The sequence below is a fragment of the Delphinapterus leucas genome, chromosome 3 (assembly GCF_059928025.1).
Source record: "Delphinapterus leucas isolate spDelLeu-1000000601 "Yukka" chromosome 3, BTC_Dleu_Yukka2, whole genome shotgun sequence".
In the NCBI taxonomy this organism is placed as follows: domain Eukaryota; kingdom Metazoa; phylum Chordata; class Mammalia; order Artiodactyla; family Monodontidae; genus Delphinapterus; species Delphinapterus leucas.
Window position 1 is genome coordinate 70,373,640 of NC_143131.1, and position 72,089 is coordinate 70,445,728.

General features: G+C 36.5%; 1 protein-coding gene and 1 non-coding gene across 2 annotated transcripts; both read left to right on the forward strand.

Annotated features, from left to right (window-relative positions):
* Positions 1-22,010: 22,010 nt before the first annotated feature.
* COX7C (cytochrome c oxidase subunit 7C) lies at positions 22,011-24,032 on the forward strand. The gene is made up of 3 exons (XM_022551232.3): positions 22,011-22,200; positions 22,960-23,088; positions 23,923-24,032. The coding sequence occupies exons 1-2, from the start codon at positions 22,126-22,128 to the stop codon at positions 23,074-23,076; spliced, it is 192 nt and encodes a 63-aa protein (XP_022406940.1). The 5' UTR covers positions 22,011-22,125; the 3' UTR covers positions 23,077-23,088; positions 23,923-24,032.
* On the forward strand, positions 23,764-23,826 carry LOC115801685 (small nucleolar RNA Z39). The gene has a single exon (XR_004021996.1). It is a non-coding gene; the product is annotated as a small nucleolar RNA Z39 (small nucleolar RNA).
* Positions 24,033-72,089: the final 48,057 nt, after the last annotated feature.

Sequence of the window (72,089 nt, forward strand, 5' to 3'; positions counted from 1 at the left end):
GGGAAAAGTTCCAATACCTGAACTTTGTCATGTAACCCAGTCTAATCAGTTGGGAAATGCAGTCAAGTTATGTGCCCAGGAGTAAGAAGAAATTGGTTTGGCAAACACATAGTGTTGTCTCTAATTTTCCTTTAGCAGTTCTAATATGGTAACAAGTTTTTAAACAACATATCAGTGTTGGCTTAATCACATGGGGCAGCAAGTGCAACAGTCACCTGCTTTACCACCTATCCCACTGAAAAAATGCTTTACCATAACAGTGTCATGTTTTGAAAATAAATTTGCTGGTTACATATAAAGTTCATAAAGAATCCTTCTTCCTCCTCCAATAAAATCAGATATATTCTCTCTACACACTGGATGATGCAAAATGGATGGGATTAATTATATGGCATCTTCCCAAAGATCATTTATTTTTGAATGGAAAGAAGTCTGTTCAGTCAGACTGAGTATTTAACAAAGTGAATAATAAAAAAGGGTGACTTCAGATATTTAGTTTAGGATGCAAAAGTGAATGCTATGTTTATTAAGTGAATCCTAGCCAATAGAATCTACTTTCTCTGGATGGTTTGTGAAAACCCAAAAAATATCTCTAATATCACTTTTGATTTGTTTCTCCTTTAATGTTCCTTTGTTATACTACCAACATCAAAGATTAAAAGAAATTGTTGGATAAATTGTCTATGGTCTCTCATATACATCTTTAGGTGTGTATGTGTGTATGTGTTTGTGTATTCTCAGTGGCCTTATTTTACATACTCTATTTCAGAAATAAAGTTTTTCATGCAATAGAGAAATGCACAGATCAATCACAAAACTATCTTATCATTGTCAGTAGCCAATATCTAATGTTTATAGGAAAAACAAAAACTCAGGAAAAAAAGATAACACTGAGCCACTCGTGGGAGATTTTTCATGTCTGGTGGGTGACAGAGAAAGTGAAGCAAGACCAATCCCATTACCACTAGTTACGCTTCAGCCACCTCAATTTCATTCATTTTGTTTTTATTTCTGATGTGCAGAAGCCGTTTGATAAATTCCCTTCTGGGGACAGACCAGTCTTGGAAGGATGTACATTAAAAAGTTATGAAGAGTACATAATTTATTAAACCCAACTCATTATTGGAAACCGTTAGCATACAATTCATTTAATAGGAATCATTGGTGGAGAAAATGACTGTTGTTTTGATCTGATCGCATAAGCTATGGCGTAATTTTCCTTGTCTGTGGCGATTTACCTAATCTTGAACAACATGAATACTGACTTAAACTCTGCTTGCTACTGGAAAACAGACACATATATTCTGTTATTTATTAATGGCTTTGGCTTTACATTTTTATTATGTTCTGTTACAGATAGACTCTCCAAGTTTTCATCAAAATGATTGAATAATTGAATAGAGTAGCTATACCCCTCAGTGCACAATGGGACGGGAAAAGGAAACGGTTTTACTGACAAATACCAAGTCCTCAGGCCTGTCATCTATTAACAACTTTCACGCAGGGAAACAACCGATCAATCAAAAAAGATCGCCTGTCTGCCTACTATGTACAAAGAGTAAGCCTTAACATTGTGAAGAGAAAACATAAAATGTCAAGGGACTAAGGAGGCAAGAAATATACATAAAAATAGCTAGCTAGAAATATAAAGCAGTATGTCATCAAATCCTAGACAATATAGAAAAATACTAGAAGAGGTTAGGGGAGGTGAGAACTCAGTAATCCTGGAGGCCAGGGATAATCTTTACCTTATAGCTTCATCTATGACCCTACTGAATCTTTCTTCATGTAATTTTGAACATTATTTTGTGAGCCAAAAGTTATAGAACTAAGTCTTTTAATGCCAGGATAATTTCAAGTGATATATCAAAATGTATTTAGCCACTCTCTTATTAGCAAGCATTTATTTTATTTGCAGCTTTTCCCACTACAGAGATACTGTAATAATCAATCCTGTTAAGATTTTTGTTCTTATTTCTATAGGATACATTCCCAAAAGTGGAATTGCTGGGTCAAAAAGTATATGTATTTTTTTATTCTTATTATGTTGTCATATAGCTTTCTAAGTAGGCATTCAAGCTCGCCTCTTCCACTGCAAGATCAGTAAGTACCATTTTGCCCACATCACTGCCAGAGGTCTTGCTATCACTCTTTTAGTTTTGCCAGTCTGATGAGTGGGAAGTAATCTCTCGCATTTTGACTTTTGTTCTCATTTGCCAAAACTCTCAGTGGGTTTGGTACCCTTTCAAATACATTGAATGGCCATTTGGATTTGCTCTTTCATGAAATTCTTATTTTTATCCTTTGCCTATTTTCCTATTGTGTTGTCTTTCTTCTAATAAATAAAAAATCTAAAATTTTACTTGCAGATTTTTAACGTTTAATCAAGTTATCTGTAAGCAGATCAAAAATTACCTATTCAGTAGTGTTGCTGAGCATCAGCTGTTTACAGTGTCCAGTGCTAGAGACACACCTTGGGGATATAACATGCTCAGATACGGTAGTAGAGCCAAGACAGGTATTGAAACATGTATACTACCAAGCAGTCTGTAATAAACACAATAAAATAAAATATATCACACAATTATAATTGGAGTTAAGAAGGAAAATCTATTTCAGGTTAATATGGTCAAGAGAAATTTCTCAGGAAAAGAATATGAGTCTGATTTTAATAGATTGGAATGATTTTGATGAGTTAGTTATATCAGGAGAGAGCAATTTATATAGGAAGAATAATATATATGTATTTTAAAACAAGTAATTAAAATGCCAGAAGAGTTGACCTAAGAACCATGACCATCTTAATTTTGGGTAAAATTTCTTATTGTAAAAATATAATGTGGGGCTTCCCTGGTGGCGCAGTGGTTGAGAGTCCGCCTGCCGATGCAGGGGACACGGGTTCGTGCCCCGGTCCAGGAAGATCCCACATGCCGCGGAGCGGCTGGGCCCGTGAGCCATGGCCGCTGAGTCTGCGCGTCCGGAGCCTGTGCTCCGCAACGGGAGAGGCCACAACAGTGAGAGGCCCGCGTACCGCAAAAACAAAAGAGAGGTTTAAAGTAGAATTCCACATCCTGGTGAAACTTGCAGTGCTGCAGCCTCTAAAGAATCCAAAAATTCTTGCCAAGAAAACAAGTCAGCTTTGAACATCGGTATTCCCATAAAGTTCCAATACTAGGTCACGTTAGATGCAACTTGTTAAGACTTTTTCTTCATGTTAGCTCTCCTTGCTCAGCCTCCATAGTCTCAAGCTCCAGTTCTGGAAAGGATCAGAAACTGGGCCAGTAAGCAAGGAGGAAGACTACAAGGCCCAGGAAATATGAAAGATGCTGATAATATTACTTTACCCGCTGTGGACTTTGAGCCTGAAGACGGATCAAACTGGGGGAAAGGAGAAGCTTTAACTTTAAAGCATTTATAAACATTTTAGTTCCTAAAACAAAATCCTGTGATTAAAATTGCCAGAGAATTGTTTTAACTATCATAGAGCGACCAGAAAAGTCATGAGACCTGCACTAGTGGAAAAGAGCTACTCCTACAGAGCAAGTTAAAATGAGCAATGGATAGAAAAAGTAAAGTTTCTTTGTTTTGTTTTTTTTTCCTGGAAACCAACCTTTCTTTTTCTTTCCTTTCAATGTAATGATTATTGAATTTCACTATCTGTCAAGTACTCTTCTTACCTAAGAAGATGAAAAGAAATATATTGGTAAACCTAATCATCAGAACAACACTATGAGATGAACACTATTATCATCAACCCTATTTTATAGATAAGAATATTTAGGTACAAAGAGTCAAGATAATTTGTCAAAGGTCACTCAGCTAGTGAGTGGCAGAGCTGGGATAGACTGTTCCCTATAAGAATGAGTAAAAATAGAAGCAACATAGGCCATGGAGAAATTCTGAATTTCAAAGAATGCAGCCTTCACTTCTGTAAAGATTATTAATTGCTTTTCTTTAAAATAGACTAAAGAGCAAAAAACATTTTAAAATATCTCCTTTATGTTCACATAGAGGCACTGAACTTATGAATCTAGAATAAATTACCAGTAAAATGGAAAATTAAGGTAAGGAATGATTGAACACATTTTATTTATTTCTAAATTATGGTTTCTGAATTTTATATATAATTAAGTGGAAAGCATATTAGATGTTACAGAAAATCAAATTAATGATTGGAAGAAAATATGAGAAATTATTCTAAAACATAAAGAGAAGGAATAAAAGAATTAAAATGAGAAGAAAGAATGAGCCATATGGAAAACAGATTGCCAAAGTTTAATCAAAGTATATAAGAATAGATGGACCAGAAACAATAGTCAAATAAATAATGGGAAACTTTCTTCACCTAATAAAACCTTATTTTGAAATCTGAGAGTAAGTGCTATATTTCAGGAAATCAATAAAAAGAAAACAACATCAAAACATATCTAGTGGAATTGTCACAGTTAAAAGGTAAAAAAGAATCCTACAGCCATCTACGGAAAAAAAAATAATAACGTACAAAGAAATAAGATACAATTGGCCCAGATTTCCCTGCAACACTAAAGGCCAGGAGACTGTGAGGCAATATTTATCAAATTTTGAGGAAGTTATTCAAGAATTCTGTTTCGAGGAAAACTGTCAATGTGTGAAGGCAGCAGAAAGATAGTGGATATGCAAGAGTGCAGAAAACATTTCCAAGATATATTTCCTGACCATATGAATCAAAGACACTCTGAAGGACAAGAATAAAAATACAGGAATGCAAATTTCATGCCTAGAAAGGAGTGGCAGCAAGCACTGACAATCAGTTAACCATACTGAGATACTTTCTAATACAATAAGAGCTCTCTTAATTGAACTGAACTAATTTAAAAGGACCTCCAATCCCGTGTAAACCATACTGATTCTCAGTGTTTGTATTAGTCTTCTAGGGCTGCCATAACAAAACACCACAGACCGTGTGGCTTAAATCACAGAAGTTTATTTTCTTATTTAATTTGTTGCATAAGTGTGTGTAGTCAGCGAAGTAGATGTTAAGAGAAATGAGGGCATGGGAATGGTTGAGGTGGTAGGGAAAAGTGTAGTTTACAGAGCTAAACAAGACTGCAATCTAGCCAGGATATACAGAGTTTAGTAACTCAGCCTGACAGGGAGGGTTTTGTTTGTTTGTTTATTGTTTTTTTCAGGTAGTCATTTTTGGGCAACAATGCCATGATTTCTTCTGCAATTCAACTAAATTACCATGTGTGTCTAGTTCTGACCAAGTAAACCTTACTTTCTATTATAACCAGATATCTCACAGAGCTCAAGAATAATGAGAAAATAAATCTCATATCAAACCAAAAGGAAAGAAACACACCATTCAACAAACTTAATCAATTTGATTTTTAGCTTAGCTTCATAACACACTTGAGATGAATGTGTATTTTCTGTAACAGTATACATTTCCAGGAAGAGAGCATGCCCAGAAAATAAAGATTTGGGGTTTTCAGTGGGAAAGTCATCCTCAGGATGTCAGCAAAATCACTCCTTAACAGTCCAGGCCCTAAACACTTTCCTGGGATTGCAGGGGGAAGAGGTGGGGTACAATTCAGGATGGTTCTAGGGTCACAGAGTTAAAATTTCTTTGCTTGAAGTAATAAATTTTTCAGTGTGGTAGTTTTAGTTTGAGTATTATGCATTCAGGAGATAATCTTAGAAGGTTAAGTCATTAGAAGGAGAAAATGTAAGAAAAAGTAACATCATTTGGCATCATTTGGGAAGAGAATAGTGTGTATTTTATGATTTCATAAAATGTAAAGTTGGTTTGTACAAATATTTTATTAATAATAATAGGAAATGGGGATGTTTCAGATGTTTTGAAGTTTACACATATTGCATATACTGATATCAGCTTAATATAGATTTATTTACAGTGTGTAATAAATGAATTTCTGGAAACATTTTTGAAAAATATATTTCCCAATATATTTTTATATTTCCAGAGAAATTCTTCACTTCAGGCTATATCTACCACAAATGAAAGACATACGCAGTGTTGCATTTTGAATTTTTGTGTGATGAATTACAAACAAAACGGTCTTTATCATCAATTACTTTCTAATTTAGTTATCATTTTCTCAGAAATCTAAATTGGAAAATCTGGTTATCAAATATGCTCTGAAAATATAAATTAACATCAAAAGATTAATGGAAACTCTTTGCATTCTTTCTACTTAAATATCAAAAACTTGAATAAATTCAATCACTTTCCGTTTTGTTCACAAACGTGACTAATGTATGCTAGTAAAAGATGATACTCAAGCAAAAGAATAATTTCAGAGTAATTAAGTAGTTTCCTACATTTAAGTTTATTAAAATGCTTCTTCTAAAATGGTTTATTTCCTTTATTTACACACATCTTTTTTCCACATGTAAAAAGAATATTTCAATGTAGTTATACAGCTTAATAATCCACATAAATTAGTACTATTAGATTATTAAGAAGATGCCATTCATATAACAACATTTATGACAAATGAATGTTTTTCATTTTTTGATTCTAAGTATATTGAAGCTAGCTTACTTTCTATATGTATATATTCTTTTTTCCCAATGCAAGTATGATATACATTTTGTATTTAGTTTTCCACTGTGGTTTATATGTTTACTCAAACATTTTTTAAAATTCTATTTGTTTAGGGTGCAAAGAAACACTATTATATACTGCAACCTCAACCATTAAGGCTAAAGCATTTCAAAAGTGGCTAAGGGGAAAAATATGAACGTGATATTCCCAGACAACAGCAAAGCACTAAATGAATTTCACAGCTGTAGCAAAACTTTTCTTTTAAAATAGGAGAAAGATATTTATATCAAACTTCATCATCATAATCAAATATAGAATTATTATACTGAATATTGACTTTATACATCATAAAAGACCTTGTTATTGCTGAAATGTATTGTTGAAAGTAGAGTGACAGGTGTGACAAAATCTATTGCTCATGTGCCTTCAACTACATTGTCTCATCACAATCTGAAAGAAAAATGTATCACATGAGATAAAAAGAACAACTCCAAGGGTTATTATCTTGTCACTTCCTATATATCCAGACTTACTCTATAGCCATTCTTTTAAGCGAATGAAGAACTATAATACATCACAGGCTATAGTATGTTTTTTTCCTCTCTTTCAATTTACCCTCCATTCTTAAATAATCATATCCAAGTCCATTGCCTCAAATCAATTCTAAATTGAAGAGGCTCTAAATTAGTTCTATCTCAGAATTCTTCTCTGAGGTCTATATCCACTATGGGCAATGTCTATTCAATATCTCTATTTTGATGTCTGGAGCTGCTCAATTTCAACACATTCAAAACTGAACCAAAGTTCATCAGTCCCCAAGAACTTCCAGTTTTACCTCCTAAATATCATTTTCATATTCATTTATCTTCATCTCCATTGTGAACACCCCAATCCAATCTACTATTATCTGTCATCAAACTTTACTATCACCAACAGCCTTCCCACAGGTCTCCTAGAATCCATTCTTGGCCCTCTCTGCATCATTCTTAACTCAACAGCCTGAAGCAGTAATTTATTTATTTATTTATTTATTTTGTTTTGCGGTACGCAGGCCTCTCACTGTTGTGGCCTCTCCCGTTGCGGAGCACAGGCTCCGGATACGCAGGCTCAGCGGCCATGGCTCACGGGCCCAGCCGCTCCGCGGCATGTGGGATCTTCCCGGACCAGGGCACGAACCCGTGTCCCCTGCATCGGCAGGCAGACTCAACCACTGCACCACCAGGGAAGCCCCAGAAGCAGTATTTTTAAGACAAAGAAAAAAAGGAGCTTGGGACAAAGGGAATGGTCAAATAGATCTTGCACTACTTTCAAATAAGATAAGTGACCAGAGAAAAATGAACAGAGGAGCTGACAAAATGTAGAACACGGTGATGTTGACAAGATTAAGTAGAGTGGTAGAGGTGGAAGCCAGAATGGAATGAGATGGAGCAAATAATAGATAAGGAAGTAGAGATACTATATGAAGACAATGAATTTAAAGAGTTTATGGACTGAAGCAGAGAAACAGGGCACTAGTAACATTGAAATATTGAATCAAGGGAGACTTTTTTTAGGGGGCAGAGTAATATAAAATATTTGTATGCTGGTGGATCCATCATGCCCCAATAGGACAGAACCAGGACAGATAAAAAAAAGTCAGGTTTCTGGGTTTTGAGAGGGAAATTATTTTACATAAAATTTGTGGTTCACAGAACACTTCTTCATCCAAAACTTTGGCCCTATAGACGAGACTGTGGTCGAAAAGGGGCAATTTAGCAGCTAGAATAATGGATTCCCACTCCCTTCCCTCTCGTCTCACTCCAGGGCTGATGAATGTAAGGTGCCAAACTATTTGAAATGGCTCTTCACTAAGAACTCTAACTGAAAGGCATTAGAGAATGATTATCATAGAGCTCCACCAGATTATGAACTACTGCCACTTGCTCCTTCCTCTGAATGCCAATAATACTCAACTGTATTGATCCTTACTAACTATATAAATAATAAAATGAAGGACAATTCGCGTCAGCCTAATGGAGTGCCTAGTGACCACATTTTCTCAGATTTCTGGCTGTAGGAGTTATACTCCTAATATCCACACACTTTCTGACATGAAATTATACCAAAATGTGAAAGTAAAAGCAGTGGAGCCCTAGAGCCAGCCCCAAACAGTAGATGAAGGCATGAAATAATGAAAACAGTACAAAGTTTCTTTCCTTGTAAACTTGCAACTTCCATATGTTTTTATTTAAAAGCCCAGGCACTCATATTAAGCTGAGTTCAAAACCCATATAGACCCCACCACTTACCTGTAGGGTAACTTTGAACAATCAGTGTTCTGGAAAGGTCAGATTTCCTTGCCTGAACAATAGTACCAATTTTTTTTTCAAGTTCACATTGACATATTTATTAACATCAGCTGATTTTAATTATTATTATTTTTTAAAACAGCAGCACAAAACTGTTCCAAGTAAGGAGTCTCACATTCTGATGACTTTCTGAGATGCTGTTCCACCACACCACACATGAATTCCTATTAATAACACATGAAAAAATTTTCTTCAAGAGAAAGAAAAGGAAAAGGAAAAGGAAAGAAAGGATAAAAGGTAGGGAAAGAAGAAAGAAATAAGATGTAGAGTTAAAACTCACTGGATTAGATAGGTGAGGTTTGCTAGAAGGATATACTGTTGAAGAAGAGTGGCACATCCAGGCTTATAGTCTTAGTGGTTTATTTTAACCAGTTACTACTAATATATAGGCCCTGTAGCAGTTACCACTGACTGACTTCTCACATGCCCAAAATGAGCCAGGAGAAGCCAGTGCTGATACTGTCACAAAGAGTTTCAATAGTTGGCCTATCAGACAACTAATATTATCTTTAGCAGAATAACTCCTTCAGAAAGGCCTGGCTGAAAACCTTTTCATTTCTATTGTCTAACCTATATGCATTTCAGGTTTCTTAAAAGTCATCTTAAAAAAAAAAAATGTATATCAGTTTCTTATTTAATGTTTTAATGTGTTAATGTGGTTGTAAAAGGCATTTAACAAAAAACATTTGCCAAACCTTGTTCTAGATTTATTTAGAAAGAAAAAGCTAACACTCTATCTGTAAACCAATGAACCTAATGTTTCTGTTTCATTTATTATTGTATTATCTAAATATAGAGTATGCCTATAATAAGGAGAAGTCAACTAAAGTTACTCTTTTATTATGTAATATTATGAATACAAGAAATTGGATGAACTGGTGAAATACTATGTATCCATTTGTGTTAATAATATGAATGCTTGTAAATCTTTGACTGACAAATGTAAAAGTAAAACATTTTTGTCTCCCAAACTTGCTATTTTAAGGATAATGATATTAAAACGAATCTTTCAAAACTAAGTGTAGATTTTTATTGTCAGTCTTTGAAGGTTGGTGTCTTCCTTCACATTTTACTGCATTGGCAGTAGAAAGTTGAGTATTTTATCAGATTCTGGAGAAAAGGTAGCATTCTAAACAGGAATAATGGTTGACATACTATTTTAAAAAATAATGAGCAGCTTATTTCCATTAAGACAAGAAAATTACTATTGCAGACAATCATAACTTGTAACTCTAATTTCAAGCATTCTGAAATGTCTGTTTAGGAAAATTACCTTTAGAATATTTAAGGACTGCTTTGAGATATACAAATTACAGATTGACAAAATTTCTTCTAGGAAGCTAATAAATTATAGATAAATACAGCTTGATCAACAGTTCAAAATAAGTTGCTCCATTAACTTTAAAGAAGGTAAGTATATTTTATTCCATTACCTATACTTATGTTTGTTTTAAAACAGACATATGTCTGACAGAACTTAACTCAGTGCCTCAATCTAGAAATAACTGTTAAATTTAATGAATGAATGATTCAATGAATCGAGTGACTAAACAGGTAAGTATGTAGTAGAGAACATTTTTAGAGTCAAAAATAGGTGCTTCATTAAAGGACATTTTGCATTTAAGATATTAATCTTCATTGTATCAAAATTTACTGACTCGTGTCATCCCTTGCATCTCTGCCATTGCCTGGGCTTGGTGTTCTTCCCCTAAGTGCCCACAGCATGCTATGACCACTTTATCATTTATTGAACTTTGTTATAATTATCTTTAGTGTCCTCTACTAGTCCGTAACCTACCTTAGAGCTAAGGTCTGTATTCCTAGTAACCAAGTAATATATCTAGTATCTATCATTGTGCCACATAATATGCATTAAAATAATTTGAATGAATTAATAAGCAAGCTCATCTGGAATGGAGTGAGTGACTTGGTATAGAGAGACTGGGAGGGCCAGGGAAGGCTGCCCTCAGGATATACTAGTACATCCTAAAGATGAGGAGTCTTTCACCAAGCAGAGGGGAAAAGGCACATAGCTTAGACAAGAAGAATATTGAAACATATGAAAATTGCAACCTGAAAATTTTTGGTAAGCCAATAATTCAGTGTATCTAAAGCCCAAATGCACTAGGAACTTAGAAAGATCTTGCAGTCTTTGGTGTTGGTGCCCTGGCCAGATTCCCTCAGCTTTTCTGGTGCTCCACTCTTATGGGTTAAACTGTGCCTCCCAAAAAGATATGTTGAAGTCAGAACACCTGGTACCTGTGAATATGACCTTATTTGGAAATAAGGTCTTTGCAGATATAATCAAGTTAAGATGAGGATATTAGGATGGGCCTAATATGACTGGTTTTCTTTCAAAAAGAAGGACATTTGGGCACAAGACACACAGAATGTCATGTAACAACTGAGACACAAGCCCACTGCCTGATCCCAAAATCAATGGCAGCACCTCATTCTGTTTCAGTTATATATTGACGCATTAAAAACCACCTCAAACTTAGTGGTGTAAATGACCATTTCATTATGCTGATAGAAGTTAGATATACTCTGGAATAAAGTTTCACTGATGAAATCCATGCAGATTCTGATCTTTAAGAACCATATCCATATGCACCCCCAAGGTGATAGGGTGCCACTATCAGAGACAGACTACTGGACTGGGAAGACCAGTGGTTTCACAAGCTTGAAAGTTTTTTGGCTGTAGCTTGTATGTCTGCATCTATATCTCTTTTATCCTTAGAAAACAGAATTTAATGATCAACAAGAAAAACTGAAATCTGCATTGCTAGCAGGTAGAACATGTTCCTAATACAACAATTCTGCTTTTTTACTATGGTTAATTTTCTGCTTAATCTCTTTAAATTATTTTATAGTTCAAAGTTACACACAGTTGTAATTAAAATCCAATAAAAAATCCATCATTCTTTATGATTTCTGGTCCCATTTATGCATATATAGGCAAGAATATTCACAGACATAACAAACTGGGCATTTTTTAAATGTGCTGGTAAAGAGAAAGAGAAAGCTAAGGAATATTAGCCACTTTCCTTTTTTCATTTACATTTTTTATTAGTTCTGACATATTCTTTGTACTACACAATATAAGTATGTGAATTCAATTGGTTGAAAGTATTGACAATCATTAGGAAAACTCAGAATCGAGATAATTAAATGTTGAACATCTTCCAAAACATTCTCTTCTACCCTCTGGTTGCTTAAGAGTAAGCTCAAAAGAAGTTCAGCAATTATCTGTCAGTTCTCACTGTGCTGCCTAAAACGAGCGCTCATTTAATAATATAATGGGATTAACTTTTTAAGGTTATATAATTTGGGAGATTTTTCTTCAGTCCCTTCATAGTTTAATTACTTAATCCATTTCTTCCTTTAAAAAAAAAGCTACCGCATACTTAAGGAAATAGATGTTTGTTTTAAATAAACAAAATATTAGGCTGAATAAGATTAATAAAATTTCATACTCTATTCTTTTTTGTGTCAGTACTGAAGCACTTGTTAGCCCAACTTATTTTTTTTTTTTTTTTTTTTTTTTTGTGGTACGCAGGCCTCTCACTGTTGTGGACTCTCCCGTTGCGGAGTACAGGCTCCGGACACGCAGGCTCAGCGGCCATGGCTCACGGGCCCAGCCGCTCCACGGCATGTGGGATCTTCCCGGACCGGGGCACGAACCCGTATCCCCTGCATCAGCAGGCGGACTCTCAACCACTGCACCACCAGGGAAGCCCCAGCCCATCTTATTTTTAAAACCACATTACAGTTTTTTACCAATAAAATTTGAAAAGGAGCAAACAAGTTTAAGCAACATTATCCTTTTTTTCTTATCAACTGAAAATTGATGAACTTAGAAACTGTAGCTTTGGTCTCTTATAGGCCAATTGTTATTCAAAGAAAATCTATGCACTGTTAAATTTTAGATAACACTGGAAACTGTCTATGTACTTCCATCTTAAAGTTAGCTAGTTATTAATAGACATCTAAAATATTGTATCCTATTGAAGAAAAGTTAACTGTTGCTTATTGGTTCTCCTTAAGAGAACCAATAAGAGAGAACTTAAGAGAACTTCTCCTTTCAAAACAAATTTTTAGATTTAATTTTTGTTGTTTTTAAATTTTTTATTAAAAATTCATAATATGCTTATTCCTACAGGCACCAAAGTGAAGTGAAATGAAGTATTAAGGCTTGTGCTAAAATCTATTTGTTTTTTCAGTTATCTGCATATTTCAAAAGGAAAAGATTTGACCTAAATCCTATATTCTACTTTGGTTACTTTTTTACTTTTAATATTATTCCATTATTCCTTTAAAATCATTTTGTACACTATAACCAAAACGTAATATACTACATATTCTTAAAAATATGAGGTAGCATTTTCTGAGGAAAATGATTATAAATTTTCTATATTTGTTTTCTCCAGCATATCCAAATTTTCCTTACATTATTTACAATCTTAACTGGCTCATTAATAAAATCACATACCCTTAGACTATCATATCTAACATTAGGTACTGCATTCACAAATAGAATCATTAGTACAAAAACAAGCTAAAATTATAAAGTTTCAACATGGATGACTTAAATTTCTCTTTAAAGTTATATTTGCACAGTAATATGTTTGAAAGAGATAAAAATGATTTAATATTGCCAGAAACAATAATATTTTATTAAAACTTAATTAAAATATATCATGTTTTCTTATATTTTCAAGTTGAACATACCTTTCTAACCAACATAGAAAAATTGAAACTGTTGTATTGTTTAAAGATTATTATTGAAGATGTTAACTTCAAATACCTAAATAAAAAACATTATAATCTAAAATATGACATGTAGGACTTCCCTGGTGGTGCAGTGGTTAAGAATCCGCCTGCCAATGCAGGGGACACGAGTTCAAGCCCTGGTCCGGGAAGATGGCACATGCCACGGAGCAACTAAGCCCGTGCGCCACAACTACTGAGCCTGTGCTCTAGAGCCCACATGCCACAACTACGGAAGCCCGCATGCCTATAGCCTGTGCACCACAACAAGAAAAGCCACAGCAATGAGAAGCCCTCACACCACAACAAAGAGTAGCCCCCGCTTGCCGCAACTAGAGAAAGCCCAAAGGCAGCAACGAAGACCCAACGCAGCCAAAAATAAATAAATAAACAAATTAATTAACTTTAAAAATAAAATAAAATAAAATATGACATGTAAATTATATAGTTGAACTCATGCCAAGGAAAGAAACTATCTAAAAACTAGTATAACTTTATAATACTTACATGGTACAGAAACCACCTGAATATTTTAAATTTTGTCCACAACATTCTCTCCTGATTAAACAAAAACATGCACAAAGAATTTTCCTCCTCCTCATGTTGTGTGAAATTATCTGTAGAAGCATTATTCCTTTTACTTATGCTTCAATTCCTGTTAACTTGGAAAGTCTTCAGAGAACATTCGTGCCCCAATATAATATCAATGGTCTACATATTAAAAATTTATTAATTTTAGATCTCATTAAAGTCTTTTTTTTTCCTCAAAAAGAGGGTGTGTTTTCTGGAATTGTGGAGAGGAACATGCAGAAAAGAAGAGCCCACAGAGTGGTAGGAGTGGAGTAGCGTTCAGAAGCTGGAAGACTAACAGCAACATTTTTCTACCTACGAATTGTGTTTAGTGTAGGTACTGTTTTCATAAACAACCAGGCGTGACCTTGAAATCAGAAGCTAGAAAATCAGTGTAAAGCTTCTAACTTAGAGCAACGCTGGAGGAATACTTTCCTATCTTCCTTCTACTTGAACTAAGACAGAAATAACCAGCTATTATCTGCACTAAGATACCCACTTAAAATGGTCATCATTGTAACACTGGGTAACTGTGTGCACAGGAGAGGAAAAGAAGACTCAGTCTTGGGTCTAGATCCTCCTATTTCTACTTATTTATAACATTCTATGATTGTTTTTTCCTCTATGAATCTGGACGTTCTCTCCACGCTACCCCATTAAATGGTAAGTCCCTTGAAAAGAGAAAAAGGAGTCAAGGACAGTTCTCAGATTCTGGGTTTGGATGACCAGGAAAAGGGAATGACACCCATAAAAAGGAAAATTGGGAAGAAGAGTAGCTTTGTGGTATAGGTTGGAGGTACACTAATGGAACACATTCGCTTCTACAAAGACTGAGTCTATGGTGCCATTAGGACTTCATGGGAGAGCTTATCATTAAAACTCTTCAATGATGGCAGCATTGGCAGAAGTCAGGTTAAGTACAAGAGATGGAGGGCGTTGCTTTTACAAAGAAGATGGCCAATTTGGCACCTAAGAGGGAAAGGTATGAGAATGTTTATCTTATTTTTTTATCCTATTATTTTTATCAAATCACCCTGTCAGACTTCTTTGGTCTTTATGACTCAGACTTTCGAATCTATCATTTTATTTTTCTGATATATTTAAACTTGGCATCCTTAATCTTTAACACCTCTTTCTAGAATTATTTTTGTGGAATTACAACTTATTTAAAGCTGTAAAGTTATTTCGATTCTGTAACTGTGTATTTTCCACCAAATTTTCATTTTTGCTTTCTCTCTCTTTCTCTTATACAAAGAAAGCAAAAAATCTTGTTCTAAACAAAATTATGCAATTTCTGCAAATATTTTTTTTTTCATCTTGCATGTTGCTCTAATCCCTTGCTGCTTCTAGATGTCAACCCCTCCCCCCTTTCCCTGGTAATCTTGCCTTCTAGAAAGGCCTTAGAGTGTGAATTTAAATAAAACTCTTACTTCTCTTAATATGTATCTAAGCCTTTGTGTCAAATATTAGAAACAAAGATTTTACTTTCCTCTTGAAAATGATAGGAAAAGTACTGGATTTTTAAAAATTATTTATTTATTTTTGGCTGTGTTGGGTCTTCGTTTCTGTGCAAGGGCTTCCTCTAGTTGTGGCAAGCGGGGGCCACTCTTTTATTTTTTTTACGGTACGCGGGCCTCTCGCCGCTGTGGCCTCTCCCGTCGCGGAGCAGGACACTCAAAAGAGACGTTTTACTGCATGTAACATGTGCCTCAATAAAGTGGATTTTAAAAACTAAATCATAATCTACACTCAGAACATAGTATTTTCATTTAAATTCAAACTACTACGCTATTCATTAATTGTTTTCAGCATTCATTCATTGAGTGTCTTTATGGAGGATACTTAGGATGATACATAAGTGATCAGAAAAAACAACAAAAAAAACCCCCACTCTCTTCCCTCAAAGAGCTTACATTACAGTAGTTCATCATTTTTTAAAAAATATTTCAGACCTACATATTCCAGTGGCCAAACTGTTGAGAAAAGACAGAAAGATAATTAAAAAGTGGCAAGTGGAGGGGGATTCCCCAAAGGGGGTTGTCACTGGCCCATTGCTAATAGAACACTCTGAAGCAGCAAATATCTCAATTGACCCTTTGTATGGTCAGGCCACTCAAGATGGCTGTTCTCTTGCTCTCTGTACACCCCCTACTCGACCAGTCCTTGCTTCACTCACATGACTATCCAATCCTCTTAATTGTAGGGCTTAATCAGTAAACTCCCTACATGCTTGTCCCCTGCCCCAGCTGCTGGTTTCCCTAGTAACTGATGAGCCTATCTGAAGTCAATTCCTCCTTATAAATGGTAGCCTGCTTCTCCCCCAGTATTGAGAGTAGTGAGATTGCTGTTGTGTCCTTCCTGCCATCTGCCACCTGCCTTCTGTGGTCTGCCGTTGGGTGTCACTCCAGGACATTTTGCTGCAAACTCAGTAAGCTCCCCTATCCACTAAACTGTTGATGTTTCTGTCTCTATCTCTGGGTGCTTACTTTGGTTTGGAAGTTGGGTAGTTACAAGGCTTGCAGGCCTGACGGGTGCAGCCAAATACCCTTCTAACAACCCTGCAAAGTACGTAAGATTACTGTCCCCATTTGAAAGATGAGGAAAGGTCATACAACTTGCCCAAAGCTAAACAGTTAAGGTAGATCTTGGATTTGAACCCATGTCATTCTGATTCCAGGTGCAGTATATTGCCTGGAGTGTGCAACTCTGGGGAAATGTGCAGGAACAGGAAATTACAGAAGAATTATGAGGATTTGCAGCCACTGTAGCAAAGCACCAAGATAACATATAACCACTGAATATTGAATTCTTGCAGAAGTATTCCATAAGATTCCAGCAAGACACTAGAAGGTCTCTGTAGAGGAGATGCTATGTGTTCAACCAAACCATTTCCAATTTCCTCTCAGACACACAGAAATCTGTGTAGCATGTGATTGGTTTGGATAATAGAATATAGGCACAAATAGTGCATGCCACCTACTAACCTGACCCTTGTGTGTGCCTCTACCTTCTCAGCATGGTGGCAGGTAGGGTTGATCCAGAGGATTGAGTGGAGGCCCAAGAAGATGACGGCACTAGAATTACCAAGTGGAAGACTGCATGCTGAACATCTGATTCAGATTGTGACATAAGTGAGAAATAAATCTTTATTGTGTTAAGCCATTAAAATTTGGGGATCATTTGTTACATTAGCTAGTTTTAATTACCTTACCTAGCCCAGGCTCCAGAAAGCAAAGAGAAAAATCAATAAAGTAAGTAACACTACAACAACTTTCTATGTGAGAAGAATTTATAATTTATTAGCTTATTTACAGAAAACATTTGAGGTATAGAACAAAGACACATACTATATAACAAGATAAAATAAAATTGGGTAGAAAAGTGAAGCAAAGCTAAATAAAGAAGAGAAGATGGAGCTAGGAGTAAAGTATACAAAATACATTCACAGTCTCCACTGAAGGTAGGTCACACATTTGGCTCTAAGCTTTCTAGGAATCAGTATAAGGAAGAAATCGCAATAAAGTTTGTTATTCACAGCACTCGTAAGGCAAAAGCAAATCAGCTACTCAGGAGAAGCATGTTTATTTTAGACCAGAGAGAAATTTCTCCTATGGGTCCTCATAAAAATGACACCATGAAATATACTGAAACACATCCTCAAAGGAAAAAAAAAAATCTGCATAGTAAACCTAGCAAGAGTTTCATAAGTCTGTTGCTTATAATATCCCTTAGTACAAAGTGGTAAGGAGATGCTGAACACAATTCAGGGACAATGATACAGTTTTAAATGTTGTTAGTGAGGGTATAGCTTAATTGAAGGATGTGAAGAGAACTGGAAATTAAACCTAACCCACTTTGTATAATTTTATAATTAGTTGAAATGTTTAAAAGAACTGTTTGGTGAATTCACTAATAATTTACTCAAAGTGCATAAATGTTATTCTCAAAAAAAACCCATTTTTCTTAATTATAAGCCCAAACCGAAAAGCCAAATACAAAAGCTGTTATAGCATAAACAAACATCTTTCTGGACTGTAAAGAGGAACATTGTCTAGAGGAACAAAGTGCCTTTGATCAGATTCCTGCAATCTCACCTGAATCTGGAAGAAATATAGCAGCACTTTATATGCATTGATCAGCAAAAAAGGGCCTAGTTATAAACCAAGACTTCCAGATCGTCCTTATTTGCACAATTCTTTACAAAACAACGTAAGTAAAGCAAGAAGGCTGGTTTACTTTCAAATATCTCCTATGTTTCTCTTACTTCTAACCAAAAAGGACTTCTGTTTAGAATGATGCATTAAATTCATTTTCAGATTCCCCTTCCTCATTTAAATTATGTTTCCTTAAAATAAATGAATGAAACTATTTGATTATTTAGTATTCCAGTTATAGACACAAGCAGGAAATGCCATAGTGAATTTAAAGAAAACTAGTCAAAGCAATACCAGTATCATTGCAAGCTAAGTCAAGAAGGAGATGGAACATAAATATAAATACAATCATTGATTTTCAAAGTGAGAAATGTTATTTTCTGTGTTCACCTTGTAAAAATGTACCTACCTATATTTGGCAATTCTCAATGACAAATAATTAAACTATAAAGTAATCTTGAAAAAGTGAATCATCCTTAAAGCTTCATTGAGATTAAGCAATAAAGTTGGAATAAAAAACATGAAAGGCTTTTAAGGAAAAAATGGTGTTCAAAAGTAATAAAGCAAGATTAAGAGTAAAATATACAGCTTGATCACATAAACATTTTTTTTTCTTTTTTGAAGAAATTTTTCTTCCAGTTGGTCATCACTAAATCATTTGTAAGGCTGGCAGCATATTCTCCAACCCTAACTGCCTCCGTGGAATCACATTTTCTCCTTTCCTAAAACCAGTTTTTTTTTTCCCTCTACAAATGTAAAATTTCAAAAAAAAGTTAACTCAGCATTCCGACTTTAATGCTACAGTAGCAGGAAATTCTAAAAACTTGAGACCAAAAGAAACTTGAAAACTTGAGTTTTTCAATGTAGGACAGAAACATATAATTTCTTCAGTAAACAATTTAAGTAAACTCTAACCTAGTTCCTAAAAATCTAATATAGTAGCTGTTGAGAGACATGACAAATATTGTACTTTAATTTTTATATATATTGTTCTATATAATGTAATTTCAGTTTCCAAAGATTCATGTGGGTCTAAAAAGCAGATTGCTTACTCTATGATATACATCCTATTTATTCACTATTAAAATAACTGGATTTTATTTTTAAAGTACAACTTGGGAGTAAACCTCGTGTCCCTAAAGATCTTTTCTGTTTTGTTCCAATCCATGAAATGTCTCATTTCTCTTAAAATTCATTTTATACCAAAAGAGTATCATACTGAATCAAAAGGTTCTCAAGGGTGATGTGCATTTTCCTTGCCAGCCATTTTGACTGAATTTAGATTGTTAGGCTATATATATAAGAAACTGTGCATGATACATGTTCCAGGTTTCTACTCCTTTATCACAAACTACCCTAAAATTTACCAGCTTAAAACAACTTATTATTTTCTCTTATAGTTTTGAAGGCTGGTGGGTTCAGCTGAGCAGTTCTTATTCCAGTTATTTACTATTGCATAACAAACTACCCCAAACTTAATGGCTTGAAAGAACAACCATTTAATTATGTCTCACAAATCTGTAGATCAGCATTTTGGGCAGGGCTACTCTTCTCTACACAGCACTGACTGGGGGCCCTCAGTGATATTCAGCTGGCACCTGGACTGGACTGGAGAATCCAAGATAGCTTCACTCACATACCTGACACCTGAGCCCGACCCCCCACTTTTTTCGGTGCATTCATGAGTACTCTTCAGGAGGCCTCCCCAGCAGAGTAGTCAAACTTCTTACATGAAGCTCAGGGTTGCAGGGGCAAATGTTCCAAAAGACAGGAAAGGAAGCTGCCAATATCGTAAGGCCTGGGCAGGATACTGGCACAGCATTACTTATGGCAAATTCTCTTGGTCAAAATAGTCACACAGAGTCCATCCAGATTCAGGGAGAAAAGGCATAGACCCTATCTCTTGATGAAAAGAATTTGCCACTGTCTTTAATTGGTCACAGAGCCCATGAGGAGGCAGACAATTTCAAAGCCATATGCTAGAATCTCTCCTGGAGTTCCCTTTGGAGTTAGCTGAAAGCCAGATACACAGACGAGCATCAATTAATGTGAATTAGAAGTAACAATAAACCAAATATACAGGAGATATTACTTACATTAGACTGAAAAAGAGAATTCAGAAAACATTAACTATTAACTGTGAAAACATCTCCCAATTATAGTTAAATCATAATCCTTTAATACATAAAGACATTGATGGGGACTTTTTAAAAAACTGAATATCATAATCCTCTATCAATTAGGAGGAGCACACCGATTATGCATTACATGCATCTCTACTCAATTACAAGTTACTTGTAGAAATAAAACTTCTTCACTTTTGTTCATGTTTTTTGTTTTTTGTCCAGGTGAAACATGGCTTTTCTCTTTCAAAAGCTAAAGAAAGATTAAAGCATACACTTTATAACCAGTTTTCAAAGGAAGACTTAAATCCTACTTGACTTTATTCACTACTGCTGTATAAATGAGTCATCTGAAGCAACGTACACTCTGCCACAGATGAAAACTTAGGTTAGCAGGGCCTTTCACAATCTAACCTAATACTTTCCCAGTCTCATTTATGACCATTTTCTTCCAATACCCACTAGTCAAAGACTATCAGGAATACATCTGTAAATGAAGAAGCTGGGTTTATTACTCATTGCAGTAAGGGTGACCAAACACCCAGAGAAACCCTGCGGATCTCAGTAAGATGTTAGGACTTAACAAGCTTTGGGCTTCTTTCCGGTGACTTTTGCTCTCTTACTAAATTCTACGTAGGAGGAAGGAAGACTAGCCTACGGTTAAGGTTGCAATTGATAAAGAAGCAGAAGTCATCGTATTGACTGGGTATGGTGATGTTTGGTCATTTTTGTGACTTGAACAATGTTCATGTTTTGTCTATTTTCATATATAATAGAGTGATCTTATTTCCTTGAGCCATCACTGACATGAGAAACTTTGATGTGCATGTCCTCTTAAATTGTTTAGGTTCAGCAGGAGAACACCAATTCCTGGTCCAGGCTGGTTCCGGATCAGAGGCTGCTTTCTCTTCCACACTCCCAACATGCCATACTCATACTGGCCTTGAGTTTTCTCTTCCCTCTCTTCCTATTTCTGTTCTACTTAGTCCTCTATATCTCCAGGAATCCTTCCCTTCGCACTTCAACTCAGTTTTCTCTCTGAAATCCTTTGTACTGCATGTTATTTGGTTACTCGTGTTTACGCTTCGTTTCCTTCCGGTGAGATAAGAGCATATACATCTCTCGCAGCGCTGGCAGAGTAGTACTGCAAATCACAGACACTTAGCATATAGTCACAAAGAAAGAAAAGGGAGAGGCTTATTTTCCTTTTCCATAAACTAGAACACACATGGTGAAACTGCTTCGTTAACTTCAGTAAAATCATTCTAGAAACAGGCCCCAAGAACCCGGTCAAGAACTCGACAAGAACTCACGTCTGGAAGAAACACTGCTGGTAAGTATGTTCTGATCTTACCGGAACCTGGGCGAGACTACATTTCCCACAATCTTTCAGGGCCGACAAGGCGCCACGATTTTCTGAACTACAATTCCCACAATCCTCGGGGGCCGCCGCTTTGTCGCATGTTCCGAGAGCTCTGCCCCATTTCCCATCTTCCCTTTCGGTCCTTGCCCACAAGGGACAAGGTCGTGAGAAAAGGAGTGCTGGGTGTGCTTCCGCCATTTCTTCCGCCTTCAGTTTCCGCGCCTTTCGCAGGACTTCCAACAGCGCTATGTTGGGACAAAGCATCCGGAGGTTCACAACCTCTGTGGTCCGTAGGAGCCACTATGAGGAGGGTCCGGGGAAGGTTAGTATGGAAGGGGCCTGGCTCAGGGGGCACTTGGCTGCGAATGGCTGAACTCCAAGGCCGCCTAAGGGCCGTGGAGAGAGAGATGGGAAGCCGGGATTTTGATCTGGGACGTCGACTAGCATTCCAGTTCCTCCAGGGACCAGGGAGAAAGTTCAGGACCCTGGCTGCGCGCCGTAGTCGCGAAAAGGAATGAGTAGGTAAAGCCAGAGGCCTTACCTCACATTAGTGCTCCCCCATTTCCCCCTCGCGCCCCACCCCGCCCCGCCCTTCAAGATATGGAGGGCCCTGAAGCGCCTGGATGCAGGTATTGCGGCTTAAAGCCCAGCTAGAGGTTACCGAACTCGAAGTGAAAGTCATTGAAACGTTGAGGATATGAGGGCCTGTGGTGTGGGGCTAGTCTCCAACTAGTTGACGAAATTAGTATTAACCGCCCTTGATTGAAGTTGGTTTTAGCCTCAAGTGTAAATAGTTTAAATCGGATAGTTAGCAGTAACACCCTCCGAGGGTTACCTGAAGCCTAGTATTAATGGGCCGAGAAAGGGTGTAGAGGGGTAGAGTTGATGAGTATTTTTTTACCTTCTAGTGTTTTGTGTGATGGAGGTCATAGGATTTGAAAGGTAGTGTTTAAAAAAGTGTTACGGTATATGACATATATAACCTGATTATGGAAAAATTAGCGTTTCCTGTATACTTATTTTTGATTTATAAAATCAGATGATTTGAAGTTCAGTTTCTTTTCTCTTTTTTTCCCAACAGAATTTACCATTTTCAGTGGAAAACAAGTGGCGGTTACTAGCTATGATGACTCTGTACTTTGGGTCTGGATTTGCTGCACCTTTCTATATAGTAAGACACCAACTGCTTAAAAAATAATCCATGAGACAGGTAAATAATTAGTGCATTTCTAATATTCACAGAGGTTTCCCCTTTTTTCCTTTCTTCCCTTACCATGTCCCCCAAAATCACAAATACGCTACTGTGTGTTGTAATTCCTGAAGTTAAGTGTGGGTGTGGCATTGAGGGAGACAGGTTAAACCTATAAACAAATGTATCTTTGTGTGAAAGCCAGTGTTTATTGAGTGCTGCGCTTTGTCAGGCACACTTTACATTAATAAGCTCAGGTTGGCTACCAGGCAAGATTGAGGTGGATGATGTTAACCTGATCTGAAACCAAAAAAAAAAAATGTTAAGTTGCCCAGTATTCCATAGCTAGTGATGGTGGACCAGAATTTTTACCCAGGCAGTCTCGTTCCAGAGCTCAGGTACTTGACCAGGTAAAGTTCTAGTAAACTGATTAATGCTAATCTGTCCTGAGGGCAGTATATATTAATGTATACCTGAAGGAATCTTGTGTGCAGCAAGATGAGCAGATTCCCTGAGTGAGAAGAAAGGATTTATTTAGTTAAATTATAATCAGAATTTTCAGCAAAAGTAACACTAAAGGAAGCTCTGTGGGATGATTGGAATAAATCCCAAAATATACTTTGGAAAAGAAGGACTTTACTTGTCTTAGTTTAGAAGGGAAATGATTTATCCAAGCCATTACTTGGGAAGACTCTGGTGCATATGATGAAGAAAATCAGTATGAATAAAGTCATGATACTGTAAACGCTTTCTGATGTACCAGTCATAAATTGAAGGACAGACAGTATATTAATGAAACTACATATTTCTGTTAAATGAATGGGTTCTTTAATATCGTTAATTTTTTATTCACAGATACGAAGAGGAGCATTTTAAGATGTGCAGTCTCTTTGAAAAAAGGATCAAACTCTTGAACTTAGCATCCTAGATATGTTTGTAAATAAACTTACAGCATAAATCCTTAATGCCTCTTCTCTGAAATATGGAACATGATAATTGAGCATGTGCTTGTTTGTTTTTTTTTTTTTTTTTTTACATGCTCCAATTTGCCTCATCCACCAACCTAATACTGTTTGAATTAAGAGTCTCTTCCATAGCTTTCAACAGTGGAGACTTTGCTCTCTCCAACCAAACTATTCATAAGGGCCACTCACAGGTATGCTGGAAAGGGGGCAGGACTCTGCAGACATGGACAGTACAAATTTACTGGTCCATCCAGAAGATGAGGTTGCTTGGCTGTTGAACTTGTCATTACATGACATATTGAGATGGAAGAGAACATATATAGATTCACACTGTTATCTTGGACGAATAGACTGTGTTAGATTAGGATTTTTTTTTTTTTTTTTTTTTTACCTGCATTGGGTCTTTGTTGCGGCACTCTGGCTTTCTCCAGTTGCGGTGAGTGGGGCCTACTCTTTGTTGCAGCACGCGGGCTTTTCATTGTGGTGGCTTCTCTTGCTGCAGAGCGTGGGCTCAGCAGTTGTGGCTCACAGGCCCTATAGCACAGGCTCAGTAGTTGTGGCACATGGGCTTAGTTGCTCCATGGCATGTGGGATCTTCCCAGACCAGGGCTTGAACCCGTGTCCCATTCATTGGCAAGCAACTTCTTAACTACTGTGCCACCAGGGGAGTCCCTGTGCTTACTTTTTATTTGGGTAATATTGCATTATTAGTTTCTTAATTAAATATGTATGTGATTTAGCTTGGTTTTAAATTATGAATTTAAATTTTTGATTCCTGGGTTAGGAATTTGTCGGTAATTCATTATAAAAGAAATGCAAACTTTGTCCTATAATTTTTTTTTTAATTTAAAGGCAGCAGAAGAAAGATACACTTTTAGTCTTTTTTTACTTTGGGGGAGTAAATTCATTTTTCTCCATGAGTGATAATTAGTTGATCATTAGGAAAACCAGTAGTGTTAGCAGATTTAAGTTCAAGAGCTTCCTTTTTTTCCTCTAGACCTGTACCCTAAAACTGAAATTTTTGCCATGATAAATGTGCTACTGACCAATGTTAGTCTTGTTTAGACTGAATGAAAGAACTATTTGAGGGACTTCCCTAGTGGCGCAGTGGTTAAGAATCCGCCTGCCAATGCAGGGGACATGGGTTAGAGCCCTGGTCCAGGAAGATCCCACATGGCACGTAGCAACTAAGCCATTGTGCCACAGCTACTGAAACCCACATGCCTAGAGCCCGTGCTCCGCAACAAGAGAAGCCACCACAACGCGAAGCCTGCGCACTGCAACAAAGAGTAGCCCCTGCTCGCCACAACTAGAGAAAGCCTGCGAGTGGCAACAAAGACCCAATGCAGCCATAAATAAATTAATAATTTAAAAACAAAAAACTGAAATGGAATATAATAGCATGTGAGACAATATAGGAGATATTCCCATTTTATTCTGGAGCTTGACTAGTAGAAATGGGTTACAAGATGGCTCTGATTAGCTGTATCAGTGAATCAAAATTATGAATAATGAAATGCTGCTTACCACTTAAAATATGACTTAGTTCCAAGGGCTTTATATTAGGGCAGGGGGAAAGTAATTAGCTACTGAATATTTTAATCCCAGTTTGGTCACTAGAATACCTATCTTTAGGCTCTTTAGTAACTGCCTGGCAGTTACTTAAATATGGATGCAATTTAGTCTAAATGACTTTGTCCAACTATTCTGTGTATTTGTGTGTTATTTTTTGATTATCCATTGATGAGTTAGATGTTCTGTGCTTGGAGAGTTTTTCGATATAACATTAATGATTTCTACCTTTTGGAACAGTAGAAGCAAGAGTAAGAGTTTAGGGTTCATATAATTTTGAATTCTTGGTTCAAATCTTTGCTAAATTACAAATTTAGCCTTCAGGGTTTTCTTGGAGGAAATGAGGATAGAGCCTTCTTCCTATTTTGAAATTCATTGAGCTATATAAAAACATTTTAAGTCCTGGCAAGTCCTAAATGAAGAATTTTTTTTCCCCTGATTTAAAATATATCAAGACCCGAAAGTAACTTAGTATTTTACAGCAGGGCCTAGGTAGAAAATGTCATTTATTAAGTTTCTCTCTGAATTGAGTTAAAGTATTTGAGTGGTGTACACGAATGAGAGAAAAACCTCCCTTTCCCGGGATAGGAATGCGGTTTACCCCATCCCCATAAAAGGCCTTCAACAGGCTGGCTCTTAGTGTGTAAGAATATTGAGTGATAGAGGCTAGACAATTTTTTAGTTTTCGTATCGGGGTTCTCCAGAGAAACAACCAACAGCATGTGTCTATAGAGAGATTTATTTTAAGGAATTGGTTCTTGCAATTGTGGGGGTCTGTCAGGTCAACAATCTATGGGGTAAACTGAAGGTTGTAGACCCAGGGAAGAGTTGATATTCCAGTCGGAAGCCATCTGCTAACAGAATTCCCTCTTTCGGAGAAGTCTGTCTTTTTCTGTTAATGCCGTCAACTAATTGGATGTGGCTCACCTACATTATGGAGAGTAGGTTTTACTGAAACGTTTAAGTAGTAATCTCGGGAATTCCCTAACAGTCCAGTGGTTAGGACTTCGCAGTTTCACTGCCATGGCCCAGGTTCAACTCCTAGTTGGGGAACTAAGATCCTGCAAGCCGTGCAGTGTGGAAAAAAATAAATGGCAATCTCATCCCAAAAAATATTTTAACAGAAATATCCAGAGTAATAATTGGCCAAATATCTGGACACCATGGCCCAGTCAACTTGATAATGTAAAATTAACCATCACAATTTCATATAAACATGTGACTCCAGTTTAATTTTTTTTTCACAATTTCATATAAGCATGTGACTCCAGTTTAATTTTTTTATTAAGTGTTGGCTTGAGTTTTTAAAACCATCACAGAATATTGATTTTTTTTCAATTTTATGTATATATTTCCCCCCTGCACTGGTTTTTAAAAGTTCAAGCCAACACCTAAAACCACAAGATTCCCATAAAAATCCAGATTCTCTTATAAAAGTTTACACTGGATGGACCCACTTAATGAAACTACACTAGGCTAAGTGTACCTTATGCAGAGGCTTCCCTGACTCCAGAATACCTGATTAGGGATTTTGGTTGGGGGCTGAAACCTAGGAATCATTTTAAGGAAACCAGAATTATCGTAATTAAGCTTTGGCCACCCTAATGGGAAAAATCAAAATGTCCTGCATTTTGCCAGAGAAGCAGTACAAAAGGGGTTAAGAATATGGACTCAGGACTAAGATTTGACTGGACTCAAAGCCAGCCTTAACCATGTTTCAGCTCAACTAGAGACTATCTCTGCCTCAGTTTCCTTGTGTATCTTAGGATATTGTGAAGATTAAAATAGAGTGCTTAACTCAAAAACAAGTGAGGTAGAGGAACTAAAACGGACATTGTATAAATTGTTCAAGTTAATCCCAAGGCCATTTGGCAGTTATAGATTGGGATTTTCAATTACTAAGTCTAGCTACAGTTCTAACTAGTCCAGCAAATAACTTCAACCTTAACCATGTCCAAAAATGCCTGGAATCATGGTAGTAAATGCAAGCCGATCATGTAATAAGTAGTCACCATCAGTAAAATTAAAACTCTTTAACATGACAGTCATTTCTCTATTGTTTCAGCCTCACCCTGGCCACAGCTCCAGTTTTGTGAACTGCCTCCACATATTAACTTAGCTCAGGTGCCACCTTTTTCTGTAGTTTTCCCTTGCCAATTCCTCCCAAACATAATACACTTAAGTCTCCAACACCCTGTAAACAGCTTTATAGTTAACCTTGGCAAGTACTGTAATCACTGATTTCCCTTCCTATCTCCCATACCAACTTGTAATTTTTCTGAGACCAGGGCAGCTTTTACTTATTCATTTATACTACATGTATAATTTAAGTGATCAGTGAACACTTATTGAATGAATTACTGAATTGAAACCAAGAATAGCAAAATTACCTAAAAGCAAACCCCAGACTTTCTGGTCTGTACACCAAAATGGTGTATGTGTCAGTGTTTTCTGAAGAAAAATGAATTTTTCCCAGGTAACTTTATTAGTTGAGTTCTCCAACCAAATAATAACAGTTGTTGCAGACTCAATGAGATTAAGATTTTCTGCCAAAGTGTAATTTAACTATGTCACTGACGACACTGTTTAGTCCATCTGATGTTCTTTGTAGATAACCTTCCTTGAAAGAAAATGTATATTGATTTACATTCCGACAGTAGCTGTTGGTCCTGTTTGAGACCAGCATTTTGAGAGGCACTGGCTTAAAGGATTAGGGAATATGTTTTACATAACAAAAGATAGAGCTCAGAGAATTTAAGGGCATTCTATCCAAACTCAGCCTATTGTCTGTAAACTATTTCTTTGTCATGAGATGGCTGCTACAGTTCAGGCATCCCATACAGACTTGACAATATCCAGCAAGAAAAGAATCTGTTCAAGTTATTTTTAAGAATGAAGAAAGATTTCCTAGAAGCCCACTAGCAAACTCCTTCACCGTTCATTGGACACAAGGGATATAATATACCCATTTCTAAATACAACACTAGCAAGGGAAATGACAGTCACTACAGTGATTACATTTGAGCAATTAATATTTTCTTCCAAGTCTTAACGTGAAAAAAGTGGAAACTGGAACAAACCAGCATTCTAATAGAACGGGAGAAGAAAGTGGTTATGGGGTGTGTAAAAGACAATGCCTGCTGCAACTATAAAGTATACTGAGAAGATCGACCCCAATGTCAAAATGTAATAAGTCTTTATTTTAGTGTAGCCAATAAAGGCCATAGCATAGGTCTTTAGAGTATAATTTAAGATTAAGCTGATTTTAGAAAAGAGGAGAAATAGTGTTAATTCTTTTTTTCTGTCTCAATAGAAAACAATTTCTCTGTAGTAAATAATGAAAGCTTTTACATGATTTATACTCTCACATCAAACAATTAAAAAATTTTCATCCATTACGAAATGATACCTTGTTCTCACAGCTGTTAAAATTTTGTAGACCAGAAGGAACATAGCCATTTTCTTTGTATTATGTTAATACAGTGAAGATTTTTTTAGTATATGATTATAATTTACAGTTAATTTTGGAGAGACTTCTTGAACTCAGATTTGAATATGGGTACAAGTTATCTGAGTCTTTCTCTAACCTGGTATAGTAGTCATTAGGGCTTTTCAAGAATATGCCAGTTCTATTTCTGTATGCATGGCAGGATTGAACACTGTCTCCTTTGCTTTGACAAATGAAAATATGAGAAGAATGATGTGTTGACACTTCATGGAAGCTTTAGAAGACAGTGTACAATTCACCAAGTTCCCTTACTCCTGCTGCTGGGGTATAGCCTTCATTAGCCTGGGTTCCTGAGGTACTAGTAGTACAGCCCTTTGTCAAATATATAGAATGAGCAAGAAACTTTCTCATTGTTTTCAGCCTCTGGGGTTTGAGGGTTGTGACTGCAGCAAAGCTTGGCCTACCCTCACTGAAATACTTGGGTACCCCATAAGACCTTGAAAAGGATTACTTCTCTATATCTCTGAATCTTTAATTGTAGAAATCTTTGTCAACTCGATCTTCTAAGGACTCTTCAAAATTTAAAATGAATTGTATCTACAATTACAAAGATGGGTACCATACCACACAAAAGCATGACTTGGTAGTAAGGAAAGATCTCTTTTCAGCACTTCCCATGTGTGTACGAAGGGCCAGATTGATGGAGGTAAATAGCTTTCTACTTTCAAAGTGGTTTTTTAGAGCTGCAGTTTTTAGTAGCTACCTATTGTGCATTTACACCTTGTCTCTCATTTTGATGGATCCCACTTACCCGATGGGCAGCTTTGTAAAAATTAGAAAAATGTGGGCCTTCTTCCAGGTGTGCACAGCATGCCAGAGCACACTCGCTCCCTTGTCCAGTCACCTTCATTGTGTATTATACATTGGAAAACAGTACAACTCAATGTAGCATTCCTGTAGAAAGTCATCTCAAATTTAGGTTTTTCAGCTAAAATTCACCATCCCCTCACAATTTTCAGAGATCTAACAAAAGGCAGATACTACAATAATTGATATTGAATAATTATTCAAGATTTTAATGGGCTCTATATTCCTTAGAATAAGCTTTGTCTTTTTTCTTTGCTGTATTCCAAAACTTACTACAATGCCAGGTAAATATTAGGCTTTCAACAGTTATATTTAGATAGATGGAGGTAGGATGACTATCAATTAGGTTTAATAGCATTTCCTAGTATATGAGAAGCCAGTCTAGGAAATTCTCTTTTGATGCCTAGTAACAGGAGATGATCAGTTAAATATCTATATATTGATAAATTTATCAGACTTACACCTTTAATTTGTTCGAATTAATAATATCAACAAATATTGAATAATATCTTCATCTTTATGTTCTGAGAACTTTGCTTAGTGCAGTTGTATCTATAAACTATGTAGTGTGAAATCTCTTCATGCTAACTACCAAAATCAATCACACTTTCCTCAGACGGGGTACATAAGTTGAACCATATGAAACTACCAATACTACAGATGGAAATTTTTGATGGTTCAATGGTCACAGTTTCCCTTCTCAGCTACTGAACCATGCATAGAGGTCCTTTTCTTCATATATGTACCTATTTGGGAAGCTGTGGATTTTCCCACCATCAGAAATTGATTAAATAGCTTGTATACACTCTGTGTAGCAGAATTGAAACTGTTTAACATGGGTATCATTATTACCAATTAAAGAAAAAGATAATTTAAAATTCTGAAATGCTGCCTTTTCCCTAATAGTCAAAGCTTTGGGGGACACTGCTGTCAATTACAGTACCAACAATAATTTTTGATGCACATAATAGGATGAGTTGACAGCAAGATTCTGGCTTGCAGTGTTTACCAGTATGGAAATTAATATGAATTACCTGGGGAAAAAAATGGTTGGAATTTTAGAAAGGAAATTCTAGATATCTCCAAGTTATCACAGAAAAAAAGGGAACTTCCTGCTGTAGACAATGTTTGTGTCCCCCTCAAAATTCGTGTGTTGAAACCTGATCCCCAAAGTGACAGTATTTGCAGGTAGGGCATTTGGGATGTGATTAGATCATGATATTGGAGTCCTCATGAATGGAATTGGTGCTCTTAAAAAAGAGACCCCTGTAAAAAATTAATAAAATCCAAAATTAAATAGAGTCGGGAGAGCAGAAGGAGGAGCTCGCCCACCCTATGATAATAGCTGAGCCCAACTGGAAGAAGACCTTTCTCTTCCTTCCTTCCTCCTGGCAAGGGCTCTTTGTTTACTATAGCCCTCCCAACTTCCTTTTCCTCTCAATAAAAGCACTCTTCTTTCCTTGCCTTGTGGAGACTTGCACGTGGCTCACCATGGTTGTAGACCTTGAATTGCAATTCTTTGCTGATCCTGAATAAACCCATATTTGCTGGAGAAATATCTGGCAGTCTATTTGTTTCAGGTCAGCACCCCTAAGAGTTCCCTAACCACCTTCTGTCATTTGAGAACACAGCAAGAAGACATATCTATAAGCCAGGAAGCAGGCCCTCACCAGACACCAGATCTGCCAGCACTTTGATCTTGGACTCCCCAGCCTCCAAAACTGTGAGAAATTTTTTGTTGCTTATAAGCCACACAATCTGTGATATTCTGTTACAGCAACTCAAACTAAGACATGTCCTAAGTCTAAATTTCCCCACATGCCCTCCAGAGAAATTTACTGATCAGTAGAAAATGCAAATTCACCCATAACCTATGCCTTTAATGTAACTGTGATACTGTGATTTATCATTTCTATTTATAAATATATATATGGTCACTCAAAGGACCAAAATATATTTGTCATGTATCTTTGGTCTTTATCCACAGTTCCTGGCTCACATCTCCCAAAACCTTTGCAATTTCCTGAGCCATAAGAGCAATGGGAGCATTTTTGTTATAAAATTTGCTCTCTTGTCCTCAGTTCCTGAAAATACCTCCGAACCATGGAGGTCAAATGGGTGTCTTGTTATTCATAACCGCCCCTTTCCACAACAACTGGATCTATGTTAATGAATGTGACTTTTGGAAAACACCTAAGGATGATGACTAGTTGCCAGGGCCAACCAACCTTGAATAGGAGGTTGGAACTTTCAGTCCTACTCCCTGATTTCTGGGGAGGGGAGAGGGAGCTAGAGGGTGAGTCAATCACCAATGGTTGATGAGTTAATGAATCATGCCTGTGTAATGAATCCTCCATAAAAACCCCAAAAGGGGCACAGTTCAGAGAGCTTCCAGGCTGAGGAACCAGAACACTTCCATGTGCCCCAATGCTGGGCTCCAAGGTCCAGGAGGACCTCCTTTGTTCTGGACAAAGCCCTAGGTACCTCTTCATCTGGCTGTTGATTGGTATCATTTAATATCCTTTGTAATAAATCTGTAATCTAGCGGTAAATGGGTTCCCTGAATTCTGTGAGCTGCTCTAGCAAATTAATCAAACCCAAGCAGGGGTTTGTGGGAACCACTGATTTACAGCCAGTTGGTCAGAAGCACAGGTAACAGCCTGAGGTTGCAATTGGCACCTGAAGGGGAAGATGGTCTAATGGGACTGAGCCCTTTACCTGTGGAATCTAATGTTATCTCTGGGTAGATAATGTCAGAATTGAGTTGAATTCTCAGACACACTGCTGGTGTTCAAGAAGTGTTTGTGTGGGGAAGCCTACACACACACACACACACACACACACTGGAATTGGGTTCAGGAACCCCAAATACTAAGAGATAGATTTTAAGTTACCTGTAAGTAGAAAAATAAGCATTCAGACTAGCAAAATCACATATAGAGCCCATACCCAAGGGGAGACTTATGCAGAGATATGGGTAGGGTCAACAGGGTATGAATGAGGGTGGAGGTAGGGCGACAGGGGATGTTGGGATACAGGTAAAATCACTCTCAAAAACCAATTGCACTCAGAGTGGGAAAATACTGAGAATCAGGTTGAGATCTTGCAGATTGGAGCACTGGCTACTGTGACAATGAAAGGAAGGGACTTGAAAATGAGCAGAACCCAAGGCAGGAGTTTCAGAATGGCACCACTTCTAGTCAGTCAAAGTGTCAAGGAGATGCACCCTTGGAGGCTGGCTGGTAAACGAAGAAAAGGAAGCATGAGGGCGAAATTGTTTCCTGTAAAAATGGAGTACAAACTCAGAGCACCAAGCCCTCTCCCAACAAAGTGCAAATTAAAAAAAACAAAACAAAAAAAAGTAAGTGCTTCCCTGGTGGCGCAGTGGTTGAGAGTCCACCTGCCGATGCAGGGAACACGGGTTCGTGCCCCGGTCTGGGAAGATCCCACATGCCACAGAGCGGCTAGGCCCATGAGCCATGGCCACTGAGCCTGCGCGTCCAGAGCCTGTGCTCTGCAACAGGAGAGGGGCCACAACAGTGAGAGGCCCATGTACCGCAAAAAAAAAAAAACCAAAAAAACCCTAATATTTCACCACATGAAAGAAGAGAATGCCTTTGAACAAAAAACCTAGTTAGCCTCCTTAAACTCTCACTCTGGTTACATATAATTGTATTACTAGTACAGGAAAATCCTACTTCAAAGTGAATAGCCTATGCCAGATAGAATTCATACAAAGTTACTATAAGAAGAAATCAGAAATTTAGATTCATAGCATTTCATTTCAGCTAATGAAAAGTCCGCTGCCAATAAACCATCCTCGAAGCAGAAGCAGTCTTAACACAATCTAATCTGAATTAAATATTCTTAAACATTTGCAAATAGTGAAGGGAAAAAAGTCACCTTGAATTTAAAAATTCAAAAACTTAGAAGTTCTGGCTTGGAGGTATGAAACAATAACTGACCAAACAGGAAAAAAATAAGAAAAAAGACACAATGATCTTTGAAATTATAAGATGTCTAAGGAAGGATAGATTTCCCTGAAATTTAGTAAAGAAACTGAAGGAAAGGCATAAAACAGCTAAGAAATAAACACAAAACAAAGACATAAAAAGGTAAAATTTACATATAGTGAAATGGGCACAATCTTAATAGCTATTTGGGGAGTTTAGATAAATACATACACCTACATAATGCAAATCTTAACTGTAGAAAGCTCTCTCATACCCTTCCCAGTCAATCCCTGTTCCTATCTCCCAGAAGCAACAACTCTTTTTACTATTTACCAGATTAGTCTCTTCTAGAACTTCACAGGGTGTATAATTTCTATATATTAAAGTTTCAGAGCATAAAGATGCTATAGATGTATCTATTAAATGCTGTTATTTTAGGGAACACGAATATATTACTATCAGTTCTAGCAGTTTCAAAGCATTTTCCAGAGAAAATCTGACTAAGAAGTTACAAGTGAGGGACTTCCCTGGTGGCACAGTTGTTAAGAATCTGCCTGCCAACGCAGGAGACACGGGTTCGATCCCTGGTCCTGGAAGATCCCACATGCTGCGGAGCAACTAAGCCCATGTGCCACAACTACAGAGCCTGTGCTCTAGAGCCCGCAAGCCACAACTACTGAGCCCACGTGCCACCACTACTGAAGCCCACCCACCTAGAGCCCGTGCTCCACAACAAGAGAAGCCACTGCAATGAGAACCCTGCGCACAACAGAAGAGGAACCCCTGCTCACAACTAGAGAAAGCCTGCACACAGCAACGAAGACCTAACAGCCAAAAATTAAATAAATAAATGAATAAATAAGTAAATAAGAATTTACAGATGACATAATACAATTGAAGAACTATGGAATATGGAGTCAGAGCCATCAAGATACTGCTCTCCTACTCTCAGTACATCCCCCACTCAATCTGTGCCTGCTTCAACTTCACCCTTCTCACAAGACTGAACTTCCTACATATTTGCTCCCTGCTCCAGCTGCCGATTGTCCTTATCAAAGGGGTGGTGAGGGGCGTGCTTCTCTGCTGGTTTCCTTGGTAACTAATGAGCCAACCTGATGTCATTCCTGCTATATCTAGCAGTCTCCCATTCCCCCAAGGAGCAAAGATGGCCACCATGTCCTGCCTGCTACCTGCCTCACACAGTGGGGTGTCACTCCAGGACCTTGCTTCAGACGTGTAAGCTCCCCCACCAATTAAGCCACTGACGTCTCCGTCGCTGACTCTGGGCTCTTTCTTTCATCTTAAAGCTCAGCAAGTGCAGGTGTTGTAGGCCTGTGGGGTGCAGCCCAACAGAATATGTATATGAAGTAAAAGAATGAGTAGCATCAGGTGAGGTGAATCAGGAAAATTTTTCCTCGGAAGTAGCTTAAGTAGCATGTAAAGGCAAGAAAGAATTGACAAAGAAAGATTAAAAGAATGATGTATCCTTAAAAGGCATCGGCTGCATCTTTACATTTTTGTGTTCCTAGTACCTAACGTAGTCTTTGGTGAACCGTAAGTACTCAATTAATGTTTGCGGAAGTGAATCAAACTGAAGAGCATTCCAAGTATACAGAAGAGTGTGAACGTAATTAAGGATTTCAGGAAGTATGAAGAGGGCTTTGGTTTAATTGAGTACTGCAGAATGAGAGTAGATAATATGTGTGGCAAAGAGGAAAGGTCTTGGTGGGGTGGGGAGGGGGGCTACAGGTGTGGCTGATTTGGCAACTTAAGATATAGGACTGATGGTGGGTCTCAGCTCTTTACAGTTCTAAGCGTGTGTGTTACAAGAGTAATATTAATTTGCGACTACCTGCCTGATGGCCTAGTAAGAAGAGAAACTGGGAAAGAAGAATAACCAGGAAGACGTAATCTTAGAATGGGAATATGAGGGTTCAATTAGGGTTAGAACATGAAAAGTAGGGGGGTAGAGTATTCAATATGAGATACTTTATAATAAAATACAGGAAAATAATGCTTCCTGTTGTTCCTAATTGTCTTGTTTCCATAATGAACTTATATCTGTGTGCTTTATGAAATTCTTTAGCAATTCTATTATACTGTGTACATGTGCAAAATGCAAAAACTGAGTCTTTACATTGTAAATTGGAAAAGAAATGAGAATAGAAAATTCTTCAAAAGGCCAGCCAATGTGAAAAGTATTTTGACTCCTCTATCTCTGTAGTTAATTAATCCTGGTCTTAAAATCTTAAGGTCTCAACATTGTAAGACCTGTGGTAAAGTCTTTTGATGTCTTGAATCAAAAGACATCACTATCAGTTTCTCTGGCATTATAAAATAACTTTACAGTACAGTTAATCAAGTGACAGTAAGAGGCAGTACTCTACAGAGAGCTCATTTTAATATTTACCAAGATGAATATTGATCTCTAAAGTTGAAGGCAGCTCCATTTGCATATGAACATAGGATGTCAGTATTCCATCAAAGCAGAACTCTAGTACCCTGCCCAAGGAGTTGCTTGACAAAGACATATATTCATTCACTCAATATCTACTTAAGTCCTATGTTTTAAGGTATAACTAGTGGTCTTTAAGAAAAGCACTGAGAAGTAAGATGATATTTCCCACCTTTCAGGAAAGATAGATGCTTACACATATGAATACAAATTAGGATACGATAAGTACTGAAAACAGGCTCAAAAAGGGCTGTGAAAGCATAGGGGAGATGGGAACACAGTGTATCTGAGACAGTTTTGTGGAGTTTGGTTGGGCCTTGAAGGATGGGCAGAATTTGAGGTCATAGAGATGTGGAGAAGAGGATGGGTCATACAGATATAGAACATGTAATATTTACATATATTATAGACAAACACACATACACATATTTATGTATAGAGAAATATACATATACAAATTACACAGATATGTTTATTTATAGGAAATTCTTTAAGCATTCCTCTTCAATGCTCAAGGTAAACCTTTCGTTTATTTTACAAGAGGTTTAAAGCAATGCAGAAAGATATTACTTAGGTATAAAGGTTAAATCTGAAAATCTGGAATACTAAGCCACTAAGCTCTGGTTGTTATGACAACGTCTTTTGTATAGTTTGTAAGCAGTGATGATAGACTCCAAAAATATCACACTCTTAGAAGGAGTCTTTATTAAGACAAAACTTTGGACCTCTGCGCCCTGGAGTCAAATAATCCTCAATTTGTAAATGTGAAAAACTTCCCAAGCGACAAACTAAAAAACATGTTAAGAGAGTTACAAAAGGCTGAAATTCAGCTGTTAAAATGTAACCTATGAGAAATGAAAATGGTTGTTAATAAAGAATGGAAGAAAGAGTTGGCAGATTTAGAAACAATTTTTGGCCACATTTTATTTTTTTTAATATTTATTGAAAGCTTGTGTTTTTGTTTTTTAAGAAAGGAAGTCATTTAATTAATTAATTTATTTATTTATTTATGGCTGCGTTGGGTCTTCGTTGCTGCGTGGGCTTTCTCTAGTTGTGTTGAGCGGGAGCTACTCTTTCTTGCGGTGCACGGAAGGCTGCTCATTGCAGTGGCTTCTCTTGTTGAGGAGCACAGGCTGTAGGCGCACGGGCTTCAGTAATCGTCGCTTGCGGACTCAGTAGTTGCTCCGCGGCATGTGGGATCTTCCCGGACCAGGGCTCGGACCCGTGTCCCCTGCGTTGGCAGGAGGATTCTTAACCACTGAGCCACCAGGGAAGCCCCGCCATATTTGTTTTAATTTAATGTCATAATGGTCATAGAAATATATATCTTTCAGTTGCTCTCAAGGATAATTTAGGCAGATACTTCAGTCTTTTTAACCTTTTAATTTCTGTGCGTATGTGTGCAAATATATATATCTCACAATTATTTCTAAAGAGTGAATAAGAAAATTGATGGGTCTTTGATCTTATGAGTACATTGAGAATCTCCTAGAGAAGGGAGACTATTGTCTGAAACTTAATGAAAGATTGTAATTACAACTAGGATGTGGTAGAGACAGAGTAGTGGGTCATTTCAGGCTGTGTTTCATGAGGGATCTATACCAACGTGATGACTGCACGGGTCCAGAAACTAGATATTACGTTTAATCATTCAATTTTGTCATTTTACTTGTGTAGGGTAACCAAAATCACAGAAGACTGAGTTATAAAATGAGAATGACAATTTATTGGTGCAGATGTAATATTCTGCACACACCCTTTCAGGAGGAAAATTTACTGGAGAGATTAAGTTATTATAAAAGTGTGCTTTGCTTGTTAGAGAAAATAAACTTTAAAAACACAGAATAATTTTGCTATCAAATTATAAGGTACAGTATACCTGGTTTTAATATTCAAAATCAACTGATGTTTATTGAGAAATAAGTACTGAATTTTGGGATCTTCACACATTATCTGTTGTATGCTTTACCACAGGGCAAGGAGGAATTAATATTTCTTTCTTTCTTTTTTTTTTTTTTGCGGTACGCGGGCCTCCCACTGTTGTGGCCTCTCCCGTTGCGGAGCACAGGCTCCGGACGCGCAGGCTCAGCGGCCATGGCTCACGGGCCTAGCCGCTCCACAGCATGTGGGATCTTCCTGGACCGGGGCATGAACCCGTGTTCCCTGCATCGGCAGGCGGACTCTCAACCACTGCGCCACCAAGGAAGCCCCCCCCCTTTTTTTTTTTTTTACTACATATCATGTGGTAAACTAAGCTGTTAATGTTAACCGAGATGCAAACATTATTTAGATCTCAGTATATTTTTTCACCTATTTATGCTATTGCTGATCCTCGTTCACTCACTTGATTTTAAAACTGGCCATTGTTTCTGATTATGTGTGTGTGTGTGTGTGTGTGTGTGCGTGTACTTAGTGTTTCCACAGAGCCTTAATCTCTTCAGGATGTTCTCTTAGCAGTAGGCTGAGCAAAGGATTTACTAAAATGCATCTAATAAGGCTATGAATGTCGGTGGCCCAGGGTTTTAGTTCTCAAAGAAAGCGAGCATATTTATGAAGCTAAAAATATAATTCATTGTAATCTTTTATGTACATAGTGACTTTATGTTTATTTCTTTTATAATTGAGAATGTGGGGAGAACTGATGACATTTTATAAATAGGAAAGTTTAGAAATATCTAGACAAGAATATAGTAGCAGTATTAAACAGCTGAACTTAATCTTCAAAATAACATTATAGCATAGGTACTTATTCATTCATTCATTCATTCATTCATTTAACAAATATTTATTGAGGACCTACTAGATTCAATGTACTGCTCCAGGAGCTTGATATACATCAGTGAACAAAACAGAGTAAAATCCCTGCCTCTGTTAAGTTTACATATTAAAGGGGTAAAGAGAGATAATAAATATGAAGGCTAATAAGCAAATTACATAGTATCTTAGAAGTTGGAGGGCCACGGAAAAAAATAGAACTGGGGCGAAGGGACTGTGGGTAGGGTAGGGAGAGGTAAGTTGTAATTTTAAATGGAGTGGTCAATGTAGGCCTTATTGAGAAGTTAATATTTAAGCAAAAACTTGAGATATCTGGAATAAGAATATTCCTAAGGCAGGAGTTTGTCATTTGGGTTCAAGGAATAACAAAGATGTCAGAGGGACCAGAGCATAGCAGCGAGAGAGCCTAGTTAAAGAGAGGTCACTGTGGGCTAGGGCAGGTAGAGCCTCCTAAGCCTTTATAAGGACCATGGCCTTTACTCTGAATGAGAAGGTTTAGAGGAGAGGAGTGACACCATCTGACTTTAATTTTCAAAGGTTCACTGTGGCTGCAGCATTGAGAACAGACAGAAGGGGGCAAGATTGGAAGCAGGAGGCAAAGGAGAAGCATATTGCATTGTTCAGACGAAGGATAATGATGGGCACTTGGGGAAATATATTTTGAAGGTAGAGCCAACAGGATTTCTTGACAAGGATTTCCTAGCAAATTACCTCTTAAGGGGTGAGAGAAAGAAAGAAGGTGCTTTTTATGTATTAAGAAACTGTGGCTCAGAGAGTACCCAAGTGTGTCCAAGGACATGTAACTATTAAATGACATATGGACATTTAAATTCATGTCTCACTCCTGCCACAGCAGCTCTTAGTCACTACATAGGGTAGGGAAGGAGGTGGAGGGATGCTGAGGAATCACTCATTCCCTCACCTCCAATTTCTTTTGCAAATAACTTCTCTTTTTATGCTTCTACACTCAATGACTGTCACTTATTTCTGTTTTTGTCTTCTAAATTAAAGTTTGACTTCTATTCAGTATTCAATGTATCACTTAGCATTTGAATCTTATCAAGGCTAAGATAAATACTCTTATTTTGAGCTAAACCTATCCTGATAACATAATTATGAGAAAAAAAATAAGTTAAGCCATTGAAAGAGGCTCTGTCAAAAGGCTTACAAGGAAAATAGCTTCTTATTTACTTTCAATTTTTGATATGGAAATTAGTATGTGCTTATCATCCATAAGCATATTGTTTATATATCAATTAAATTCACAATACATACAAATACTTTAATTATACACTATGAAGAGTTGGAAAATTATAACTATGCATGCTTCAGTTCCCAAAGATCAAACTAAATTACAGCTGAGGAAAAAACAAACATCATGTGAAATGCTGTAATGATATGCACAATTGATATAAGAAATACAGTCACTATTTATTTACCTCAGTTTTTTGAGGATATGGATTTTATGGGAGAAAAACATTATTTTTATTATTTTCATTGGCAAGTCTACTCTCAAAGCAGAATATTAGGGCTTTAAAGACAGACCCCTGTAGCTCTGTGTTGATGAGCCAAATTCAAGAAGGAAAGACTCAAGTTAAGGATATGCTCATGTAGCTTTATGTTGTGTTCTGCTAGGTTTTCTATTTACAAAAAGAGGAATCTTTGGCACCAAAGATTTACATTCAATCAAACCCTGATTCCTCAAAAGGACCTCACCCTCATATCTCCCTTGAAACCTGGATTAGAATTTACATTTAGAAAGATTTTATAGCTGATATTTAGACCTCTGTTTAATTTCACTTAGTGATGTAATAATATAACCTCAGTTTGAGAGCTTTACTTTAGCCTTTAAAGGAAAAAAAATTGAACTTTCTCTTGGTCCTTTAGATACCAAGTCCAATCTAAAATCAGTTTGAATGACAACTGCTGGAGGTCATCACTAGAGAAAAGTATAGTGAAGGTGACAGCAGAAGCCTAGCCTGGGGAGATGTTTGTCCCCTGAAGGCACATTCTAGGCCAGGTCCATGTAGTTAAGTTACTTTAAGTTGTCATACTAAGATTGTGTCAGACTTCAAGGAGTCAGAGTCTCCAGCCTCTTTTAGAGATTGTGGCTTTTTCATAATTTATCCAAGGAAGTTCCTTTTCTTCACTAGAGACTTACTACTGCTTTGAGCCTCCCTCACATTTGAACATATCAGACACTTGTTAGAAATATTGGAATTGATATATAGACACCTTTGGATAACAAGGCCTCCAAAATCATTGTAATGCTTTTGGATGAATACAATACCAAACCCTTGGCCTGACATGCTTAGCCCTCAAAAATATATATGCAGGCTATATTTTCAGTCTCATGTTTTCTATTTTCTTTTAAGGATTGTAAGGTCGGATCTTAACAAACGGCACCGCGAAACAGAGGAAAACTTCAAGTGAGCTTTATTAGGGAGCGCTCCCGGGCGAGGTTCACTGGTCCGAGAGAAAGGGGCCAGAGAAGCCGCACCCGGGCGAGGGTTGGGCAAGATTTTATAGGGGAAGAAGGGAAAGGGATGTGGTGAATCTGGGAGGGCGCAGGGTATTCCTTATTTGGTGGTCTTTTCGGGTATCCGGGGGACCGTTGGTCCCGCCCCAAGAAAGGCAGGAAGGCTGGGCTGGGTTCAAAGTCCCCAGGGCAGTTTCTGGAGCTGGGTGGTCTGGAGAATTTCGGTCTGATGCAACCTGTGAATCTGATTGTGTTCCCCTGCCTCGGGCCAGTTGGCCTACCAAGGATACTTTTCTTTAGCCAGATTAGTCTGACCCTTAACACTTTTATTATTCAGGTGAGGCCAGACCATCATAAATGTGGGGAAGTAAAATTTCCATGGATTTCTCAATGCTCCTGCTCTACCCTCTTAGGCCACAGAAATTTTTATGCTATAAAGTTAGAGAATGTTTGTTTTCACTCCTCTTATAGTAAAAAGCGTATTCTCATACCATGAAAATTAGTTCTGTTGTCACTTGCCTACAATTAATTTCTTTGATTTGAAAGGATAGAGCTCTTATCTTTCAAAAAGACCAACAAGTTAGAGCCTGGACTATGTCCCTAGGTTAAGTCCCAAGGTACTTGGAAGACTGGAGGGCTATCTCAGTAGGGATTTACATGTCAAAAAGGGATAAAGATCCAGAAGTTGAAGACATCTCTAGGTAGATGGGTTTAATGGATAAAGAAGATGTGGCACATATATACAATGGAATATTACTCAGCCATAAAAAGAAATGAAATTGAGTTATTTGTAGTGAGGTGGATGGACCTAGAGTCTGTCATACAGAGTGAAGTAAGTCAGAAAGAGAAAAACAATTACCGTATGCTAACACATATATATGGAATCAAAAAAAAAAAAAAGGTTATGAAGAACCTAGGGGTAAGACGGGAATAAAGTCACAGACCTACTAGAGAATGGACTTGAGGATACGGGGAGGGGGAAGGGTAAGCTGTGACAAAGTGAGAGAGTGGCATGGACATATATACACTACCAAACGTAAAATAGATAGCTAGTGGGAAGCAGCTGCATAGCACAGGGAGATCAGCTCGGTGCTTTGTGGCCACCTAGAGGGGTGGGATACGAAGGGTGGGAGGGAAGGAGATGCAAGATGGAGGAGATATGGGAACATATGTATATGTGTAACTGATTCACTTTGTTATAAAGCAGAAACTAACACACCATTGTAAAGCAATTAAACTCCAATAAAGATGTAAAAAAAAAAAAAAGTAAAAAGAAAAGCTGAGATCTGGCTCCTGGAGAGATTTTATTTACAAAAGGGAAGGGGGACAGCTGCCTTCTTCCTTTATATAAGCAGAGAAAAATCATTTTTCTTCATCTCTCCTATAGGCATTTGTCCACTCACATAGGGCAACTGACATGGCTTCCATTGTTCCACTAAGACTAGGGTGAATAGGACCCAATGCATTTATTATTTACTGTGAGAAATTTACTGAGAAATCTGTCTCTGACCCAGAATACCTTGTGCATGCATTCTAGATACAGTGAATAAAAAGGGACATTGAAAATGTAACAATATGAAATAAAGTAACCCCCAAATCAAATAGTTTAACAAAACAAAAAATTCCTTTCTCAGGATGATTATTCATTAGGCTGGTTGAGAGAGGTCTGTTTCTTGTTCAGTGACCCAGGATGACAAAGCTTCTGCCCTCTCATGGCACCATCACCACAATAAAGTTCTAGGGCTTGCTGTGGCAGGGAACGAGAATGCAGGGGAAGTGGTTTGGAAGACACAAGCTGCTAGGCTTCTACCAAAAGAGTTATAGCACTTCTGCTCAAACATCATTGGCTAGAACTAGTTACATGGCCCTGTTTAACTACAAGGAAGCTGGGAAATGTTGGGGAGGATGTGAAAATTAATGCATTGTAAATATCTACACTGTATCTTGGCTTCTGTTCTGATTGTTCCACAGGCTTTTGGCAAAGAGGAAAATAGAGTATTAATCTAAGCAAAGGCTAATCCAAGAGCTTTAATTTTTCCCTTGATGAAACTCTCCAACCTCTCTACCATCAACACCTTAACAAATGACAAACTTTTCATTTCCTGTCAAGTCCTGCTCACCCTTTTGGAATACTGACAGTTGCCAAAGTTCTTGCTAAAGGACTGCCATTGAATCCTAATGCAAGAAAAATGTTAGGGAGCATGAATTTCAAGGATGGATTAATTTTTGTTCCTACCATATTTCTCTATTATATTGCTGCCAATTTTTTTTTGTCAACTGATCAATACATAGCTTTGTTTTATGTGTGTTTCTGTTTAAAGATTATCTTATTTAATATGTATCATTGGTTCATTAATACTGAGCTCAAGACCAACAGCACTATAAATCATGCTAAACAAAGCTCACCTAACACATGTATTTTTTCCTGTGAGGTTCAGCACAGCCTTCCTGTGCTCAGGAACAGACAGTACTTGAGGGCTGTGTTAAGCAAAATCATCAACAAAAAGCACAAAAATGCCAGATACGTGGCACTAAATAGATCTCCCCAAAGGACACTTTTTTACAGCATGATATTTGAAACAAGGCAGAGTGTTACCTTGTTCCTCAGCTGGGAATGTGCCCATCCTGCAATTTAAATGTTTTGACACTTTGTGCATGTCTATAAATGATGTGAAAATGCCAGGAGTATTGATTTTCAGGTTACAAATACATTTTTAAGAGTAGGCAAAATTTAAAGTACAGAATCCAGAAATATTGAGAATTGGCTCTGTTTGCAAAGACACTGAAAATGAAATAAACACCACATTGCTGGGTATAGGCAACCATACTTTGCCCTTTCTCTAGAGTTATTGAGAAAGAGATAAGAGAAAACTTGTTTTCTCTTTAGAACTCCTTTTTTGGATTATTTCAGAAGAGTTTCTAAATCACAAAGAAAGTGAGTCTTCCTACTTATTTTACCTTCCTTTGACTTCAAACTGTGATATTCAGTTTTCCTTTTTATTAGAGTCATATAACACTTAGTTCTTAATGAATTCATACTCTAAAACTTAAATCTGCTAATCATGTTGAAGATCTGTCTCACACACAAGCTATTAAAAAACAATTCTGAGTGTGTACATATGCAATGTGTTCACTGAGGGCAAGCATTATGTCTTTGTGTCTACCACTTCATCCTCACCACCTTATATACCACTTACTACAGATCAGCTGTTGAACAAAAATATGAGAAAACACAAGAACTCAATGTGTAAATGAGATGAAGAGAGGGCAGAGAGCAGAAGCAAGAAGAACTAAAATCTTGCAGCCTGTGGAACAAAAACCATATTCACAGAAAGATAGACAAGATGAAAAGGCAGAGGGCTATGTGTCAGATGAAGGAACAAGATAAAACACCAGAAAAACAACTAAATGAAGTGGAGATAGGCAACCTTCCAGAAAAAGAATTCAGAATAATGATAGTGAAGATGATCCAGGACATCAGAAAAAGAATGGAGGCAAAGATGGAGAAGATGCAAGAAACGTTTAACAAAAACCTAGAAGAATTAAAGAACAAAAAAAGAGAGCTGAACAATACAATAACTGAAATAAAAAATACACTAGAAGGAATAGCAGAATAACTGAGGCAGAAGAATGGATAAGTGACCTGGAAGACAGAATGGTGGAATTCACTGCTGCAGAACAGAATAAAGAAAAAAGAATGAAAAGAAATGAAGACAGCCTAAGAGACCTCTGGGACAACATTAAATGCAACAACATTTGCATTATAGGGATCTCAGAAGAAGAGAGAGAGAAAGGACCCGAGAAAATACTTGAAGAGATTATAGTTGAAAACTTCCCTAACATGGGAAAGGAAATAGCAACCCGAGTCCAGGAAGCACAGAGAGTCCCAGGCAGGATAAACCCAAGAAACACACCAAGACACATAGTAATCAAACTGACAAAAATTAAAGACAAAGAAAATTATTGAAAGCAGCAAAGGAAAAATGACAAATAATATACAAGGGAACTCCCATAAGGTTAACAGCTGATTTCTCAGCAGAAACTCTACAAGCCAGAAGGGAGTGGCATGATATACTTAAAGTGATGGAAGGGAAAAACCTACAACCAAGATTACTCTACCGAGCAAGGATCCCATTCAGATTCGATGGAGAAATCAAAAGCTTTACAGACAAGTAAAAGCTAAGAGAATTCAGCACCACCAAACCAGCTCTACAACAAATGCTAAAGGAGCTTCTCTAAGTGAGAAACACAAGAGAAGAAAAGGACCTACAAAAACAAACCCAAAACCATTAAGAAAATGCTAATAGGAACATACATATCAATAATTACCTTAAACATGAATGGATTAAATGCTCCAACCAAAAGACACAGGCTTGCTGAATGGATACAAAAGCAAGACTGACATATGCGCTGCCTACAAGAGACCCACTTCAGACCTATGGACACATACAGACTGAAAGTGAGGGGATGGTAAAAGATATTCCATGCAAATGTAAATCAAAAGAAAGCTGGAGTAGCAATACTCATATCAGATAAAATAACTTTAAAATAAAGACTGTTACAAGAGACAAGGAAGGACACTGCATAATGAACAAGGGATCAATCCAAGAAGAAGATATAACAATTATAAATATATATGCAGCCAACATAGGAGTGCCTCAATACATAAGGCAACTGCTAACAGCTCTAAAAGAGGAAATCGACAGTAACACAATAATAGTGGGGGACTTTAACACCTTACTTACACCAATGGACAGATCATCCAAACATAAAATTAATAAGGAAAGACAAGTTTTAAATGATACAATAGACCAGATAGATTTAACTGATATTTATAGGTCTTTCCATCCAAAAACAACAGATTACACTTTCTTCTCAAGTGTGCATGGAACATTCTCCAGGATAGATCATGTTTTCGGTCACAAAACAAGCCTCAGTAAATTTAGGAAAATTGAAATCATATCAAACATCTTTTCTGACCACACTGCTATGAGATTAGAAATCAATTACAGGGAAAAAAACGTAGAAAACACAAACACATGGAGGCTAAACAATACGTTACTAAATAACCAATAGATCACTGAAGAAATCAAAGATGAAATCAAAAAATACCTAGAGACAAATGACAATGAAAACACAATGATCAAAAACCTATGAGATGCAGCAAAAGCAGTTCTAAGAGGGAAGTTTATAGCTATACAAGCCTACCTCAAGACACAAGAAAAATCTCAAATAAACAATCGATCCTTACACCTACAGGAACTAGAGAAAGAAGAAGGGTAGCAGAAGGAAATAAATCATAAAGATCAGAGCAGAAAAAAATAAAACATGCAAAAATGAAACAAAAAACCATTGCAAAGATCAATAAAACTAAAGCTCGTTCTTTGAGAACATAAACAAAATCGTTAAACCATTAGCCAGACTCATCAAGAAAAGGAGGGAGAGGACTCAAATCAATAAAATTAGAAATGAAAAAGGAGAAGTTAAAACAGACACTGCTGAAATACAAAGCAGCATAAGACATTACTACAAGCAACTCTATGTCAATAAAATGGACAACCTGGAAGAAATGGACAAATTCTTAGAAAGGTATAACCTTCTAAGACTGAACCAGGAAGAAATAGAAAATATTAACAGACCTATCACAAGTAATGAAATTGAAACAGTGATTAAAAATCTTCCAACAAACAAAAGTCCAGGACCAGATGGCTTCACAGGTGAATTTTATCAAACAATTAGAGAAGAGCTAACACCCATCCTTCTCAAACTCCTCCAAAAAATTGTAGAAGGAACAGTCCCAAACTCATTCTATGAGGCCACCATCACCCTGATACCATAACCAGACAAAGATACTACAAAAAAAGAAAATTACAAATATCACTGATGAATATAGTTGCAAAAATCCTCAACCAAATACTAGTAAACAGAATCCAACAACACATTAAAAGGATCATGCACCATAATCAAGTGGGATTTATCCCAGGAAGGCATGAATTCATCAATATTTGCAAATCAATCAATGTGATACACCATATTAACAAATTGAAGAATAAAAACCATATGATCGTCCCAATAGACACAGAAAAAGCTTTTGACAAGATTCAACACCCATTTATGATCAAAATTCTCCAGAAAGTGGGCATAGAGGGAACCTACCTCAACATAATAAAGGCCATATATGACAAACCTACAACAAACATCATTCTTATTGGTGAAAAACTGAAAGCATTTCCTCTAAGATCAGGAACAAGACAAGGCTGTCCACTCTCACCACTATTATTCAAAACAGTTTTGGAAGTCCTAGTCACGGCAATCAGAGAAGAAAAAGAAATAAATGGAATACAAATTGGAAAAGAAGTAAATCTGTCACTGTTTGCAGATGACATGATACTATTTAGAGAATCCTAAAGATGTCACCAGAGAACTACTAGAGCTAATCAATGAATTTGGTAAAGTAGCAGGATACAAAGTTAATGCACAGAAATCTCTTACAATCCTATACACTAATGATGAAAAATCTGAAAGAGAAATTAAGGAAACACTCTTATTTACCATTGCAACAAAAAGAATAAAATACCTAGGAATAAACCTACCTAGGGAGACAAAAGACCTGTATGCAGAAAACAATAAGACACTGCTGAAAAAATTAAAGATGATACCAACAGATAGAGAGATATACCATGTTCTTGGATTAGAAAAATCAATATTGTGAAAATGACTATACTACCCAAAACAATCTACAGATTCAATGCTATCCCTATCAAATTACCAATGGCATTTTTACAGAACTAGAAAAAAAAATCTTAAAATTTGTATGGAGACACAAAAGACCCCGAGTAGCCAAAGCAGTCTTGAGAAAGAAAATGGAGCTGGAGGAATCAGACTCCCTTACTTCAGACTATATTACAAGCTACAATAATCAAAACAGTATGGTACTGACACAAAAACAGAGATATAGATCAATGGAACAAGATAGAAAGCCCAGAGATAAACCCACGCACCTATGTTCAACTAATCAATGACAAAGGAGGCAAGGATATACAATGGAGAAAAGACCTTCTCTTCAATAAGTGATGCTGGGAAAACTGGACAGCTACATGTAAAAGAATGAAATTAGAACACTCCCTAACACCATACATAAAAGTAAACTCAAAATGGATTAGAGACCTAAATGTAAGACTGGACTCTGTAAAACTCTTAGAGGAAAACATAGGAAGAACACTGTTTGACATAAATCACAGCAAGATCTTTTTTTGATCCACCTACTAGAGTAATGGAAATAAAAACAAAAATAAACAAATGGGACCTAATGAAACTTAAAAGCTTTTGCACAGCAAAGGAAACCAGACAACCCTCAGAATGGGAGAAAATATTTGCATGAAAAGACAACCTTCAGAATGGGAGAAAATATTTGCAAATGAATCGACAGACAAAGGATTAATCTCCAAAATATATAAACAGCTCATGCAGCTCAATATTAAAAAAACAAACAACCCAATCCAAAAATGAGCAGAAGATCTAAATAGACATTTCTCCAAAGAAGACATACAGATGGCCAATAAGCACATGAAAAGCTGCCCAACATCACTAATTACTAGAGAAATGCGAATCAGAACTACAATTAGGTATCACCTCACACCAGTTAGAATGGGAATCATCAGAAAATCTACAAACAACAAATGCTGGAGAGGGTGTGGAGAAAAGGGAACCCTCTTGCACTGTTGGTGGGAGAACAGTGCAAGATACACTGAACTGGTACAGCCACTAGAGAACAGTATGGAGGTTCCTTAAAAAACTAAAAATAGAACTACCATACGCCCCAGCAATCCCACTACTGTGCATATACCCTGAGAAAACCATAATTCAAAAAGTGTCGTGTACCACAATGTTCATTGCAGCCCTATCCACAATACCCAGGTCCTTGAAGCAACCTAAGTGTCCATCGACAGGTGAATGGATAAAGAAGATGTGGTATATATATATACAATGGAATATTACTCAGCCATAAAAAAGAACGAAATTGGGTCATTTGTAGAGACATGGATGGACCTAGAGACTGTCATACAGAGTGAAGTAAGTCAGAAAGAGAAAAACAAATATCGCATGTTAATGCATACATGTGGAACCTAGAAAAATGGTACAGATGATTTGGTTTGCAGGGCAGAAATTGAGACACAGATGTAGAGAACAAATGTATGGACACCAAGGGGGAAAGCCACGGGGGTGTGGGGTTGATGGTGTGATGAATTGGGTGATTGGGATTGACATGTATACACTAATGTGTATAAAATGGATGACTAATAAGAACCTGCTGTATAAAGAAATAAATAAAATAAAATTCAAAAATTGAAAAAAAGTAAATAAAATAAAATAAACAGCAACCCAAAACCCTGCAAAGGGAGCACATAAAAATAATAATAAATAAAATAAATGAGATGCAAACAATTAAATACGGAAAGCTGTCACATGAGGCCTTTTTCATCAAAGAGAAGAAAATCCTCCAGGGTGGTGGTAGTTTCTTGCCATTTTTAAACTATTCTTATTGCTGTCCTCAACATCGTTGTATAGGAAAAAGTCTGAGTGTGGGCCTCAGCCAGACTTTTTTTGGTGTGGCAAATCATATTATCTGAAGTTCTACACTATAATCCATGCCACATTCTTACAATATAATATTGACCCTCCTCCATCAAAGAGTGCCATCTACGTTCCTTTCCCCTTGAACCTGGGCAGAAATTTTTAAACTGACTCCATCAATAAATCTGGTAGAAGGCAAGGTCATAACAGGTGATAAGATTCTGTCTGGATCTCTCTTTCTTGGGACACACAACTTAGGAGTTCCGGGACAATACGTAAGAAGCCTGCCACCCTGAAGCTGCCATGCTGTAGAGATCATGTGGATAGACTACAGAGAGCTGGAGAAAGATGCCCAAGGCCCCAACTGTTTTAGTGCCCAGATGTCTGAGTCTTCCCAGATCAAATACATGACGTGTGAGTAAAGAAAGCTGAGACAGAGCTGCACAGCTGAGCTTCTTCTGAAATCCTGACCCATGAAAATCATGAGATAAATGATTATTGTTATTTTGAGCCACTAAATTTGGGGGTAATTTTGTATACACAGTCATTGTGATTGAAACTGCTTGGAAGGGCAAAAGGAACAACTGCCAAACCTCTAAGAGCTGGGGCACCATATGAGATCCTATAGATTTTACTGATTGAAAGTTGCAATGCATTACCATTATCGATTCTCTGAAAATCCAGACTTTTGCACTCACTTTTCAAGTGGTGTCTTTTAGGCATTATCTTAAAATTTCAGTACCGTGTGTGTGTGTGTGTGTGTGTGTGTGTGTGTGTATGTGTGGTTTGTGTGGCGTGTGTGTGCTTGTAAACCTGGGACAAATTTCAAATATGTATCTTTCTAAGAGTATAAATTTTAGGGTACAGAAGGGCATGATATCCACAAGTTATAATGAAATGTTTTATGCCTTGATTGAAATTAGGGTTGTTTCTTTACTTTCTCAAGTATTTCAAAGAAGTCCATTTTTGCTTCTTTGCAATGGAATGGACTTTGATGGAAAAATTGCCTTTTGATTAAAAAAAATAGTTCAAATTAATAGTTCTTTCTATTTTGCATCAAACGGATATGTTTTGTGTTCTATGCAAGTCTTCTCAGCCAACATACTCCATCAACACTTTTTTTTTTTAAGTTGTTTCTCATGTGTTATTATTTGAGAGTGGGTTGGTAGACATTCAATTTAATACAGTTTCTTAACTCCAAAAATAATTTCTTTTCAAACTAAAAGAACATACTGCTTGTGCTGCTTTTAAGTTTGTTATATCAAGATATGACTCTTAAATCCATATTTCAAAAGTTTATATATTAACATCTTTATTAGAGTATAATTGCTTTACAATGGTGTGTTAGTTTCTGATTTATAACAAAGTGAATCAGCTATACATATAACTATATCTCCATATCTCGTCCCTCTTGCGTCTCCCTCCCACCCTCCCTATCGCACCCCTCTAGGTGGCCACAAAGCACAGAGCTGATCTCCCTGTGCTATGTAGCTGCTTCCCACTAGCTATCTATTACACATTTGGTAGTGTAAATATGTCCATGCACTCTCTCACTTCATCTCAGCTTACCCTTCCCCTCCCCATGTCCTCAAGTCCATTCTCTAAGTCTGTATCTTTATTCCTGTCTTGCCCCTAGGTTTTTCAGAACCATGTGTTTTTCTTTTTTAGATTCCATATACATGTGTTAGCATACGATATTTGTTTTTCTCTTTCTGACTTACTTCACTCTGTATTATCTCCAGCTAATTCTTTCACTAATTTCTTTCTGACCCTGAAAGGAAAAACAAGCAAATAAACATGAAGACTAAGGGACAAAAGATTGAGAGTTTAATGGAACAATCTTTGCCACCAAGCAGGGAATTCAGTTCAGCACTGAGTCTGGGCTCCAAGTTGCAGAGGAAGAGTCATAGCTAAGTCTTTTAAAGCTAAACTATCTCTGCCTCATTTTAGGAAAACAATGTCTCCAAGAGCTGCAGACTAGATGCCAATATCTGAATGTGTCAATTAGGTAAATGCTGGGTTGATGGGAAGGTGGCTTCTGCTTCAAAGGTGTAGCACCCACCTAAGGACTGTGGTGTCCAGCTGCCTCTGCTGCATGTGTGAGGTGACCATTTCAGGATTATGATTCTAGTCAGAGCTGCACCACTGACAGCAAGTGAGGTGCCAGGTAATGGTTGATCAGCTGTCTTAGATGTTGGTTACTGTGGTGCAGAAGATCAATACGTGGTCCAACATATTTTCCTGTTAGTGTTCACATGAGGGCCATCCTTGGACCTAATTTTAGCAACTATTGGTAAAGGCTTTTGTCACTATCACACATCTCTCTCTGCTGGCTAATCTGTCTGTCCTAGAGAGTTAAATCCTGTTGGTAAGCCAATAATTAAATATGTTAGTCATCACTTGGGTAAAAGGTTGGAAATAGCTAAAGCTGGATCTGATACTTTGGCAGTTAAAGTAGAGCTGCATCAAAGGAGAATTTAACTAAAAAAATAAAAATAAAAACTTTGGCCTGACTGCCAGGATCACTCTGATCAATCTTGTCTTTTCTTTTTTCAGGAAAATAAAATAATTTAGTTCTTAGCTTCTGAATTTCCAGAGCCTAGCTTCTGGATATTTAAGAGTAATTTAAGGAATTCTTCAAAGAGATGTTATTATCCTAAGAGTAATTTTCCTGTTACGTGCTAGAGGCAACTGACAGTTTTCAGTTCTACCATGCTATTTTGAGAGTACTTTCCTTGGTATGAATTCTCAAAAACTTTTCTATTCCTCCTTTCAAGGAAATGCTTTCATATTAATTAATGTTCAATGGTAATATTAATTGGGTTTCCCTTTAGGGAATTACAAGAAAAGCTTAGACATTGTTATATGTAGAGAATTGCAGAAGGGCCTGTAAGAATAAATACAGAAAAAAAAATTCAAAAAGTAGATCAATTAGAAGCTGGGAAAGTAAGAGTTATCAAAAAAAGATTAGAAAATGTAACAAAAAAGGTCAAGAGGGGAAGAGAGCTAAGAATTGGTGGTCTCTAATTAGGGCCAACAATATTTCCTTACATTTCATCACTTTCTTTCCACTTAGATCTGAAGGGATTCTGCATTCTGATCGGGATTAAAACCAGAGTTAAATCTGGAGAACAAAGCAGACTCAGAGAAGTAGTTTAGGTGGCTAAGGAAAGGAAATGAAAGACCAGTGGTATATAGAATTATGTGGCAGATTTCTAAATATTAGAACTTATTATTCCAAAATGAGAAACATTTGGTAAAATCAGAGTACAGTGTGTATAAATTAGAGCTAAGCATCTTTTTTAATGTGAACTACCTGATTCTATTCTTTGCCTATTTTAAGTTGGGATGCGCATTATTATTTATTGATTGATTTATAAGGACTTTTGTCTATTAAGGAATAAGTCTGTTGTCTCTCATACCATTTACGTAAAGCAGACTAAAATACTTATCTTAGAATCCTAATGAGAAGGAGGAAATAAGAGTTAAACACTAGATTCTATTATAAAAGAGAAAGAACTTATTGTTAACAATAGAAGCTTACATTTCCAGTTTCTACCATGTTCTGTTTTCTTCAGTTAGGAATAAAATTTCAACCAAGCTTTCCCCTGCAAATCTGTTACCTTTGGAATTAAAACAATTAATTAAATGGATTTAAAATTAAAGAAAACTTTGTTCTTAATTGGAAATCAATTTACTTTGGATAGATCAGAAACTAAATGGTAATGGGACACAATCAAAGTAAATTTAGATGATAAAACTTGTGCCTTCCCTTTCAATCTGATAAAGAACAACATTAGGTGAAGATATGCCTGGAAAATACTGCATGGTTATAAAGCACAACAACGAAGCCTTAAATTAAGCTACAGCTAAAACCATGTATTTTCAGAGGCACACTTCATAGCTTCTCTCCCCATCTGTATCACTTCATTAAATCAGCACAAAGAACTTTAAAATACCATGGCAAGTAATTTAATAAGAATAACTCAATGTACCTAATCCAGTTTTTCTGCAGCTAGATAATAAAAAGGTGAATGTGAGAGCGTTCAAGATTTTATCCAGTCTCATGATTTTAAGCACCATCTATAAGCTGAGGTCTCCCAAATCTCCATTTCAACCTTGACATCTCCACTGAAATCCAGCCACATATACAACTGAATTGTTGCAAATTAGAGCCAAGTCTATATATTAAGCTATCTCTGCAGATAAAACCACGCATTTGATCAGATCAATAACTAGGCAACTTTACTTCTCCTTTTTCCTCACACCCACCTCCAATCCATTGGCAAGTCTTGTTTTTGCTCTCTCCTGAACATATATTTAGGTCTGATTATTTCTCACCATGGTCTCACTGCTGAAGAACTTGTCTGTAACGTCATCCTCACACTTTTGCTTTCTTGCTTCCACTCTTGTTTCTCTGCAGTCTATTCCCCATGTAGCACCACAGGTGGTTGTCTTAAAGCTTAAATCAGAGCATATTATTTTCCAGAATCAAACTCTTCAATGGCTTCCTTTTATCAACAGTCTTAAACTCAAACCCAAACTCTTTACCATCGACTCACCTCCCCACTGTCATTTCCTATCACTACCATAGCCCACACAGTGACCTTTCTCCTGCTTTGGGCTTTTGCATTTTATGTTCTCTCTGCCTAGCACACTCCCATATTATCATATGCCTAGTTTCAGCTTAAGCGTCACCTCCTCACTCTTAGTCACCTTTTTGGCTTTATTATCTACATTTATCATTATCTGAAATTATATTACTAATTTACAATTTCATTGTCTGTTTCTCCCTAAGAGAAAGAAATCTGCAAGCGTCCATAATGATCATGTGGTTCAACTTCCTTTTATTGTGTAAGGAGAAACTGAGGCCCACAGAAGCTAGATGTTTTGCCAATATAAATCCGACTAGTTAGGGTGGAATCCAGAAAGAAAAAGGAATTCTCCTAAGACAACAATAGAGCAGAATTCTTCCTGCTCTATTCCCCTATGTAACATTCCTCAACATTTGTTTAATCCAATTATCCCTCCTTTATCAAGATATCCAGTGGAGGAGAGAGAGTTCCACCTTCTCACCACAGACCTGCGGTTTTACCTACCACGGCTCTATAACAAAGGTATGTCATTCTTAAGCACTTGATAGAGTATTTATATAACTATCCATTTCTAGAGCCATTAAGAGAACTAAGGTGCTTTATCCAATAACTTTTGTTTATTTGGTGGCACCAGACAACTATAGAGTTTTGTTTTGTTTTATTTTGTTTTTTAATTTTCAGTGTTTCCTCCTACTCCAATTCCACCTCATGGAGTAGGGAATGGTGGGAAGCTCTCAGTTAGAGCTTGCTATAGTTTTAATCACTTGGTAAGTTACTGTAACTTGAATTCAAAGATATTGTGATATGTGGTGTCTCCTTAACTTTATTATTCAAAAACACTTTTAGTGTGAACTTCTACTTTTGAAAATCAAAAATGTGTAAAGTACTTATTTGCTTTATGAAACACAGGAGACAGAACACTGATCAGTCTTTGCTGAAGAAGGGTCTGGCAGTGCCCTTGGTCTATCATTATGAACATGGGTCCTCACGTGCAGCAGGACAACATAAGACAAAGAAATAGTAAGCTGAGAAGTGTCAGACATGTGGCCTTGTGTATATTTCCTTTCTGAAAATTATTTACAGGAATTCAGTTGCTAAAATTAGCTTGTTTTATTATGACATTGGTGTTTCTCCTTAGAGGGGTGAAAAACAAATCTGGATATTGGAGGACTTTGATCAGCTGATTTCAAAATAGTGAGTCCTTTGTTATTACTGGAGGAATTTTGGGAACAAATATTGTAGTTCATATAAATTATTCATTTAGCAAGAATGCATTAGTCAAGGCATGATCAGCATTGTATTAGCTTGTGTGTGATGTGCATAAAGGAAGCAAAAAGCGTGGTTCCTGTCTAAGTTTCATGGTCAGCCTTACCATGCATTTTGACTCTCATGCCTTTATCTAGGCCAGTAACGTCTGGGTAACACCAGGCTGATGTCAGCTCAGTAGCCGTATTAACATGATTATTCCATTAAACATGGAAGGAATGTAGCTAATTTTTCAGAATTACCACAAAGACCTGTTAAATTTAATTGAACATATACTTATGAAGCTTTACAGTGTACAAAATACTGTGCCATGTTTTGTGAATGAGGAATAAAAAACATTGAATATACTAAAAAACTTGGCTTCTTTCCTGAAGTGGAGATCCAATAAGTATACAAATAGTCATAATATATATTCACATGTGATCATCGTTCTATAAGAAGTATTGACAAATATTTTAGATATTCATAAAAGAGAGGCTGCAATATGATGAAGGCATGAGTAAAACAGTCTCTTGAAAAGCTGTGGCATTTGTGCAATGTCTTGAAGGATGGGGGTGTTTTTATGGACAAGGATGGAAAAAGGGCTGTGGAAAGGGGACATTCAAGATGGAGAGAAACATAAACAAAAAGGCGGAGGCAGGAAGCCCTTGATTTTATTTGGGAATCACTTTGCCTGGAGATTAGGGCATATGTTATGGAAGATTCAGACAAAGGTCATAAATGCCAAACAAAATAGTTTATATTGAATCCTCTGTAATGGGGACCTGCTGAGTTTTGTGAGCAGAAATGTGATGTACTTACAGTTGTGCATTAGGAAGATTGCTCTGCAGCAGGAGACAAAATTAGAGTAGAGAAAGACTGAGGAACAATTAAGAGGTTATTATAATAGTTGAAGTGAGAGGTAATGAGAGAAGAGACCATGGGAATGGAACAGAAGAGACCAATTCAAGAGACTGGAAAAGTCAAACCAATAGAATTTAGTGATGAATTACAGGTGGATAGCAAAACAGATCAAGGAGATAAGGGCGATAACAAATGTTTTAAGCTTGAGACACTGAGAAAATTGTACATTGGCAGAAATAATAAATTCTTTAGGATATAATAAAACTGTTTATATATTCTATTTGGAGCTTGGCTTCAGACATGTTTGAGGTATTGTGCAACTGGAAATGCAGACCCAGACACAGGAAAAGGTCAGATCTGGTGAAATAGTGTGTGTGTGTGTATGTGTGCGTGTGCGTGTGTGATAAAAATTTAGGTAACACTGTTGACATTGTAAGAGTCAAAGAACTCACTAAAGGAGAAACAATGAACATTAACCCTTGCATGTAAGAGATGAAAAGAAGAGAGGGCATTTAAGAAGAGAGGGGGCATTTTCAGAGTAGTCGGAGGAGCATCAGCAGACCAGCATCTCTAAATCAAGAACATTCTTCTTTGTTTAAAAAATATATGTGACATTACAAGATTTTTTTAGATTGTGCTTTAGATTTTCTTTAATTTCAGAAATGATTTTTAAATATATGTATCCCCATACTAGTAATAGTATAATTAATTAAAATAATAAGATAATAACTACAGGTCAGAAATCTTAAAACAGTCCTTTTCTATAGAGAAAAATTGAATACGTATTGTATCACCAACCTCAGTAAACTAATGAATTGTGCAGTCATCCGTTCAACAAGTAGTTTTTAAGCATGGAGAACACAATTTGGAATTGTTTCTGAGTGGAGAAATAGGACTAGAGGCTATTAATTAAAGAAATAAAAATTATGCCCCTAATTCTTTGGCACACAGATGTTTGTGGTTTATTAGCAAGAGAAGTAAGTAAATAATTAAAAGCCATTAAAATTTATACATGATGGTGCACATACATTCTTAATGTGAATTCTTAACTCGCAGTGGTGAACTATTGCTACAAATAACCAGACTGGATTTTCCTCCTCATTCTTTTTCTTTGATGTAATCACTGTTAACTACTCATTTCTTGAAATTATCTCACTCATTAATTCAATATTGACTCAGTAAATATTTACCAAGAGCCTCTGATGTGCCAAGCATGTCTAGGTCTTGACAATCCAGCACTGAACAAAATAGACAAAAAAAACCTATCTTCCTGTGATATTCTAGGAGTTTCCATTAATGAAATTTAATCAAAATTTTAACAAATTTTTGTTTAAATGTCTATTGCTTTATATCATTATATTCTCATACAATATGCTAATGTTACACATTTATATACTTGTGTCCCAGATGGTTGCTCTTTTTGACAGTATATTTATGTTCCAGGGAACTGAATCAATTGGTTGTTGTTGCTGTTTTCCAGCAAAGGACAACAGAAAATCTGCTTGTCTCTTCCTTGTTTCCTACTTCAAAATCTTTGCCATTACTTTGAATAACAGGGTGTTTTTTGTTTTCTGACAAGGTAAAAATATCACAAAAGTATTTGGGAAAATAAGTGTTATATATATTGATAATATTAACAGAGATGTATAGAAGAAATCTAACAAATAAGTAAGGAATAATAGAATTAGAAAATCTTCATTTTGTAAGACCTAATATAATAACTGATCTAGATAGCAATCATCAGTGGCTGCTAAAACCATTAGGTAAATGGTAGAAGGCAATTTTATAATGGATGAAGCTGAACCTCTTGATCAATCTAAGTATCACTAAAAGTAGGAAAATCAGATATCATGTGTTTCCTAATGTGAAACAATAAGAAGCATGTAGAACCACTTATGTGTTTTGCAAATTAAATAAAGTGAAATGAAACCTGAATTCCTGAATCTAATTAGGATTATAGATACAACAACTATACATAGAAAATAGGTCCGGACAAATATACTAAAATTGATCCACAAAAATATCATTCAGTCAAATGTATAATGGGAGAAATTCTATAGGACAAATGACCTGGTTTAAAAGAAATGACCTTGTGAGGAGGTAAAGAGTGATAGTGGAAAGAGGGAAAGTGTTATGGAGTAAAAGAAATTTAAGACAGAAATCATTCCATTGTGCTGTGTGAGATATGTTTGGATTCAGATTCAAGTAAATAAACTATAAAAAGATATGTTTGAGACAACTGGGAAGATCTGAACATAAACTGGATATTGGCTGATATAAAATAATTATTGCTAATTTTTTTAGGTATGATTATGTACTGTGATTAAATTTTTTAAAATTCTTCTCTGTTAAAGAGACATATTATGGAAGAAATGATATGATACCTAGAATTTTATTTAAAATACCCTAGCAGTAAAATGAAAGAAAAATAACCAGGTAAGAAATAGATGAAATATTTTCAAAAGTTCAGTAATTGTGAGACACAGGCTTCATCTTTACATTTTATTTTTAAAACTTCTCATTATAAAAAGAGAGTTGTACATGTATTTTATAATAAAAATGTTATTTTAATTTTTATAATTGTTTTCTCATATTAATGTTATGTAGCCCTCAGTGGCATGATACTTGGGTACAGAAACATCATGTCAAATAGGAATTCAGAAAGCATGTGCTTTTCATTCTCAAGACAGGCATCTAAAGAGAAAGGAGACAAAAAGACTTCAGAATGCTAAAGGATATGATAAGCTGGATTTGAAAGAAGCTGGAGAGATGGAATATCCTAAGCCACGTCCATATTAAATGATACTCAAAGATTTCATTTACTACCAGAGCTAATCAATGAATTTGGTAAAGTAGCAGGATACAAAATTAATGCACAGAAATGTCTTAAATTCCTATACACTAATGATGAAAAATCTGAAAGAGTAATTAAGGAAACACTCCCATTTACTACTGCAACAAAAAGCATCAAATACCTGGGAATAAACCTACCTAGGTAGACAAAAGACCTGTATGCAGAAAACTATAAGGCACTGATGAAAGAAATTAAAGATGATACAAACAGATGGAGAGATATACCATGTTCTTGGATTGGAAGAATCAACATTGTGCAATGACTATACTACCCAAAGCAATCTACAAATTCAATGCAATCCCTATCAAACTACCAATGGCATTTTCCACAGAATTAGAACAAAAAATTAACAATTTGTATGGAAACACAAAAGACCCTGAATAGCCAACGCAATCGTGAGAAAGAAAAGCAGAGCTGGAGGAATCAGGCTCTGTGACTTCAGACTATACCACAAAGCTACAGTAATCAAGACAGTATGGTAATGACACAAAAACAGAAATAGAGATCAATGGAAGAGGATAGAAAGCCCAGAGATAAACCCACACACATATGGTCACCTTACTTTTGATAAAGGAGGCAAGAACATACAATGGAGAAAATACAGTATCTTCAATAAGTGCTGGGAAAACTGGATAGCTACATGTAAAAGAATGAAATTAGAACACTCACTAACACCATACACAAAAATAAACTCAAAATGTATTGAAGACCTAAATGTAAGGCCAGACACTATAAAACTCTTAGAGGAAACATAGGCAGAACACTCTATGACGTAAATCACAGCAAGATCCTTTTTGACCCACCTCCTAGAGGAATGGAAATAAAAATAAACAAATGAGACCTAATGAAACTTAACAGCTTTTGCATAGCAAAGGAAACCAGAAACAAGACCAAAAGACAACCCTCAGAATGGGAGAAAATATTTGCAAATCAAGCAACTGACAAAGGTTTAATCTCCAAAATTTACAAGCAGCTCATGCAGTTCAATATCAAAAAAACAAACAACCCAATCCAAAAATGGGCAGAAGACCTAACTAGACATTTCTTCAAAGAAGACATACAGATTGCCAAGAAACACATGAAAGAATGCTCAACATTACTAATCATTAGAGAAATGCCAGTCAAAACTACAACAAGGTATCACCTCACACCATTCAGAATGGCCATCATCAAAAAATCTACAAACAGTAAATGCTGGAGAGGGTGTGGAGAAAAGGGAACCCTCTTGCACTGTTGGTGGGAATGTAAATTGATACAGCCACTATGGAGAACAGTATGGAGGTTCCTTAAAAAACTAAAAATAGAACTACAGTATGACCCAGCAATCCCACTACTGTGCATATACCTTGAGAAAACCATAATTCAAAAAGAGTCATGTACCACAATGTTCATTGCAGCTCTAATCACAATAGGCAAGTCATGGAAGCAACCTAAGTGTCCATTGACAGATGAATGTATAAAGAAGATGTGGTACATATATACAATGGAATATTACTCAGCCATAAAAAGAAATGAAATTGAGTTATTTGTAGTGAGGTGGATGGACCTAGGGTCTCTCATACAGAGTGAAGTAAGTCAGAAAGAGAAAAACAAATACTGTATGCTATCACATGTATATGGAATCTAAAAAAGAAAAAAAAATGGTTCTGAAAAACCTAGGGGCAAGACAGGAATAAAGATACAGGCTTAGAGAATGGACTTGAGGACACAGGTAGGGGGAAGGATAAGCTGGGATGAAGTGAGAGCGTGGCATGGACTTATATATACTACCAAATGTAAAATTGATAGCTAGTGGGAAGAAGCTGCATAGCACGGGGAGATCAGCTCTGCTTTGTGACTGCTTAGAGGGATGGCATAGTGAGGGTGGGAGGGAGATGCAAGAGGGAGGAGATATGGGGATATATGTATAGCCTATTCACTTTGTTATAAAGCTGAGACTAACACACCAGTGTAAAGCAATTATACTTCAATAAAGATGTTAAAAAAATTATATGAGAACAAGAGTGATAATATGATTTATCATATTAAGGCACTGGGTAATAAGAATTCTTCTATAAATTAACATCCATTGTTGACATTATTTGTGCATTTGTGGAAGTGCCAACGCAGTCTGACATCTGTCCTGTCAGACAAAAAAGACACAACTCATTTGATACAGTTAGTGTTCCCTCATTCCTGGAAAGGTCACTTGCTCTTTAACTTGCTCTGCATAATTAGCAAACAGCAGATAATACTAGAAATTAACGCCTACTGTTCAGATTGTACTGGCAAGGAAGACACTGTCTCATCTCTAAATAAGTTGTTTCAGAATGTGAAAGCCCAAATGTTTACCACTACTCTGCAACAAATAATACTATCAGTACTCCATACATATACACATAAATCAAGAATTTTACAACGTAACATTTTAATGCTATTTTTCTCTGTTTCCAGAATGTGTTCACTTTCACTTGAAAATATCTCACAACTCTAAATAATCACCATGAATTTCTTTTTGTAAACCTTTTTTTATTCCCTTCAGGAACAGGTTGCTATGTGAATCTGATAGCTCTGAAATTTGGATCTTGCAACAGCAGATAAAACACTTTTTGTCTAATTTCTAATAAATTGGATTATCTTTATATCATGCAAAAGTGTATGTATCCTTCTCAGAATAAAAGGGAAGAAAATTATATTCTTCCTTCTATCCAACCTGCCAACTTAAGTTTGTCCTCCAGCAAACAAAACTCTGATGGTAGCTCTACAGACAGAAATGAGATATGAAACTGCATATTCATCAAATCTTGATCATCTTCTCTGTGCAAGCCTTTAGGCTAAGCAACCTCAAAGAAAAAAATATCTATCAGACCCAAATCCTGCCCTTAGTTCATAATTTAGCTAAAGAGCCCAGGTAAACATATTAAGTAACTTCGATGCAAGATAGAACGTGATTTTTTACAAAGCCGTAGTGTTATCAAAAAATAAGTTATCACATTGATCAATGAAACAGAATATTTAGTCCAGAAATAGAGCCACACATACATGGTCAATTGACTTTCAATCAAGTTGCAAAGACATTTCAATGAAGAAAGTTCAATCTTTCCAACCAAAGGAAACTTGACTTGTGCACAAAATTAACTCAAAATGTATCATGGACCACAATGTAAAATAAAACTCCTAGAAGAAAACAAAGGATAAAATATTTATGACCTTGGGTTCAGCAAAGATTTCTTAGATATGATACCAAAAGCACAGTCCATTAAAAAAAATGAATAAATTGAACTTCACGGAAATTGAAAAACTTCTGTTCTTTGAAAGAAACTGTTGACAAAAGGAAGATACAAACCACAGACTTGGAAAAATATTTGTAAAACCTGTATCTAATAAAGGACATGTATCCAAGATATTTAAGGTACTCTCAAAACTCCATAACAAGAAAATAAACCACTTATTAAAAGTATATGTATACACAAAGGTTTAAACAAACACTAGACCAAAGAAGATATATGGATGATAAATAGGCACATGAAAATATATTCAGCATCATTGGTCATTAAGGAAATGCAAATTAAAACCACAGTGAGGTACAAATACACAACTATCAGAAAGAGGTACAGCAATTGGACCTCTCAAACACTGCTAGTAAGAATGCACAACAGTTTGAAAAAATACTCTGGCCGTTTTTTGTAAAGTTAAAATGTACAGTTACCATGCAACTCATAAATTCCACTCCTAGATATTTACTCAAGAGAAATAAAAATCTTATACTTACACAAAAACCTGTATCCCATATACAAATGTTTATAGTAGCTATATGCATAATACTTAAAAAGTGGAAACAATCCAAATGTCCTTCAACTGGTGAACGTATTAAGGAAGTGTACACTCACAAAATGAAATAATATTCAGCAAGCAAAAGTAATAAATAAGTGATTTACAATATAATATGAATGAATATCAAATGTATTGTATTAAGTGTATGAAGCCAGACTCAGGAGACTATATGTTGTATGATTCCACTTATATGACAATCGGAATAGGCAAAACTATAGGGGTGGGAAACTGATGAGCCAGAGTTAGGGGCTGGGGAGGAGGCACTTCCTACAAAGGGTCTAAGGGAATTTCTGAAGGATGAAACTTCTATTTCTTGTTTGTAGTGGCTGTATGACTCTATGCAATTGTCAAAAGTCATAGAACTAACACTAAAAAGGGTGCTGTGAGTTCAGAGGAAGGAGAACGTCTCAGCTGATCAAGAAAAATTAGGCAATGAAAGTAATGGCAACTCATGGTTGGAAAAGCCCTAAGGGAGAAAACTGCAGAATATGCACAGCAATCAATGTGAAAAATAGTTGTAAGGAACTAACTGGGGAATACTGGCTAGGGAAAAACTTGAAAGCTTTGAGTTAGCCTGTCTATGAGTTCATCGTAAATATTGGAGAATTTTAGGATGGAAATGACATATATTTGTATTCAAGAAGAGGAAATAATTTATAGTTTCTCAAAATGTGCATGAGAGATTGTATTTCTGATTTAGTAAATAGGAGTAATGGCTGAGAAATATGCATTTTTAACAGAAAGTCCAACACCAACCCCAGGTATTTCTGATGCAGTTTATTCATGAAACTTGGAAGAAAATTACTGGGACATTCTGTCAGCCAGTAAACTGTTTTCATCCATTGTTTGACAAAAGTCCTAACAGCTCTCTCTACTCTACGTGTCCTTACAAGTGAGAGGTCCAGAATGTCACCTGCAGCTTCATCCTTTGAATGTTACTGGCCCTATGAGTAGATGGAGCCACTGGGCATTTGCATGTTGTGAGTTACAAATACACAGGTTACACCTACTTTTTTTTTTATTAATTTATTTTATTTTATTTTTTATTTATTTAATTTTGGTTAAGTTGGATCTTCGTTGCTGTGCACGGGCTTTCTCTAATTGTGGCAGCACAGGAGCTACTCTTTGTTGCAGTGCATGAGCTTCTCATTATAGTGGCTTCTCTTGTTGCAGAGCACAGGCTCTAGGCAGGTGGGCTTCAGTAGTTGTGGCTCACGGGCTTAGCTGCTCTGCGGCATGTGGGATCTTCCCAGACCAGAGCTCGAATCCATGTCCCCTGCATTGGCAGGCGGATTCTTAATCACTGCACCACCAGGGAAGCCCTACATCTACTTTTTGAGGTGTCAGACGTTTAATAAAGAATGCTGAATCAGAAGTCACCAGACCTCTGTCGATATCTTAATACTTACTGTGTGGCTCTGAGGCAGCTACTAAACTTCTCAAGTTATCAATGGTGTGCATGTAAATTAAAATGCCTACTCTCTCTGCCTCAGGGTGACTTAGAGGTTCATAAGAAATCTTGTTTGTGAAAAGCTCCTTGAAATAATCTACCAAGTGCTATACAAATGTGAGACATTTTAATCCCTTTGGGTTAAATCATTAAATCTCCAGACAATTCTATTTAGATGCAAATGTGTTGTATATAAAGGTATAACATTAGCACATATATTAGAATTTCAGCTATGCATTAAGGTACATGGTATTTTCACAAACATCTGACACTGAAGAAATGGGTAGTAAGACCATTACATTTTTTTTTTTCCTTTGCGCTACGTGGGCCTCCCACTGTTGTGGCCTCTCCCGTTGTGGACCACAGGCTCCGGACACGCAGGCTCAGCGGCCATGGCTCACGGGCCCAGCCGCTCCGCGGCATGTGGGATCTTCCCAGACCGGGGCACGAACCCGTGTCCCCTGCATAGGCAGGCAGACTCTCAACCACTGCGCCACCAGGGAAGCCCAAGACCATTACATTTTGATGGGAGAGAGGAAGAAACTGTAGAGGAGGGCAAACTTTACCTCTCCTCTCTTAGGGTCTCCAGCTGGGCCAGAGAATGAAGTTGACATAAGACAGATTAACAGGAGAAAAACATAAAGATTTTATTTAACATACGTTTTATATAATGTGGAAGTCCGCATGAGGAAATGAAGATCTAAAGAAGGGGCAAAACCTAAAGGATTTTATACTAGTTGAACAAACACAAGCAATTGAGGAAAAGTAACTAAAATATTGGGGGAGGCTAAAGGAATTTAAGAGTTATTTTAACAAACTGTTGTTTTTGTACGGAGTTCTCTTCAGCCTTGAGTCTCCTCTGCTATTAAGATTGTTTCTTTCCTTCAGGTATAGGGAGGACATCTTTCACATGGAAGTTTTATCTCCTGCTTTTAGGAGGAAAAGGGGAGGTCAGAGCACTCTTCTTATTTAGCTGAAAATAATTTTTATGCCAAAGTGGCATATTTGGGGATGGCATACACTGGTACCCTTCAGAAGCATAAAGAAAGGAAGAGAATGGGAGTTGGGAGAAATTCAGTGCGTGGATCTGAAGATCAGTCCTAGGAAAGTTACACTGTTTGAGGTCCAGAAATAGACATGAAAGGGTCTGAAAGCCAACAGGCTTACTTTAAGCTATTCACGAGACCAGGTCCTGATGCTCAGAAAGGAAATCTGTCAAAAGACATAACTTTTTCTTTTCCTAGAGGCAAACAATGAAGGGAATAGTAGATATAGCTGAGCAACATGTTGTAACCTCTTTGTTTGTATATGTGTGTGTGTGTTTGTGTGTGTGTGTGTATGTATGTATATATATATATATATATATATATATATATATAAACATATGTACATATGTTTGGCCCAAGGATGCTCTGTGGATGTACTATACTGTGTGGAACACAAAGCAGTATCCCTATTGTGTTGAAGGGACCATTGTATGTATGAATGCCCTACTGCTCTACCTTGTCCAGGGTTTTAAATTTAGATGTCCAATATATTGAGGGGAGAATTGGGACCTGCTGTTATTCAGTTTCCATTTTAGACCCTCCCAATATTAGACCCTCCCAATAAAGTGAACTGGGCTATGGCATCACCAGAAAGAACCTGTAGGGACCAGCTTTCACAGATACTCAAATGCACTAAGCCTCCAGAAAACAGGGAAATGACAAAAATCAAACCAGGCCCTGTAGCTTATTTGCACATATTCAGTTTCATCCTCTCCTTTTTGTGCAACTCAAGTTGAAGGCTTTTATGTGACATTAGTATCAATAAAATCAGAGTCCTGGAGACCCCACATATAAACAGAGAGGGCAATGCCACAGTCTAAGGAAGAAGGCTCCTCTGATGAAGATGCGTTTGAATCACTTAGATGGTTTGGTTGTTGCTTGGGTTAAAGGCAGACAAGTGTGTTGACCCTTGGGGTTTACATGTGCTTCTCAATTACGAAGACACAGTTTCACCTTTGGAATTAGCCTTGAAAACTGCTGCAGGCTCTCAAATCTCCCGTGCAGAATAACTTGCCCTAACAGAGCCAACTTCAGCTGGGGTGCATTAGAACTTCCCCTGGGCATTCCACCTGCTGTCTAAAAAGGCTGCTAAACAAACAAGAGCTGTGAAAGGAATACAAGAAAATCATAGAAAAAAAGAATGTTTCAAGAACAAGTACCTATCTGGACTCTTATTCAATCACTTTTTCTCAAAGGAAAAATGAGTTCCAAATGTAGAATTAATTTTGCACAAAGCCTCTGTACTTGTCTTCATATTCATATCTGACATTTGGCAGTAAGACACAAATTCAGCTCCTTAGAATTCATTTTTTTACTTTTAAATATTTATTAATTAATGAAAGGTTTCTGAAAAACAGAGCATTCCCATGACAGCAAATGCAAAATGTGCAAAAGGATATAGAAAGGGAAAAGAGTCTTCTCTTTCATCTTTGCCCCCAACCACCTATTCCTTTTCTAGAAGCTACCACTGTCACCAGTTTCAGAGGTAGTCTCCATATATTAATATAAATGTGTATGTGTGTATTTCCTTTCTTCTCTACCCAAATAGTTGTATATTATAGCAAGGAAGCAAGATGCAAAAGAGTATCTCTATCTATCTATTTATCTATCTCTATATGATAATCATGTTTGTCTTCCTTGTGAGTTAAATATAAATTTCCTTTGTTATTTTTAATAGTGACATCGTGTTTCTTTGTGTGGATACAGCATAATTTATTTAACTCACCCCTGCCCGTAGCCACTTAAATTATGAACCTCATAACACTGAATATTTGTGACAGTATCATTTCACACAAGTGCAAGAATACACTAGATAAATGCCTATAAGTGAAATTTCTAGGAAAAAGAACATGTGCTTTCAACGTTGTTATATATTACAGAATTTCTCTACCTAAACATTTGTATCAACTCACAAATAACATCTAAGATTTCCTATTTCCTTATGTTATTGAACTTTTTGTTCTTTGACAATTAGATAAGTAAATATTAGAATTTAAATGTAGCATGAATTTGCCTTCCTCCCAAAATAAGTGAGATTAAACACCTTTTTATATACTTAAAAACCCTTTTATTTCTATTATGTGAACTGTTCTTGTTTCTGTTTTTCTGCTGGGTTTTTGGTTTTGTTGATTTGTAGGAATTCCTTGCATATTAACTGTTAAATGTGTTATAAGTATTTTTTCCCAAGATTTTGTCTTTTGTTCTTTTGTTTTTTTAATTGTGGTTGTTGCTGTCTTTTGATGTTGTTGTCTTTTGCCAAATAGATTTCTTCTTAAATTTTATTTTATTGCCATATTAAATTTTTATGAGTTGTAGTTTTTGTGTTGTATTTGAAAGTACTTCCCAATGCCAAATTTATTTTTTAAATTATCTCATGTTATCCTTACTGCTTTTAAGGTTTTATGTTCTTTACTTATAAGCTTCATCTGGAATTTATTATTTTTTATAAGAAATTCGGGGGGTATCTACAAAAACTTTTACCGTAGAGGTATATCCTGTGGTCAACAACAAATATTAACACTATTTGTTGAATAATCTATTTTTCCATGATATGAAAAGCCTCTTCCATCATGATCATATTCTTATATATTTGGCTTTATTGTTAGACTAAAATAATCTGTTCCATTAATTCATCTGTTTTTTTTGTCCAGTAGCATTCTGTTTCAAGTATTTTAACTTTATAATAAGCATTAGTATTTGGTACATCAAATTCCCTCTTTTTTCTCTCCTCTCTTTCTCTTTCTCTTCTCTCTCTCATGTGTACTCATACCTTTTCCAAAATATCCTTTTTAATCTTGCATGTTTTGTTTTCCAAATGAACTTTAGAACGAGTTTCTCATATACAAAACATTCTATTGGCATTTTACTGGTACAATATTAAATTCTAGATAATAATTCATTTCTCTGGATTTTCAACAACTCAAAGAATAGTCTGGAGTATTAAGATATGTACCTACCACAACACACATGACAAAGATTCACACAGACATTTGTAGAATTCTCTCTAGATTTCTCTGTTCCCTAATTTCCTGATTGGACACGGAGTTCATGTGTCCTTGTAATGTTCTGGAGAAATGTAGAGAGGAGTGCATTTTCTCTATGAGGTGTAGAGAGAAACACATGTCCTTTGAGAGGCTCCATGGCACTTCCAATATAAAAACCACTGGGAGAACCAGAACTAATGAGCCATCTTTAGAAAAGACTCAGCAGTATTCCTGCATACAGAAGCCAGACAATTTGTATGTATTGAGATGTGTCCATTCAGATTCTTTGCCCATATTCAATCAGGTTAATTGTTTTCTTGCTACTGAGTTGTTTGAGTTTCTCATGTATTTTAGATATTAAACCCTTACTAGATAAATGGTTTGCAAGTATTTTCTCCTATCCCATAGGTTATCTCTTAACTCTGTTGACTGCTTCCTTTGCTGTGCAGAAGATTTTTACTTTGATGTAATCTCATTTCTTCATTTTTTCTTTTATTTCCTGTGTTTTTGGGGTTATTCCAAAAATTCATTGCCCAGATAAAGGTCAAGAAATTTTTACCTTGGGTTTCCTTCTAGCAGTTTTAAAGTTGCAGGTCTTGCATTTAAATCTTCATCCATTTTGAGTTGATTTTTGTATATGGTGTGAGATACATGGGTCCAATTTCATTTTTCTGCATGTGGATATCCAATTTTCCCAACACCCTTTGTTAAAGAGACTATCCTTTCCTCACTGTAAGTTCTTGACATCTTTTTCAAAGATCAATTGACCATAAACATTTGAATTTATTTCTAGGTTCTCTATTCTGTTCCATGGATTTATGTGTCTGTTTTTACACAAGTACCATACTGTTTTCATTACTATAGCTTTGTAGTATACTTTGAAATCAAGTAGTATGATGCCTCCAGCTTTGTTCTTTCTGCTCAACTTGGCTTTGGCTATCCAGAGTCTTCTGTGGTTCCATATGATAGGATTTTTTTTTCTATTTCTGTGAAAAATGTCATTGGAATTCTAATAGGGATTCAATGATTGCTTTGGGTAGTATGAACATTTTAACAATATTAATTCTACTAATCCATGAACACAGGATTTCTTTCCATTTATTTGTGTCTTTTTCAATTTCTTTCATCAATGTTTTATAGTTTTCAGTGTACAGATCTTTCACTTCCTTGATTAAATTTATTCCTAAGTATCTTATCTTTTTATTGAAGCTATTGTAAATGGAATTGTTTGCTTAATTTCTTTTTCAGATAGTTCATTGTTAGTGTATGGAAATACTACTGATTTTTGAATATTGCATTTGTATCCTGAAATTTTACTGAATTCATTTATTAGTTCTAACAGGGTTTTTTTTTTTTTTTTTTGGTGGAGTGTTTAGGGTTTTCTACATACAAGATCATGTCATCTGCAAACAGAGATAATTTTACTTCATCATTTCTGATTTATGTGCCTTTTATTTCTTTTTCTTTCTATAGTTCTGGTTAGGAATTCCAGTGGTATTTTCAGTAGAAGTGGCAAGAGTGGGCATCCTTTTCTTGTCTTGAAAAGCTTTCAGTGCTCCATCATTGAATATCATGTTAGCTGTGAGTTTGTCATATATGGCCTTTCTTATGTCCAGGTATGTTCCCTCTATACCCACATTGTTGAAAGTGTTTATCATGAAAGGATGTTGAATTCTGTCAAATTTTTTTTTGTACTTATTAAGATGATCATATCTTTTTTTATGCCTAATTCTGTTAATGTGGTGTATCATATTGATTGATTTGTGAATGTTAAGTCACCATGTCATCCCAGGGATAAACATCAATTGATTATGGTATATGATCCTCTTAATGTATTGTTGAACTCAGTTTGCTAATATTTTGCTGGGGATTTCATCAGGAATATTGGTCTGTAGTTTTCTTGTACTAGCTTTGTCTCACTTTGGTATCAGGGTAATGCTGGCCTTTTGAAGTGTTTCTTCCTCTTCAATTTTTTGGAAGTTTGAGAAGGATTGGTGTTAATTTTTCTTTAAATATTTGGTAGAATTCACCCATGGAGACATCAGATCCTGGGCTTTTCTTTGTTGGGAGTCTTTTTATCATTGATTCAATCTTCTTATTATATTTCTTCATGTTTCAGACATATAACTGGTATATGAAATTAAAAAGCTCAACATTATTAATCAACAGGGAAATGCAAATCAAAACCACAATGAGATCACATCACACCTGTTAGAAAAGTTATTATTAAAAAGATAAAAGATAACAATTATTGACAAGAATATGAAGAAAATGGAACACTTTACACCATTGGTGGGAATATAAAATGGTGAAGTTTCTATGGAAAGCTGTATGGAGAGCCCTCAAAGAAAAAAAAAAAAGATAGAACTACCATATTTTCCAGCAATCCCACTTCTGGGTATATATACAAAAGGAAATGAAATCAGTGTCTCAAAGAGGTAACCATACTCCCATGCTCATTGCATCATTATTTACATTACCCAAGATAAGGAATCAACCTAAGTGTTCATTGGAGATAATGAAAATGTGATATAGATATAGATATAGATGAACATTTCAGCTTTAAGGAAGAAGGAGATCCTGTTATTTGCAACAACACAGATGAACCTGCGGACATTATGCTAAGTGAAATAAGCCAGACACAGCAAGACAAAAACTACATGATCTCACTTATATGTAGAATCTAAAAAAGTCTAACGCCTAGAATCAGAGAGTAAAATGGTAGTTATGAAGAGCTGATAGGGATGTGGTAGGGTGGGGGGCAGGGTTGGGAAGATGTTGGTCAGAGGGCACAAGGTTTCAGTTACGCAGGATGAATAATTTCTGGAGCTCTAATACACAGCACGGTGACTACAGTTAATTTTGTATTATATACTTAAAATTTTCTGAGAGAGTAAGTATTTAATGTTCTCACTAAACACAAAAAAATTAACTATGTGAGGTGATTAATCTATTAACTAACTCAATTACGGTAATCATTTCACAATGTATATGTATATCAAAGCATTACATTGTATACCATAAATACATAAAATTTTATTTGTCAATTATACTTCAATAAAGCTGGGGTAAATTTTTTTACG

Excerpts from the sequence above, each read along its gene's own strand:
- COX7C (XM_022551232.3), top strand. The coding sequence starts at position 22,126 with ATGTTGGGACAAAGCATCCGGAGGTTCACAACCTCTGTGGTCCGTAGG. Across the intron at positions 22,201-22,959 it reads ATGAGGAGGGTCCGGGGAAG|AATTTACCATTTTCAGTGGA; the intron begins GTTAGTATGGAA and ends TTTTCCCAACAG.